At 41.6% G+C, this 71741-nt stretch overlaps 4 protein-coding genes and 1 long non-coding RNA gene across 9 annotated transcripts in view; 1 reads left to right on the forward strand and 4 right to left on the reverse strand.

The window, feature by feature from the left end:
• The window catches only part of LOC308396611 (H-2 class II histocompatibility antigen, E-S beta chain-like), a 4117-nt gene extending 1120 nt beyond the window's left edge, over window positions 1-2997 (reverse strand). Inside the window, exons 1-4 of the mRNA XM_080882057.1 lie at window positions 2940-2997; window positions 2459-2731; window positions 235-448; window positions 72-139 (exon numbers count right to left, since the gene is read on the reverse strand). Of these exons, the coding sequence (XP_080738183.1) occupies window positions 72-139; window positions 235-448; window positions 2459-2731; window positions 2940-2994 (610 nt within the window). The 5' untranslated portion in view covers window positions 2995-2997. The remainder of the gene's footprint in view (window positions 1-71; window positions 140-234; window positions 449-2458; window positions 2732-2939) is intronic.
• A 2172-nt stretch (window positions 2998-5169) lies between these two features.
• On the reverse strand, window positions 5170-9364 carry LOC308396664 (HLA class II histocompatibility antigen, DR alpha chain-like). Its single transcript, XM_080882161.1, has 4 exons — window positions 7014-9364; window positions 6690-6935; window positions 5923-6204; window positions 5170-5731 (listed from the first exon to the last, which is right to left on the reverse strand). The coding sequence occupies exons 1-4, from the start codon at window positions 7069-7071 to the stop codon at window positions 5601-5603; spliced, it is 717 nt and encodes a 238-aa protein (XP_080738287.1). The 5' UTR covers window positions 7072-9364; the 3' UTR covers window positions 5170-5600.
• Window positions 9365-27432: 18068 nt separating this feature from the next.
• On the reverse strand, window positions 27433-41047 carry LOC308396618 (H-2 class II histocompatibility antigen, E-S beta chain-like). Its single transcript, XM_080882069.1, has 6 exons — window positions 40985-41047; window positions 40611-40883; window positions 31982-32195; window positions 31754-31821; window positions 31562-31675; window positions 27433-27777 (listed from the first exon to the last, which is right to left on the reverse strand). The coding sequence occupies exons 1-6, from the start codon at window positions 41037-41039 to the stop codon at window positions 27752-27754; spliced, it is 750 nt and encodes a 249-aa protein (XP_080738195.1). The 5' UTR covers window positions 41040-41047; the 3' UTR covers window positions 27433-27751.
• Window positions 32752-36483, forward strand: LOC308396868. 3 transcript variants are annotated; one of them, XR_013971631.1, is made up of 5 exons: window positions 32779-32848; window positions 33548-33613; window positions 33964-34119; window positions 34572-34664; window positions 34959-36483. It is a non-coding gene; the product is annotated as an uncharacterized lncRNA (long non-coding RNA). The 3 variants fall into 3 exon arrangements; XR_013971632.1 differs by lacking the exon at window positions 32779-32848 and adding an exon at window positions 32855-33004; XR_013971630.1 differs by lacking the exon at window positions 33548-33613 and having other exon boundaries at window positions 32752-32848.
• A 1241-nt stretch (window positions 41048-42288) lies between the features above and the next one.
• On the reverse strand, window positions 42289-56614 carry LOC308396649 (HLA class II histocompatibility antigen, DP alpha 1 chain-like). Of its 3 annotated transcripts, none has more exons than XM_080882129.1 (5): window positions 56406-56614; window positions 44430-44678; window positions 44106-44351; window positions 43055-43336; window positions 42289-42902 (listed from the first exon to the last, which is right to left on the reverse strand). In XM_080882129.1, exons 2-5 carry the CDS (start codon window positions 44485-44487, stop codon window positions 42772-42774), a joined length of 717 nt encoding a protein of 238 aa, XP_080738255.1. In that variant the 5' UTR covers window positions 44488-44678; window positions 56406-56614; the 3' UTR covers window positions 42289-42771. The 3 variants fall into 3 exon arrangements, with proteins under 3 accessions (XP_080738255.1, XP_080738254.1, XP_080738256.1); XM_080882128.1 differs by having other exon boundaries at window positions 56344-56614; XM_080882130.1 differs by lacking the exon at window positions 44430-44678 and having other exon boundaries at window positions 56344-56614.
• Between the last annotated feature and the right edge of the window lie 15127 nt (window positions 56615-71741).

Here is a 71741-nt window from a genome sequence, read left to right on the forward strand (position 1 = left end):
CACAGGTGAACAGTCAGACAGATAGGTGTGTACAGGTGTGTACAGGTGTGTAGATACAGACAGGTATTTACCCCAGTCAGTGATCAGAGGTTCCTTCAGGCTGGCGTGCTCCACCTTACACGAGAGCTTCTCTCCAGATCTTCAACACAAACATCAGTGACTCTCAGATCTGGACTTTAAACTTTAGTCTGGACTTTATATTAAAAGTCTGTTTCCATTTATAATGATGCTCACCTGGGTGTGTACTCCAGGTGTGAGTGGGTCTGGTAGTACCAATCACCATCTGCCATCTCCTCAGTGGAAGTGACATCAGAGGTTATTTCCTTTCCGTCTCTCAGCCAGCTCACTTTGATCTCACTGGGAAAGAAGTCATAGACGCTGCAGACCAACATGGCGGGATGGTGACTGGAGAGAGGCTTCGTGGAGTGAAGTTTGACAGTGGGCGGAGCTGGAAAACAGTATGAGTTTCTGTTATTGTTAATGTCAAAGTATCAGTGCATTAATAAAGATACTGTCAACAGTACAGTCACATATCACCAGTCTGACATCAGATCATGAATCAGCTTTTAGGAGAAACATGAGTTTAATCACAGAAACATCAGCAGCTGTAAACATTATTATTATAAAGTAACACATGCAGAGCTGTATGTGCTGGGAATCTACTGGACTTGAACCTGGATCAGTTTTTATTAACATCCAGTGAAGTGTTGAGTCAGAGGGACACCAGTTTGAACCATCAGTAAACTGGTCCTTCTGCAGATCAGCCAAACTGAGGATTGAATCCACAGCTGGTCCCACTTTGAATTTCTGCTCATCCAGCTGTTTGATTGATGAGCAGGAACTATGAAGTACAAATGATTTATTATTGTTAGATGCACTTGTTGGGTGAACAGTTGTTCATGCCTACACCCAAGTGTAATGAATTAAACTGGTGATGTAGGCTCAGCTGTAGGCTGAACAACGATGGTGGAGGAGATGGTGATAGTGGTGGTGAGCGAGGCTAAGGGTCACTCTAATCAGACTGTACCATCCAGAGCCTGCAGGGGCGCTGTGTCTGTCTATTTTTATCACATTTCAAACCAGTCACGCACGGATGAGTCAGATGAGAGCTACAGCCTGATGGAGGAAACTTCTCGCACATTTCCTTCTCTGAGGTCACACCATCTCACTCCAGAGAGGAAGTTACTGCTGTAAACAGCCTGTAAACAGCCTGCTCATCTACACATGGTTCAACACTCATGGTGCGTTTAAGGTGCACTCGTAAATCTAGCCATCTATAATCCAAAAGTGATGGACTCGACATGCAGAATCAGTTTCCACTCTCAGACAGCTTCCTCTCCACAGGAGGTCTGAGCTGGTTCTCCTCATGTTCCTCTGAGCTGCTGCTGGAGCCTGACTGCAGTTCACTGGAACACATGAATTATTAACCTCATGTTACACAGGTCACAGGCTGTGTGCTTACATTTCACTGATCAGTCAGGTCAGCCTGTCAGCACAGCAGATGATTCATGAACTCATCAGCTCTGTCTAATCTGCTGTTTCAGCACTTTAGCTCACTTTACTGCAGAGATGCTGCAAAGAAGAAGAAAGAAAGTGTGTACATTATTGTACTTTATTGAGCCCCGTGGGGAAATTGCTCTCTGCATTTAACCCATTCACTCAGTGAAGCAGTGGGCAGCCATTGGGCGCCCGGGGAGCAGTGTGTAGGGACGGTACCTTGCTCAGGGGTACCTCAGGGTAGCTGTTAAGGGGAATCGAACCCCCGACCTTCCGATCATGGGGTAACCACTCTACCTACTGAGCTATCCCTGCCCTGAGTGAGAGTGAGACACTTCACACACAGATTAAATAACAGCAGTCATGTTTATATGTGTGTGTTATGATGATAACTTTATAATTGTTTCAGTATATTTAATAGCTCCACTGTTACACTGACTCATAGATCTGAGCTGTAAATGTGTGCAGGTGTGAAGCTGTTAAAGAAACCAACAAACAACAAAGAAACAAACTGCAGACACACATTAGTGTGAAAATCCAACTTTAAACAAACATCAGTGTTTCTCAGATTTATCTGCTTTATAATAAATAAAGAAGTTAAAAGTGTTTAATAGCCTGTATATATATATATATATATATATATATATATATATATATATATATATATATATATATATATATATATATATATATATATATATATATATTAATAAAATAAATGTGAGTGATATTTGAGCTTGAACAAGTGAAATGAATATTTTAATATCATCATCACTGTGTAATGTTGAGCAGCTGCCTGTTTCTCCAGCAGGGAGCGCCACAGACTGAGGTTAGAGTGTTCAGAGTCAGTGATTTATTACAGTTATTGATCACCAGAGTCTGACCTGCAGCTGTGAGTCCATCATGAATGATTCAGAGTGAGGTCAACACCTGATGATGTCACACAGACCAGCACACTCACCTGATTTAGACAGAATGTTGTTGTTCCAGACACCAATGTTGGGTACGCAGTACCTCTCCTTCTCAGCTCTCATTGCAGCCAGCTGTCCTGGATTATTGTTAAAGTACTCTGCGTTCTTCACTCCGTACTCAGTGTATCCAACATACTTCCCCACACTGCTGTCAAACCTGGTGAACTCCATCATGTTGTAATAGTAAGATCTGATTAATTGGATGTCCTTCGGATCAGTGGAGTTAAAGTCACAGCGAGCCACCATATACATCATGAATCCATCTGAGAACAAACACAACATCAGGACTGATCACTGTATTGATCACAACCAGTGAGAGACTGTATGTGTGTGCTGATGAGTGGATTTGTCTGTATTGATCACTATACTGATTAGTGATGAGTGTATTGACCAGTGATCAGTACACTGATTGGTGATCAGTGTATCTCTGCAGTATATTAAGGAGTGTATTGATGAGTATATCGATCATACCTGCTGTGCTGAGGCTGATGAAGAGGAGGCTGAGGCAGAGGAAGGATGAAGCCATGTTCCTGAGTTCTCCTGACAAACTGACTCAGTCTGACTGAGAGCTGCTCTAAAAACAGAGGACAGGTCACATGACCACAGCGTCATCTGTTACCAGGAAGAACTCTGTGGGACCAGCTCACACTCTTCATCACCGTGTGTGTGTTTGTTTGTTAAAGTCCATTAAAGCTTTAAAAACAGAGAGCACTCAGAATCTTCTGTATATCCCACAGTCACAGCTGGGGTGACGGAGAAGTTATTCATCTTTATAGTTTGAATGGGCCACTGACATCAGTACTGCTGTAATAATAACCACAACCTGTATTATTAAAAACTGTCATCTTTACACATCTCTCTTCTTCCTCCTGTTTAATAATGAATAAAACAATGTTGTCTTTAAAAGTAAAAGGACAGAGACACTTTTATTGTGAAACATTTCCATGCAGCTGGCAATGTTCCTCTGTGTGACAACACAGGCCTCATGGATGTGATGGAAATGTCTCAAAGATGAAAACAGGCATGTTTTTAAATTCATTTTACTGTGATTAAATTAACTAATAATTACAATTTTCCATTTAAATACTAAAGCAGACAAATTTGGATTCAAACATAAAATCATTAACAGTCAGACTGCAGCAGATGAACATCAGCTCATAGCTAATATTATTATTGTGCTGTGTTACTGTAGCATCTTTGCCTTACAATATAAAACTCCTGGTGGCTACCTGGCGGGGCCTGGCGCCTGTTGCTCGGTCAGGCCTCCTCCGGGGTGCGGGGGGCCCTCGGGCCTCCGGCCTCTGGGCCTGCGGCTCGGTTCACTCTGACACAGCTGGCTGCCGGCAGAGCCGGCGGGCACGCCGGTGCAGCCCCCTCTAGCTTCTGCTCGGTGGCTACTGGGTGACGCCTCGTCTGAGGATCCTCAGCCCTTCCCATGAGGGTGGCACGGATGCCCCTCCGGTGGTCCTCCTTGGGCTCTCGCACTCTGGGGCCTCTGGATGTCTGGGGCCTGGATCTCCTCCATGCCTGCTTCATGCCCTGGGGGGCGGGGCTATGGCTCGCTACATCCTCTTGCAGACCATTACATGGGGAAACCATCTGAATACAAGCGCGCTGATCCACACAGGTGTGCACACGCGTGTTCACTGCTCGTAGACTTAAATTACACCTTTCTTGGCTGCTACTTGAAAGCACATTGTGCGCTGTCTGTCCTGCGTGCTGCACAACAACATTGAATCTTTAGTATTTACTGCTGTTTACACTTAGCTAGATTAATGCGATGGTGTTGTGTTTAGTATGTTGCTTTGGTTTTTTGCTTGTTTTCTATTCTTCTCTCAACAGGTGATCCAGGAGATTTTTTTTCTCCCCCTCTTTCTCACTGTCCCTCTCCCCTTCTGTTGTTCTTTTCCTTCCTCTTTCTTTCTCCCTTTCCTATCCCTCACTCATGTCTGTCCCGTCTGTAACATCTGAAAATAAAATATAATAAATAATAAAAACAAAGATCGACCAAATGGACCAATACGGCAATGCCACGATGATCCATTTGGCAAAGTAAATCCATTGGGTATCCTTGTTGGTCTTCAGACAACAATTCTGACGGCTAAAGAACCAAATGGGACAGGCAAAAAAAAAAAAAAAAAAAACAATATAAAACTCCTTCAGGTCACTATTGGTGGGATCACTGGTATATTATAAAACTGAATTGAATTATGATGAGATTTTAAACAGCATTCAGGATCAATTTAAAAATCCTATATTAAAACATGTTACAACAGAAGTGTTAAACATTAAACATTCATTTCTATAAACTGTTAATTGATTTTTCTCTCACCTGTTTTTATCAGCATACACGTAATCAGAAATGTAGTTTTATATCTTTGAGTGGCATTAAGATAAATTCAGATATGTTTAATTTTAAACACGCACACAGGGATTCTTTCATTAAACCATCTGTATTACTGACCTGAACTCTCAAAACCTGGACTGCAGTAACATCATGAGTGACCATGATGTCACTCATGACAATAAATAGGAAGCAGAGCCTAAATAAATTACGCCACTCAGACACACCTGACTCCACTCTGCACTGACTCAAACCACAGAGAGTGAAATGGATCCATGAAGATTGATAAAGACACACAAAGAACAGACTCACAGGTTTGTGTTTATTACTCAGATGTTTTTATTGATATATGGAAATCTGAAAAACAGTTTGATAAACATTGAGTCATTATAGCAGTTTATGAACACACTGAGATCACCTGAGTTCAGATGAAACTGATTTCAGCAACATTAATTTGACTTTTATCTTCTTTGTTTTTGTGGCAGGAACAGAGTCCAGGTAACATCTGCTGGATCAAACGTGTAGCTGTGTGGGGAAAGTGGCTGAAAGAAGCTTTAGTTTGAATTCATAGGTCAACTTTATTGACACACATGATGACAGACAGAACAGCTCATACAGGTGATTAAATTAAAGCAGCTGAGACAGGTAAACAGGAAGCAAACAGGACAAAGGAATCAGATGTTCATTAACAGGTGAACTCTGCACACACAAAGAGTAACAACATCTGGACAGTCACACTGATTATGAGCTCATTATAGAACACTGATGACATCATCACTGTGAGCCAATCAGCTGCACTCGTTTCCTTTGATGAGGAAGAAGGTTCCAGCAGCCACACCGAGCAGACCCACAGTCAGACCCACTCCACAGAATGCCGCAGGGCCAACACCTGGATCAGACTGACCAGACGCCTGCACATCTGGAGACACAAACACACAGAGAGACATGAACCTCACATCTGGAGAGGAAAAACAGGATGACGTGCAAACATCTGTCTCAAACTGTCAGCTCAGATAAGATCCAGCTGTTGAGCTGCTGTGATGAACACTGGCCTCAGTCTTCACCTCTGTATTTCTGTCAATGTTCACTGTTTAAAAAAAGTTTTCTCACCATAGAGTCTAGTTTCTGGTTGTGTCAGGGCCAGATGTTGCACTGTACAGCTGTACACATCTCCCAGCTGTGGGGTGAACTGCAGTCTGGAGATCTGGGTGAAGGGTCCATCTTTGTTGGGATAGGGAACGTTGATGCTGGATCCTGTGACCTTCTGTCCGTTCTTGGTCCAGGAGACGTTGACAGGAGCAGGATAGAAACCAGTCACGTGACAGATCAGAGTGTTATTCTCTCCAAACTCCACCTCATCTCTGGTGTAGATCATCACAGCTGAAGGAGCAACTGTGCACAAACACATCAGGCAGAGGATCAGAGCTTCAGCTGGTTCCCATCAGCAGGTGATCATGATGATAATAAACATCAATAAAACGTTCAGGTGTTCACTCAGATGATGTCATCACTGTCAGTGTGAGAGAAGCTAGAGTGAGGTCAGAATCATGAAGTTAAACTACAGACAGACTCAGTTCAGCTTCAGAGGAACTAAAAGGAGGAAAATAAAAATAAACTGTGATCTGCAGTAAATGCAGAATACTGCATTCAGAAATACTGAAACATGAACACAAATATAAACACGTCAGTGTTTCTGTACACATGATCAGTCTGAATGTGCTTAAGGTGGAATTATTTCTTATATTTAATCAGGTTGAAGCTGGCTGTGTTTGATTGGACAAAGTAAATCAGTGCTGATGATGTCATCAGTGTGTTACTCTACAGAGCGTGCAGGTAAACACAGGTGAGGTGAGACAGGTGTTACATGTTGTATTTACTGTGTTTGGGAGGGAAGTCCTTCATCCCCACACGAACAGTCTTCAGGTTCTGTCTGCAGGTCTGTTGATTAGCCACAGCGCTTTCATAACCTCCTGGTACAGTCATAGGAACAATAAAAGGAGGCTGAGGGTAGATTTCCTCCTGTTTGTTGAAGTCTGCGTAGGCAACCTCTTCACCATCCAGTCCATACATCTCCTCTCCATCAGAGTCTGAACAGCCAGTGATCTCAATGTCACTGTGCAGAGCTGAAACACATCAAACACTGATCAGTGACCTGATCAATAACCTGATCAATAAGCTGCTGTTTACAGAGACAAACTCACCGTCAGCAGAGACACAGAGGACACAGGAGAGGAAGAGGAGCAGCTCCTTCATCTTCATCAGCAGCTCTCTGACAGTTAAACTCAGAGTGTGTGTGTGTGTGAACCTCACAGAGTGTGTGTGAGAGTCTGTGAGTGAACTGAAAGTGCAGCTGAGCTCTAACACACAGCAGCCAATCACAGAGCTCACAGCTCATGATGTCATCAGTGTCCAGGCAGACAGCAGCTGGAGGTGAACATGATCTGACACACACAGCACCGATCAATAATCAATATTTATAGACTCTTCAAAATAAAGTTCAGCCTGATCAGCTTCCACTCTGAGGATTTTCAAAATAAAACCAACTTTATTTTAATAAAATGATTCAGTTTGTTTACAAACACTGTGAAATATGACTTCATGTGTTATTTAAATAGTTTACAGTTGAAAACACACCTGAGTTCATGTGTGTTACTGTGACAGTGAGAGTCACAGCTGTGTTTGTCAGCAGGAAACTTTTACAGACACAAAAACTTTACGCCTCCATCATATGTTGTAGATGCATCCAGCAGGTCCACCAGAGTCTTTACTGGGCCGATTCTGGCCCCGGGCCTTATGTTTGACACCTCTACAATAACCTGATCAGCTTTCAGACAGTGATTATTGATCAGATGGCAGAACCTGCTGTCAGAGGAGCAGCTGAGTTAGAGCTGAGGAGGAGTTTAAAGTGTTTCCTGTTTCCTCTGCTGATAATCAGCCAATCAGCTCACCTGTGCAGGTGAGTCAGTCCATCTCAGATCATTGGCTGTGTCCCAATTTAGCGTCCGCACGCTTCGAGTACGCATTTTGGGACCTATTACGTCACAGCGACGCTACGAAGGCTGTCCCAATCTGAAGTGTTCTCAGCAGCAGCTGACAGATGGAGAGAATAGACAGACTGTTCCCTGTTTGTGAAGGACTGCTAGGAAAGTTTAACATAACTGTCTGTGCTGAATCAGTCTTATTAGGTAATGTTCAAATAATGTGATCATCCCAGTGTTTTCAGTGTGGGAGAAAGTACTCAGAGTACTCAGGGCCTTCAAGTTACACACTATGAAAGGCAGCAACAAGTTTAATGTTCAGAAACCTAAAGTCTGTATCAGCAGCAGAATGGAGCTAAAATAAATGTTGGTTTCAGTTCTATGAAGCTTTGAGTATTTTGGATCAGTAGCTGCTGTGTTTGTTGCATCATATTGCTGTAACTGTTTATATGCTTTATATATTCTGAGCTAAGTTGATCTATAGTGTTACATCATATTCTATAAGGATGTTATGTGTTTGTAGACTTTCTGCCCAGTTTGACCCATTTAGCAGACGTCAGCCTGTTTAAGGCTCTGATATCTATTCTGTGTGACTTACAGCAGTTATGACATGGTCTGATTTTCTCACCCAATAAAGGAATATTTCATATATCAGTCTACTCTTCATTCTATCAGACACAGTTATCACAGCTCCTACATTTGCTTTTTACACATATATGTAAGCATTGAGCCACATTTAGTAATGCCAACATACTGAAGGAACAATGTTTGTCTCTTATATATAACACATCTGTATACACACTGTCACAGATACTTGTCTTTGAGTGAAGATTTAAGGTGACAGGAAATATAAATAACTGCAACTTGAATCTTTACTGAAGCTCAGAGGCACAGAGTTCACTCACTGCTGTAATATATCCTAATACTCTGACAATAACTATAATATTGGCCATATTATATTTAAATTATGGATTAAAGGGCTTTGGAGTTGACGTCACGCCGCAGTGCATTGTGGGATCCCGGCGCCATGTTAGAAGGCCACGAATCAAAACAAACACACTGTGTTGCGCAGAGGTTGCACATAACACTGACTTCTCCTCAGCAGCTGCCCCAAAATTTGCTCTAGATGAAAACATAACAGTGACCATTGTCTGCTCCTCACCCTCAGTAACTCCTGCTACTGTCCTGCGGGTTGATTGTCCTCCTGCCTGCACCTCAGTTCTTTGTTCCCATCTCAGGCCTATTTTCTATTTTGTATTCTTACACCCATTAACCACAATATTAGAATGTTGCAAGCAAACTGTGTTCTCTTTAACTCTGATCTATATCAAGGAATCTATTGTCAACAAAGTATATAAACAAAAATAAACAGCAATGTGAATTTCTTTGGAACTTACCGGAATGAAAATGTGGGGAGCACACCAACAAACATGCTGGCAGAGAGCTGAGCTCGACTCACCGCTGCTATCCAGGCCTGCCGTCCTGGTTTGGTAACATACATGAGCTCTAGTGATGTGTCCTGTGTGTCGAAGCTCCTTCGCGTTGCTCTCAGGAGGGGAGACGATAAAAAAAGAGCCCATTTTCCAGCTTATTCCTTCCCGATCGCGCGATCTAACATTGCAACGACAACACAGCAAGTATGAGCCACAGCTGATGTTTCTGTGTGCTTTCGCTCCTGTAGCCTTTGTTTGGCCTACTAAGATGGCGGCTCGACCCAAACTCGTGACCACGCCCCCTCCCCTGTGACCACGTGACTTTCATGCACTGCTTTGTGGGTACCCATGGCAACAAAATCAAAACACTGCATCAAGCGCTAGTGTTTCCAGCACCAGTAATCATTCATTCTGCGGTTTTAATCCCTACTTGCATTTTATTTGCCCCAAGAACAGTTCTGTACAAAACGACGGACACCACGTCAGGTCCCCCAAAATGAAGCCAAAACGTCTCTATCGCCCCCTGGTGTCTGGCTGCAGTATAGGTCATAAACCCCGCCTCCTCCATGTTAGCGGATGGGACTGGGGTCAGACTAAAATAAATTTATTCTCCTAAGATCAACTTTTTCCAAAGATTCTTTCTTTTGTTATCAACAGTTCTCATCACGCTGATTGATGTCCGAGGGGTCTCCTCTCCCATAAGTTTGATTCTAATTCCTACCGCGGTGATGTTAGATTGGGGTGAAACGTCATCATAGCAGCTTTGACTGGCAGCTGCAGTCACGGAGAAACTTGCGTATCTCTGTTCGGGAATAGCAGATAGAGCGTAGGCTCTGAGAGGAGGGCCAGCGTTTACGCTACGAAAACACGACCGAGTGTTTTAACCTGACAGCCTGAGGTGTTCTTCAGTAAACTGGACTCCCCGACAGAAGGACCCGAGGCCCCGCTGTACTTTTTCGGTAAGTTAAACGTGTTTGTCAGCTACTCCGTAACTACGGTCCTTAGCTCGGTCCTGACACCTAGCTAGCTAAGATGAGCACTCGGCTGTCAGGGTTCGTTTAGCTAATCTGTGCAGGTGAATGAATTTACTAAAGAAATCAAGAGAAACGCTCCGGGCTGCTCACTGATTACTGTACTTTTATTACAAGTATTATACTGTAAAAGCAACAGGCTGCATCCTGCTGCAGCTCCTGTGCAGAGCTGAATATTAAAGATGTGCAAACAACATGTTTTCAGTCTCCACATCTGTAAAGACAGTAAAAAAATGTAAAAGCTTGTACTTCAGTAACTCCTCATTAATCAGGAACTATGGATCAAAGTACTGTAGTGTACTGTAATGCTGAAAAATGTAAGAGAAGAACTTCAGATCCTGAGTGTGTGAGGACAGAAGAATCAGCTTTATTTCAATTTTGAGGGATAAAATTTATATTTCAGTTTGTGACGATTGTGTTCTCTTTGATTACAGGAGCTGCCCTCAGATTCAGACCTCAGCACCACCCAGTGACAGCAGACAGATCATCCAACATGTTCACATGTTAACTGCAAAATGAACTGATGAAAACAGTACAAGGTTAAAGTGCCACATGTGCTGCAGTGAAAGCTGCAGCTGTTTTATTGATAAAGTTAAAGACAAAAAACAAAAGGATTACTCACTCATGTAACTGTGTCACTATACATCAGCATTAACAGGACCTCAGTTTGGTGTTTCACAAAGCTGCTGATCTCAGACCTGCACAGCTTCCGTTTTAAACACTTGATGTACTCAGCTGCATGAAGAGCACGTTTGAGTTTCTCTGACACAATTAAATAAAACCTGATGAAGGTCAAAGGTCGTCACTTGTATGTTTAACTACAAACAGTTTTTTGCACATAGTGTGTTATTTATCATAAAGTGATGCAGAGTTATTCATACCAGAGTAACCAGAGAGGATCATATCTTTTTAAATATATAACTTTCTACAGGACTGAATATAATATCTTTATGTAAAAGTCCGGAGCCTCTGGGGAGTATCCGAGTATTTATAACATTACACAAACCAAAGGTCTCCATCACAGTGTTGATGAAATGCTGGGTTTATCCATCTCCTGGGGCGGGCCTACGGAGGAGTGCTGAAGATTTCCCTGTGAGGGAGCTGCTGGTGAAGATCATGAGTCCTGCTTGATCAATGCGATGAGCTTCAGTCTTCCTGGTGTTTCTTAAATGAAGCCTCTTACAGAGGGTCAACAGAACATGTGGCACAGGACAGCTGTGAATGATGTCACATTTTCAATCTCTGTAGGTTGTGTCCAAATTCATGGGCTGCATCCTCCTGAGGACCCGGCCTTCACGGTCTACGTGGGCCGGGTCCTCAGAAGGTCGGGTAGGCCGGAAGTAAACGGCTGGGAGGAAGCAGCCCATGAATTTGGACACGACCTAAGTACGCACCGTCCGTAGTATGCGTACTGCATGTACTACGGACGGTGCGGTGGCTGGATTGGGACACAGCCACTGTGGTTCTGTGTAAACTATACAGACCATGTTTGCAGACATCATGTGAGAAGCAGCTCTGACAGTGTGCAGACCGTCCCTCTGTTAGAGTCCTCTGTGCTCCCACAGCAGGGTAAAGTTATCTATAACAGTCACATCACAGTCACCACAGACTGATCACAGACAGGTGTGTGAGACCAGCAGACTGAAACAACCCACCACACAGCTGAGACACTGCACTGAGGTGAGTGTGGTGGTTCAGAGACTCCAGGACCCCAACAGATGCAGACCATCTGGTTTAAACAGGTCAGACTGTGGATTTAGGAAATGATCAAGCAGGTTTTTTGTCTTCATCCTGCTGTTCCTGAGGATGAAGTCATCAGGTGAAGCAGGATGGAGTGAAGACCAGGCTGGGATCAGCTGTGGTGTCATGTAGATGGAGGGCGAGGTGCTGCAGGACGCTGTGGAGGAGCTGAGGCTGTGATATTCTTGAGGTGTCATCTGGAGAGGTGCAGGTTTCCTTCAGGAGTCTGATCCATTTGAATTCCCTGGAGATGGAGACCATAGGCTGTCCTCCACCAAGGACACTTAGTTCATCCTGGAGGCTGAAATAGTGGATGAACTCCTGACAGCGAGGGGTGGAGTCAGGACCGTCTGCAGGCTTCATGCTGTGGTCCTGGGTTTAGATCCTGGTGGACTGAAGCTCAGTGGAGCCTTTGGTTGGGCTCTCAGTGTGCTCCATGGACCTGAAGCCTGGGCTGGTCCTGACCACGGCACAGCTAGAGTTCAGATCTTTCTAGCTTCACTGAGGAGTCCAGGAGCTGTGTCCTTCTTCAGTCTGGTGCAGGGTGGAGGGCCTTGGTTCATTCATGGATTTTTCAGCTTAGACAGACATTTGTCTGACAGGAACAAACAGTCAACCTCGTCATCTGAAAACACAAAACAGCAGCAGTCAGAAACATCACATCATTTTAACACTTTAATAAGAAACAAAGACCTAAAACAAATGCTAATCAAGTCATCCAGACGAAGTTATTTAGAGTAAATACAGGAGCCACAGTCAGACCAACATGTGCTGGTTTTTGATATTTCCAGCAGCTTTCTGCTGTATCACAGTTTCTCCTGCATGCAGCAAATATCTGTGCTCACCGAGAGCTTCCAGTCTTATAAAACATTAATATGTTCAGTAAATGTGATTATTCTTCATGCACTGTTTGTGATGTGAGGAGGGTCAGTGCTGCAGCTGCAGCAGGCTGTAGTTCAGTCCAACCAGCTGAGCCTGTGACACACGTTTATTTTCACTTTATAGGTGGATGATGTTCTTAGTTTATCAGGGAAGTAATTCAGGTTCACTTTAACTGCTCGAAGATGAATCAAAATCATATCAACTGTAAACACATAAATGTGAACTGTGGATTTATAAATGTGAATATTCCTCTTAAATCAAGTAGGAAAAGTCCACATACTTCACTCAGGTACACATACTTGTGTTGTGCAGCAACAAGCAGCTCTTTGAAGGACGTTCCTATCAAAGCTGAGTGAACCTGGTGCTGTATGAACATAATGGTTCAATAATATATTTGTATGAGGGAACAGGAACTGTTCATGTTTGTCTCATCTCTACGTCTTCATATCAATCATGTGTGATAAACACTGATACAAACTAAACAGCTGTATTTGTGTGTTGTTGTTCCTCCATTTGTGTTAAAATGAGTTTAATAACTAAATACATAACTTATCAAACTAAACCCACACATGTAAACGTATAAACAGTGTGGGTCAGGAACACGCTGCACCTTCATGAGGCTGAGCACACACAGGACTGACAACCTTTACAATTAATTCATTTATTTCAAGCACATTTGTACATAATCAATGATTAATGAGCAAACAGCAGCAGCCAGTAAAGATGGAAATATGGATAATATGAAGCTCGATGTTTGGATCCTGCCTTCAATACAAGAAACAAACTGTAGATAAAGATGAATCATCAGAGGCTGGATGTTTCTGATCACTTTCATGGTTTTATTGTGACTAAAGAACATAAAAGGCTTTTAATCAGACAGCAAAACGGTGGATGTATGCATGATAGATGGATGTTTGGGTGGATGGTGAAGTGGAAGTGGAGCCAACTTTAGCCTCTTTCCACTGACGACTCTCTTTTCAGTTCCTTTGTTTCCAGAGGTCCTGCAGCAGCTTTATATCCTCTTCTGTTTGATCCAGTTCAAGACTCTGCAGGTTCAGAGATGTCACAGTATTTAACTGTTTGTGTCTCTATGACTAAAGTCTGAGGTTATCACACACGTGTTGGATTCTGGGTTCAGTTCTGGCTGAAGCTTTTCACTGATTTTGAGGACCCAGAGTTCAGCAGTTGTTGAAAGTTCGGAGGTCAGACTGGCTGCAGAACAGCGAGCTTCATGAAGCTCAGACTCTGTGTTTGAGAACTGAGTCACATGACGTAAACAGCAGCAGCGTCTCTGAGGTTTACCATCGGTCACCTGAACTCTCAGAAAGTCCCCGCTCTCTCTGTGCTTTCACTTCCTGTTCAGCCAGCAGCCAATCAGAAAAGCAGCTGCTGCTGTGTCAGCTGTTACTACAGGCAGAAGACTGTATGTGAACAGCAACAGAGACACACAGAGTCAGACGTTGCTTGCTGGATCCACACTCAGTCAGATCAGTCAGAGTTTAAGGCTGGAATGTCCCAAACCAGTTTAACCAGTTTAACCAGTCTGACAGTCTGAGTGGAGCCTGCAGGTTTGAGTCACATCAGTAATAATCACCTGTCCACACAAAGTCTGAAAAAATACATAAATAAAAATTTAGAGCTGATTATTGCAGCAAGCAGCCAATCAGAAGCAGCTGAGTCATCAGTTACCAGGTAAAGCTGAACAGCAGCAGAAGTGTAATGTGTATGTGTTAGCAGCGCCCGGGGAGCAGTGTGTAGGGACGGTACCTTGCTCAGGGGTACCTCAGAGTGGCCGTTCAGTGGAGTTGAACCCCGACCTTCCGATCATGGGGCCACCACTCTACCTACTGAGCTATCCTTGCCCCCACAGTGCTCTGATCCTTCACTGCAGTACGGTAATACTACAAACAGACACGAAGTCCTGCATTAGAAACAAATCGACTTCTATTCTTACTTTATTTTCTTATTGTGAAGCAGTGACAGGGGGAAAGAAAAACTCCCTTTAAACAGGAAGAAACCAACTGAACCAGCCTCAGGGAGGGGCGGGGCCATTGATATACCCTCATGTTAATTAGCTGTCTAACTGCACGTCCTATAGTGGATTTATTTCTACCTCTGAACTGTCCCACCATCATCACTCTGCTGGATTCAGTGTCAGTGATGTTCTGCTTCCATGGATGTCAGCCACCCATTGTTCTCCCACTTAAAAGATAAGAGAGGCCTGTAATTTTCATCATAGATATATTTCAACTATGAGAGACAAAAGAGGGAAAATATCCAGAAAAATCACATTGACAGAATTTTAAAGAATTTATTTGCAGATTATGGTAGAAAATAAGTAATTGATCACCTACAAACAAGCCAGATTCCTGGCTCTCACAGACCTGTAACTTCTTCCGTTACAGGCTCCTCTAAACATATGGACATTTGGTACTGTCCATATGTTTTTCATATTACTGCTCAAAGAAATAAAGGGAATACATAATAAGACATCCCAGATCTGCATGGGTGAAATATTCTTATTAAATATTTTGTTCTTTACATAGTTGAATGTGCTGGCAACAAAAATCACAAAAATTATCAATGGAAGTTAAATGAATCAATCCATGTAGGCCTGGATTTGGATTTGGAAAAAACATAGGACAGGCTGATCCAACGTTGATGTCGTGTCCTTAAACACATCAAAATGAGGCTCAGTACTGTGAGTGGCCTCCACATGCCTGTATGACCTCCCTACAACACCTGGGCATGCTCCGGACGAGGTGGTGGATGGTCTCCTGAGGGATCTCCTCCCAGACCAGGACTAAAGCATCCACCAACTCCTGGACATTTTGTGGTGCAGTTGGTGGATGGAGCGAGACACGATGTCCCAGATGTGCTCAATTGGATTCAGGTCTGGGGAATGGGCGGGCCAGTCCACAGCATCAATGCCTTCGTCTTGCAGGAACTGCTGACACACTCCAGTTACATGAGGTCTGGTATTGTCTTGCATTAGGAGGGACCCAGGGCCACCCGCACCAGCAGTGGTCTCACAAGTGGTCTGAGGATCTCATCTCAGTACCTAATGGCAGTCAGGCTACCTCTGCCGAACACATGGAGGGCTGTGCGGCCCCACAAAGAAATGCCACCCCACACTAAAACTGACCCACTGCCAAACCATCATGCTGGAGGATGTTGCAGGCAGCAGAAGGTTCTCCACGGCGTCTCCAGACTCTCTCACGTCTGTCACATGTGCTCAATATGAACCTACTTTCATCTGTGAGGAGCACAGGGCGCCAGTGGCGAAGTTACCAATCTTGGTGTTCTCTGGGAAATGCTAAACGTCCTGCACAGTGTTGGGCTGCAAGCACAACCCTCACCTCTGGATGTCGGGCCCTCATGCCACCCTCGTGGAGTCTGTTTCTGAGATCTTCCTTAAGGCAGAGTTTGATGTAGACCTTGCAGTTTGCAGTCCATGTTGATTGAATCTTGTTTTGTCTTCTTAGTATTCGTGCTTGTCGTGCTATGTCAGCATTTTTCTTTGTCAGATGCTCGTTTATGTAGACACAGGTTCCTCTCAGCTTCTTAGCCGTTCTTAGTAGCTCCATTTTTGATTTTCTATTCACAAAGTGTATTATTATTGATGGTTTCCACTTTTATTTCTTCAAGGCAGAGAATGGCAAGTCGCAGTGTTTTTACTATTAATAGTTATTCCCTTGCCACTGAAAAAAAAGAAAATTTGTCAGTGTCAACTTCTATAGGCTCACTGCCTTCCTCTGCTACTACAGCTCTGGCATACACTGTTTTGTCTCCAATCCACTTACTATCAACTCATTCATACGGATGTTTTTAAAGTGCTCCATAAATAAAGTTGGATTAGATTCATACAGATAAACTGCTCTAAATCTGCCCTCGGGACTCATGTAGGGCTATTTTTGTCCTTTTCTTCATTTAGTTTCTGTAGTTCTTTAATCTGTCCCATCATGTCCAATAGCAACTTCTGTTTGTAGATATTAGAAAGCTCTCCTGACATATAATTTATAGATTTCATAATCTCCTCTATCCAGTCCTCAGACTGTGACCTTCTTTGGTGGCATTTTGTAGGCAGCTTTAACAGATGATCATCCACTGTCAGGGCACTTGGGCATAAATAAAACTTATTACAAAGTCCTCAAACACCTTTTCTGGCCAGGACTCAAATCTGATGTAGCACTATACTGTCCTACCTGTCACCTTTATAAAGTGTCCAAGTCCCTGAAAGTCAGCGAGCACTTGAAAGATTTCAGCAGACGTTAAAGTCCATGCTCCACAAAAACTGTCTGGATAAAGGCAGGAAGTGGAATGATCCCATTTCTGTCGTGTGCTGTGCATGAAGCAGTGCAAGAATCATTGGGGTTCAGTCCTGCTGAACCTGTGTTTGGACATGAGTATGTTGCCAAAATGAGAAATTGCCTTAAATCAACTTGCTCTTTAGCCAAGGATACCTTCACCACTAGCCAGGTAAAGATGAAAAACACTGACCAGAGAGCCCTTGCTAGCAGGTTTCAGCCCCCCCAGGACATGCACCATTGGTGCATATCCTGCCTGAATGCCCAGCCAATAAAACCAGGGCATTAATTGCTCCAGAGGTCTGTCACATCCCATACGCCCTGTCACGGGGTTATAATGAGCCTCCTGGAAAATCATTCAGGATGACCCTGCATTACAGCTGAATGCAGCACAGACACTGCACACCACTTAAGGCCATGAACGCATCAACACACAGACTGCCCCAACAGATTAAATCTGAATCTTTGTTTTTAGGTTTTATTGTTCACATTCTCTCTGTGATAACTTAATGTCACGCAGGTGGAAATGGACTCAGGCGCAGACCAGCGCAACTAGAATAGCAGTCGTCAATGTATTTACAAAACACCACGTGAAAGTATGTACGGTGTACAGGGCAGGGGTATGCAACGGTCCGGGGGAAAGGGGAGAAAGTCCAACACACGCTCCGCCCACTCGCTCCTCTCGTATTGTTTTCCCATACGTTTGTTTGGTCTCTCACTCCACTCCACGCCACTAGGGAAACAGATCGGGTGTACAGACGAGTCCGAGAACCTGAGCACAAGAGAACTGCTGTTAAAATAAACAGAGTCATCACACGAGAAACAGGGTTTAACGGGGCTGTACTGACAAGAGTAACTCAACAATCCAGCAAAGAAGCCTTCTGAGTCCTGAGCTTAACTAGCCCAGGAGTCCAGGTCATCAGGTAGATTCACGGCAGGTGCGTGGGCCAAGGGCGGAGCCCAGCTGAGCTCCGCCCAGGCAGACAGGTGAGAGACAGGAGAGGGAGAGAGAAACACAAACTAAAAACAACATGTAGCCTGAAACCTAGGTCCACCAAGGAGACAGAGACCATGACACTTAAGCTTGTGTTGTTGGCTATAACACTAGTCCTTGTATTTGTTTACCAGAAAACGTTCTAATAATGACACTTTTATCGTTGTCTAGGATTCAGCCTAACCCTGGGCCCCCGGCTGTGTCTCATACATCATATTTAAACTGCCTTATTGAAACATACTTCATACAAACGCTTGTACTTTGGTACCTTTGAAAATCAGTTTTGGACTGTTGGCCTCCACAGGTGCTGCGGGGGTCCAAACAATACACTTCTCTTCACTCAACTCAGTCTCTCCAAACACTCCAGAGCAGGGAAAAATCCAGAGGTCTGTATCCTTGGAAAAGAACGATGGGATTACTTGCATGAGAAAAGGGCAAGACATACACACAAGATTAAGAAACCGGCGCTGAACTAACTGCAAAGTTTAACAAAGAATGTGGTGGCCTCCTGATCAGACCGTCTGGGAGAGCTGGTTGATTTCTGCAGGCGTGTTCAGCCAAAGGCGGGAACACAGATACAAAAGACAGGGAGAAACAGGGAGAGGGGGCACAAAGAAATACTTTTATATGTCATTTAAAAACTTTGAATAAACAATTATCTGAATGTTACAACAAAAGTGGTCATCTGATTAAATGTATAGAAGTCCATTACTGTATATAGTAACTATTAAGTCTAGTATACCCTAGTAAGCTGTAGTACTTTTTCCTTTGGGAAGATACCATCTGTGCAGTCTGCAGTTCTGTTGAAGAAAGATGTTGAATCTATTTAAATACTGTAGAAAAATAATTGATTTCTGTGCATTTGTTTTACACGTGCATTAAATTAAAGTTTACATCGATTAAGGGCGGGGGGTGGTTCCCTAACGTTATTGCTGGGAGTTGGAAACCCTATGAGGTAGGTAGGTAAGTACTCTTTAAAATACCAGGATAGGGAGGATGGTGCAGGTTTAACTTTATTAGATTGATCAGTGTTGCTGAACTATAAGATGTTTTGGCTGCAGTGTGTTTTTTGCATACAGCTATAACAGAATAGCTTCAGTCTCTTGTTTTTTAAAACTTGAGTATGAACTTATACAAAATGCAGCAAGATATTTATAAAAAACAGTTTTATTGATTACAAAATACGCTATATCAGATTCATATCGGTATCGGCAGATATCCAAATTTATGATATCGGTATCGGACGTTAGAGAGTGGTATCAGAGTTAAGAGGTCAAGAGTTAATGTTTCCATTGTAACACCTCCAGATTTGACAGAGAAACACTCATTTTTAACACTCGATTTTAACTACTATCATTTTACACCTCAGAGTTACATTAAAAGAATGTGACTCTGCTTAGAGTAAAATTAACTCTACTTTTGCAAGAAGACTACTAACACCAAAACATTTAACACTTTTGAATTTGCTGTGTACGTTCATTAATAATCCTAACTGATAAGGGAAGAAATGAGTGCTTGTAGCGGTAAGAAACTCTGCACCTTCGCCCCCAGTTTAGTAAAACGTACTCAGACTGCAGAACATGAGAGGGGTCGGTTAAAATGCCGTCTGCCTGTCTGAGGATGTTCTAGTAGTTCTTGGGGGTTTACAGGAGCTGTCGTGGCCATAATCCTCCCTGCTGTCCTAATCAAAGTTTAATCTGAGCTTTTGACTCTACAGTTAAATTACCAAACCAGCGTGCAGTGCCATACCTTAAGATCGACTCAACTGTTGCTCTGTAAAAAATCATCATGATATCACTGTGAACGCCAAACAACCAGAGAGAGTGTAGATGCTGACGGATCAGAGCACAGACACTGTTTGCTTGTGTTCTCCAGCTGAGATCACTGTCAGTATGAACTCGCAGGTATTTGAAGGAGTTAATTTTTTAATTCAGTTCAATTCAATCCTCCACCAGGATCCACCAGCATCTCCACTGTCTTGTATTAATCTGCAGTTGGTGAGCATCGCAGCAGCTGACACACTTCTCCACTGCACAGCTGTGGGGTTTTAAATTGGACTTGGCAGGTAAAGACTAAGTACCACAGTGTGATCAGATAATTTCACAACATCTTGATTTGAATGGGAGATTAGTGTAAAGTGTGATGAATTCATATTTTACACTGCTGTGTAAGAAAAGCTTAAATTAACAGTGCAGTATTGAATATTACATAAAATAAACTATATACACAATGCAGAGATGCAGAAATGTGTGCATGTAGCACAGAGCCATGGCTCGGTGTCTGAGTCTCACAGGATTAACTGTATGTTCACAAGTGTTCGTTTTTCTTACTGATTAAAAACTTCCATTAAGGCTGTTAGTTCTACACAAAGTAATTAAGCAAAATATTAAATTACAGAAAAGTGTTTTTCAGTTTCTGCTAAAGAAATTTCATTTTTTTACAACTACAGTTAAAAAACAGAAGGTCTGGGTAATGAAATACCAGAACATTTTGTAATTTTAAATATTTATTTCTTACAATATAAAGAGTCTTCAGATTTCTTCCTGAAGAAAGCAGAGATGTAGTCAGTGGGCTGTGTGTGGTCCGAGATATATAAATCTAGTCTAACAGCGTAACAGCTTGTAGCTCAGTGTTCCAACATTTAGAAGTAGCAGCTCAATGCGGTACTAACATGCTGTTAGTTCATTTTGTAAGGTAGACCCTACAATAATACATACAGAGAATAAAACAACAATCATATGACCCACTAAGCACTTTGCCAACAATGCTGGGATGGCGCGGTGGGTATGCTGTCACGTGGTGTGTGGAGGCGGCGGTCACGCCTGCCAAAGATCATCTGGATGGATCTTGATATCCCATAGTGCCAAAGCACGCAGGTCCTTCGAATGAGGTCCCGCCAGCTCTGGAAATTCACCCCACGGGAGATTTCCCCACGGGAGCACTCTCGTGATGACACCCTGTGTTCAGCCTTTGACCAAATGATAGAAGCTGATGGTCATGTGATGCACCCTGAACTGAAACTACCTGTGCTTCGTATTATTGAAAGGCTTTGCCAAGTGAGTCGCGACACTGGCATGGAGGAGACACACACCCAGTGTACAGTGTTGCTGGTGAAATGATTTTCCAGGTAACTCATTATACAGCAATGATTAATGGCCCCATTTTATTGGCCCGGCATCCCTTCCAACAGCACCTTTGCACCTGTTACCATTAATGGAGGTCTTGTTTGAGCGCATTGGCATGGACCTCATCGGGCCATTTCACCGGAGTGCACGCGGCTATTGCTTTGTATTACTCCTGGTGGATTATGCAACGCGATACCCAGAAGCAGTGCTGCTGCCCACCACCCAGTTTAGTGCAGGCGCCATTTCAGGTCATCTACTGAGTCAGCATCCCGAAAGAGATACTGACTGACCAGGGCACACCCTTCATGTCTCGCACACTAAAGGAACTGCAAATTACTGGGTGTTAAATCTGTTCAGACCAGTGTCTGCCACCCTCAGAGTGATGAGCTGGTGGAGCGGCTGAAAAAGACTTTAAACTCCATGATTCGTAAGTTCCCTCCATTGGATTTTCACACGCAGTCGGACAGGGAAGGGGCCACGCAGATTTATCACCTCAGCCTGCTGAAAGCATGGAGATGGATAGATGATAGATGAAGTGTAAGTGGAGCAAACTTTAACCTCTTTCCATGACAGAGTTTTTCTTGTATCCAGAGGTCCTGCAGCAGCTTTATACCCTCTTCTGTTTGATCCAGTTACAGACTGTGCAGGTTCAGAGGTGTCACAGTCTGTAACACTGAACTCTTTATGTTCTTTGAATGTCCTTCCAACAGGAGTTCAGTTCAATTTTATTTATATACGTCAAATCACAACAGCAATGGCCTCAGTGTCCCGACCTGCTGACTGTGAACTTCTACACTGATGCAGTTTCCAAAAGTCCTCCAAAGCTGAAGCTGCTGAAACAGAAGCACTGAAACCATCGCAGTCAGACTGTTTATTAACCGTCCACGTGACTCGAGGACAAAATACTGACACTTTATTTGACTTGCAGCAGGAGAAATATGTCTGGGCTCAGAGTTTTATCCTCTGTGTGATTAAAGTCTGAGGTTTATGACACGTGTTGGATTTTGGGTTGATTAAGTTTTCACTTTCCACTGATTTTTGAGGACTCAGAGGTGAACAGCTGTTAAACCTGTGGAGGAGTTTTTATGTGATGAGCTCTGATCATGTTTCAGAGAACAGCGAGCTTCATGACGCTCAGACATTTACGTGTCTGTGTTTGAGAACTGAGTCACATGACGTAAAGAGCAGCAGCGTCTCTGAGGTTTACTATCGGTCACCTGAACTCTCAGAAAGTCCCCGCTCTCTCTGTGCTTTCACTTCCTGTTCAGCCAATAGGAAAAAAGCAGCTCCTGATGTGTCAGCTGTTACTACAGGCAGAAGTCTTTTATGTGAACGGCAGCAGAGACGCTCAGAGTCAGACGCCCTGCTGGACCCACACTCAGTCAGAGTTTAAGGCTGGAATGTTTTTAAACCAGTTTAACCAGTCTGACTGTCTGACTGGAGTCTGCAGGTTCAAGTCACATTAATAATAAACACCGATCCGCACACAGTCTAAAAGTTAAATAAATATTTAGAGCTGATTATTGCAGCAGGACAGCCAATCAGAAACAGCTACGTCATCAGTTACTAGGTAAAGCTGGACAGCAGAGGAAGTGCTCTGATCCTTCACTGCAGTACAGCAATACTACAAATACACAATAAGTCCTGCATTAGAAACAAATCTACTTCAGCCGCCCTCATCAAGCAATCACGGTGCGCAGACTGTGAGATCATTTCAAACTCCTGCTCTGAATATGTGGAATGTCTGACTCTGAGGTTAAGGCCTTTTTATTTGCCCACAGTGCTGCAGTGCATCATTGTGAGTGTCGTGCACATCCCCCCCTCCGCTAACTGAAGGAGCTGCACGACATGAACAACGAGCACGAAAATAAACACTAAGCGCTGCTGTAATTGTTCTGGGAGACTTTAATCATTGTAATCTCCAGAAAAACGTGCCTTAACTTTGTAACCTTCCCCACCAGGGGGAATAAAATACAGGATCAGTGTTCACAAATGAAATTTTTATCATTAGAGAAAAAATGACCAATAATCATCCCACAGATGTAATATTATCTACAGCTACTCTTAGTACCATTGATGTTAAGTTAGACTCTTTTTCTCTAATTGATCTTTCTGAGTTAACTTCAATAATTACTTCCTCCAAACCATCAACGTGTCTTTTAGACCCCATTCCTACAAAACTGCTCAAAGAAGTCCTGCCATTAATTAATTCTTCGATCTTAAATATGATCAACCTATCTCTAATAATCAGCTATGTACCACAGGCCTTCAAGCTGGCTGTAGTTAAACCTTTACTCAAAAAGCATCTCTAGACCCAGCAGTCTTAGCTAATTATAGGCCAATCTCCAACCTTCCTTTCATATCAAACATCCTTGAAAGAGTAGTTGTCAAACAGCTAACAGATCATCTGCAGAGGTTTATTTGAAGAGTTTCAGTCAGGTTTCAGAGCTCAGCACAGCACAGAAACAGCTTTAGTGAAGGTTACAAATGATCTTCTTATGGCCTCTGACAGTGGACTCATCTCTGTGCTTGTCCTGCTAGACCTCAGTGCAGCGTTCGATACTGTCGACCATAATATCCTATTAGAGCGATTAGAACATGTTTAATGATCTTCTCTTAATTACTGATTCAGGGCATTCTGCTGTATTAGTCTTATTGGATTTGTCCTCAGCCTTTGATATGGTTGACTATAATATTTTATTAACAAGGTTAGAATGTACTGTGGGCATTCGGGGCGAAGCCCTTAACTGGTTCAAATCATACCTTTTGAACAGGTCTTTCTCCGTTACCTTGGGTACTTATTCTTCCTCAACTGCATCGTTATGCTGTGGTGTGCCCCAAGGCTCTGTGCTTGCCCCAATGTTATTCTCATTATATATGCTCCCCCTAGGCTTAATCTTTGAAAAATATAACATTTCCTATCACCTCTATGCCGATGATTTACAGATTTATTTTCAATTAGATGATGACGACATTGCTCCTTCATTGCACTGCTTCCTCGAGTGCGTGAGAGAAGTCAGAGAATGGCTTTCAGACAACTCCCTTATCCTGAACGAAAAGAAAACGGAGATTGTGGTGTTTGGCAACCATATCCCTAGGGGCCTATCAGCTGATACCTTTGGTTCCTTTGCCACTTCTTTCTCTGACTCAGTTAGTGACCTAGGGGTTCTGCTGGACAGGTCTTTCAAATTTAACAAACAAGTGTCCTCAGTAATCAAATCTAGCTTCTACCAACTGCGCCTTATTGCTAAGGCTAAGCACTATGTCCCTCATAAAGATCTTGAAAAGCTCATTCATGCTTTTGTGACTTCTAGATTGGATTACTGTAACTCCCTCTACTTTGGTCTTCACTCCGCTCTCCTGCACAGACTTCAGCTTGTCCAAAATGCTGCGGCTCGCCTCCTGACTGGCACTAGAAAGCATGCCTCTATCACCCCAGTTCTTATGGATCTGCATTGGTTACCCATAAAATATCGCATTGAATTTAAAATATTGTTGCTCACCTTTGAAATTATAAATAATTTAGCCCCTCGTTATCTAGTCGATCTTCTTAGTCTACATGTCCCTGCAGGGACATGTAGACTAAGAAGCCCTCAGGTCTTCAGCCCAATTACTCCTGGCTCAGCCTAGTCTTTTAAACGTGCTATACAAATAAAGTTGTATTTCCAGTCACCTTTCTCACTCACTATGTGTTAACAGACCTCTCTGCATTGAATCATATCTCTTATTAACCTCTGTCTCTCTTCCACAGCATGTCTTTATCCTGTCTTCCTTCTCTCACCCCAACCAATCACAGCAGATGGCCCCGCCCCTCCCTGAGCCTGGTTCTGCCGGAGGTTTCTTCCTGTTAAAAGGGAGTTTTTCCTTCCCACTGTCGCCAAAGTGCTTGCTCATAGGGGGTCATGTGATTGTTGGGTTTTTCTCTGTATCTACTATACAAACACTGTTAAATGTTCAGGTTCGATGCCATATGTTAAAACAAGATCTAGAGTGTGATTAAAGTGGTGGGTGGGTTCTTTTACATGTTGAGAGAAGCCAATTGAGCCTGATAATACAGATACAGCCACTTTAAATGGCCGCCTCATCACTCACAGGACCATGACAGATACTTAGTGGATTCCTGATGGATTGCCAGCTGATCTGTTACTGTAATGATAGGGTAATGTCTTGTACATCCACCAGGGGGCACAGTGGTAATGGAAGTTAACAACCTGCTTACTCAAGTCTGGTGCTAATCTCAGTCTCTAATCACCTTTGTGATTTATTTTAATATTCTACGTTGTGAAAGGGACTTTCTAAATCCAACAACTGGTACATGTCCTGCAAACAAGTGTCCAACCTGCAGTATTTATCTATTTAGTTAAAGGTGGAAAAGCTCCATGTGCCGACAGGTAGGAGAGAATTAATAGTTATTAGCGTTCAACCTGGTCTGGTTGTGTACGAACAACGCTCCAAAAGAAGCATCTAAATCCTGACGATGAATGAATAAACTGATAAATCTCTGCAGGACCTTTACACACAGTGAGAGCGCAGACTGTCATCAGCATCACAGAGGATTCTTTTGTCACACATCAGGTGGTCATTCAAACAGCTCTCTGACCCCTACAGAAGGACAACAAACCCAAATATCCTCTCTGTGCCAGCTGTGGTTTTAACACACGTACACAGTATTCCAGGAATCACTGACAGGATGTCAGTTATACTTGTCTGTGAAACGTTCTTAGTGAGTGCTATTGATGTGATTTGGCCTTAAATAAAGTTAATCAACGATTAAGATTTTTAGATTTTTACATTAGTGTTAAAATCCTGTTTTCAAAGTATTGTAACGATCCTTGAGCTGATTTTATTGTGATGTGTTCACTGATGTGAGTTACCAGAGCTGGACAGTGAGGTGTTCCGGTGGACCCTGCCCTGTTACCCTGTTAATAAACCATGGTGAGACCAAAATGTCTGCTGCTTGAGAGTCTCCATGAACCTTACAGTATCCAGTAAAGGGTTAAACACTAAAACTGTTATTAACACATCTGCAAACTTTGTGACATCATGTTGAATTTATAACACACTGTGACTAAAGATATGCAGAAGCAATTTCTACTCGATGGAATTATCTGACAGAACATGCTGTGTAGTTTATTTATGTCTCAGTCAGAAGCAGTTTACAGGGCTGAGCTGCGTTCATGAAAACTCCGACATCAGAACACCAGCCTCTTTTTATCTTGATGTAACTGTGAGAGCATGCACTCGGCTCCTTGAAACAAACTGAAGGTTACAACAGACATAACAAAAACTAAATATCAAGTATGAAAACCTTAAATTTATGGAATTCACATAGTAGTATTGACTGCATTTAAATGGTAGCCTCCTAATATCCCAGTTTAAGGAAGGCACCGTGAGGTTGCTTTTGTTTGTTCGCTCACATTTCCAAAGACCCAGCTCAGCCGCCACAAAACAAACAGCTGGTATGAGTTACACACGAATTAACCTAAATGGCCAAGCAGGAAGTCCACAGCTGGATATTAGATTCAACAGGCAACAGTGCTAACCACCACACCACCGAGCTGGCCTGTGACTTGGCGCTATATAGATAAAATTGAATTGAATATATCCATAATCACACACACTGTTAAACTAAACTGATCAAAACTGCAAGGTTATTAGAGTAAGCTAAAACTAAACCAAAACTAAAACCAGATATGAAAAAACATTTTAATTAACTAAAAGTAAAAATAAGAAGTGTAAACAACCGAAACAATGTTGTAAGTTTTTTAGTAAAAAAAACCTTTTTCATAACTTGCTGATGAAGCCTGAATTTTTACTGAGACTCTGGATGTCAACAAGCCTGACAGTGACTGCTTTCAGTGAGTTCTGTTTTGATTGGGATGCCTGTGCTAATCTTACCGCCGACACAATAATACTACAAACAAGCATTGAAGCTGATAAAAACTCATATCAGTCCCCTCTAAACACTCTCCACATGAACACATCCGTAGGTTTGGAACAACATGAAACCTTCCTGCAGGACAGTGGGGCTCTCTCAGTGTTTAAACTGGTTTAAACTGGTTTCTCTGACATCAGTAAGATCTGCAGTGATGCAGGCAAACAAACACAGCTGAAAGTTTGTGTCATTTTATTTTGACATGAAAGTTAAAATCTGTAAATTAGAATCAGATGAGCAGAGAGAACAAAGTCACCCTGAGACCTGGATTACAGGGATTATATTACATGGATTGAAGAGCAGAGTTAAACAGTGAAGCATCAAACAGCAGAGTCTACATTAGACCTGATCCAGGATCATCCCAGTGAAACCACAACAACCACCAACAACACTGAGATGGTCCTGGATCAGGTTCAGAGTCCAGACAGAGATCATCATCATCATCATCAGTCTGCTGAACACATGAAGCAGCTGCTTTTATAACGTCAGACAGAACCAGGACCAGGATCCAGGCTCAGTTAGTGGGAACCAGGATACGACCTGAAAGAAGAAGAGACGAGGACACAGTCACCAACACACTCTGAAAACACTTCATTGACACTGGATTTAAACTGATCAATACTAATGATTCAGAAACGATTCGTTTTTCAGGGCTTGGATCAGGACTGAGAGTCTTTTAAAAAAAACTACCAAAAAACTGGGTTTGAAACATGAATTAAACTTACAGTGGTCTAAAAATAAAGAAACTGGTCTAAAACTGTGTGAAACTGGTTTAAACTGGCCTGAAACAGAATTTTAAAACATTGATATATATATATATCTGACCAAGATGGCGCCGAGTATGGCAGCCTCGTCGCGAGCTCCCCCAAGCAACGGCTTTCTTCTGTGTTTAATTTTACTTTTCCTTTATTTTTTCACGAGCAGCACTTGTCTCCTTGTGTACGACCGACAAACCTTACTGGACATAAAAGACGGTCTTTCTTATAACTTTCCGGAGTTCAAGTTTTGCAACACGGACGCTCCGTTTGCAGACCCCCCATTCATCTCACCTGAGACGCCTTTGTTCTCTGTCCCTGGAGGCCGCAAACGCCGACGCAGAGGGAGAAGATCTGGCGTTCTGGTTCGACTGAGACGGCGCACTAACAGACCACCGTTACCCAGTTTATTACTGGCTAATGTGCAGTCTCTGGAGAACAAGCTGTGCGAGCTTCGGGCACGGATCTCATTCCAGCGAGAGATGCGGGACTGCTGCGTGATCTGCCTCACAGAAACCTGGCTATCGGACAAAGTACCGGACTCTGCAATACAACTACCGGGGTTCTCCGTGCATCGCGCGGACAGGTCACAGGATCTTACTGGGAAAAGCAGAGGCGGTGGTGTGTGTTTCATGATCAACAACAGCTGGTGTGATTATGCGAACGTGCACCCGGTCAAATCCTTCTGCTCACCGGACCTGGAGTACCTGATGATTAAGTGCCGGCCATTCTGGCTACCGAGGGAATTTACAGCAGTGATTATTACGGCTGTTTACATTCTCCCACAAGCCGACACTGACCGTGCACTCAGGGAACTGTACAGCGCGATCAGCAGCGAGGAAACCGCACACCCAGAGGCAGCGTTTATCACAGACGGGGACTTTAACAAAGGAAACCTGAAGAAAGTCTCACCAAAACTCCACCAACACATCCTTTTTAACACACGTGGAAACCGGCAACTCGACCACTGTTACACCTCTTTCCGGGATGCGTACAAAGCCCTCCCCCGCGCCCCATTCGGCCAATCAGATCACCGCTCCATCCTGCTCCTGCCCGCCTACAGGCAGAAGCTGAAACAGGAAGCTCCAACCCGGAGGGCGGTGCACTGTTGGACGGACCAATCGGAGTCTGCGCTGCGGGACTGTTTTGATCACGCGGACTGGGAAATGTTTCACGTGGCTGCTAGGGACATTGATGAATACACAGACTCAGTCTGTGGATTTATCAGGAAATGCGTGGAAGATGTCGTCCCATCCAGAACAGTTAAATCCTTCCCAAATCAAAAACCCTGGATTAACGGAGATGTTCGCGCGGCACGGAACACCGCCTTTGCCTCCGCGAACACATCGGACTACAAACACGCACACTACCAACTCCGGAAGACGATCAAAGCAGCCAAACGTGAGTACAGGGACAGGGTGGAGCAACAGTTTGACAACCCTCAGAGTATGTGGCAGGGACTAAACACGATCACAGACTTTAGAGGGAAAACCAGCACACCGCAGACCACGGCCTCTCTGTGTGAGGATCTAAACGTATTCTACGCTAGATTCGACACAGCGAACACCATGAGACCGGACAGTGTGCGCACCGCGGATGACGTCAGTGCGCACACTGTGTCTGAGGAGGATGTGCGGAGGTGCTTCAGGAAGGTGAACGCACGCAAAGCTACTGGTCCGGACGGGATTCCCGGCCGCGTCCTCAAGTCATGCGCGGCTCAGCTGGCTGGAGTGTTCACGCACATCTTCAACCTTTCCCTCTCTCTGTCTGTAGTCCCAGCCTGCTTCAAAATGGCCACCATCGTCCCTGTACCCAAATCCTCCACCATCTCCTCATTGAACGACTGGCGACCTGTAGCCCTGACCCCCATCGTGAGCAAATGCTTCGAGAAGCTGGTCAGGGACTTCATCTGCTCTGCACTACCCGACTCACTGGACCCTCTACAGTTTGCATACCACCACAACAGGTCCACTGATGATGCCATAGCCCTGACACTACACACTGCCCTGTCACACCTGGAGAAGAGAGACACGTATGTGAGGATGCTGTTTGTAGATTACAGCTCAGCATTCAATACCATCGTTCCCTCGAAGCTGGACAGGAAACTGCAGGATCTAGGACTGAGCAGCTCCCTCTGCAGCTGGATCCTTAGCTTCCTGTCTGACAGACGCCAGGTGGTCAGACTGGGCAGCATCACCTCATCCCCCATCACACTGAACACTGGTGCTCCACAGGGGTGTGTACTGAGCCCTCTCCTGTACTCACTCTACACCTACGACTGCACAGCCACTAACAGCTCCAACATCATTGTGAAGTTTGCGGACGACACTACAGTGGTGGGTCTTATCACCAACGGTGATGAGACGGCTTACAGGGAGGAGGTCAGCGCCCTGACCCACTGGTGTCAAGACAACCATCTCACCCTCAACGTCACAAAGACAAAGGAGTTGATAGTGGACTTCCGGAGGTGCAGAGAAGTACACACCCCCATCACCATCAACGGCGCTGCTGTGGAGAGAGTGAGCAGCTTCCGGTTCCTTGGAGTACATCTGGCTGAGGATCTTACGTGGTCAGTACACACAAACAAAACAGTGAAGAAGGCGCAGCAGCGCCTCTTCTTTCTCAGGAGACTGAAAAGATTCGGCATGAGCCCCCGCATCCTCAGGACCTTCTATCACTGTGCCATTGAGAGCATCCTCACTGGATGCATCACCACCTGGTATGGCAACAGCACCGCCTACAACTGCAAAGCTCTCCAGCGAGTAGTGCGGTGCTCTGAACGGATAATTGGAGGTGAGCTTCCCTCCCTCCAAGACATCTACAGGAAGCGCTGCCTGAGGAAAGCGGGGAGGATCATCAAGGACTCCAGTCACCCCAGCCATAAACTGTTCAGACTGCTTCCATCAGGAAGGAGGTTCTGCAGCATCCGGTCCCGTACCAGCAGACTGAGAGACAGCTTCTTCCATCAGGCCATCAGACTGCTGAACACGTCATAGACACCTCAGCTTCACTACTGGAACTTCAACATTATGCACTCCATACTGTACAGTAATGCCACTGTTTTGCACATATTCAACTCTGTATATTTTTATATATTTTATTATTATTATTATTATTTTATTTTATTTTTTTTTTACTATTTAATTTGTAAAAATGTGTATACACACACACACACACACACACACACACACACACACACACACACACACACACACACACGTAGGAAAATATTTAGTATACACATCCAGAAATGCATACACTATTATATATTGTACATATATTTATTAGTTTCAGGTTGGCCATTCTTGTATTTTGCTCGTTTGTGTTGTTGTGTTTGCACATCTCTGTTGCTTGTGGGGCTCGCACACAAGAATTTCACTCGCATGTGCTGTGCCAGTGTGCCTGCACATGTGATGTGACAATAAAAGTGATTTGATTTGATATAAAAATACTGATGTAAACCAGATCCAAACCAGTTTTAGACTCATGTAATGTGTTTTTAGATTAAGTCTGGTCTCAAAACTGGTTTCAGGTATGAACTGGTCTGTGAGTGAGAGTCCTGCTCTGACCTCGGGACTTCCTCTTGTAGTAGATGAATCCAGCCAGAGATAAGATCAGACCCAGGATCAGTCCTGATGCTCCAATGGCGAGCTTGTTCCTCTCTGACTCAGGCATGGACAGATCTGAGTCACACAGGTGAGAGTCAGACAGGTAGGTATGTACAGGTGTGTACAGGTGTGTAGATACAGACAGGTATTTACCCCAGTCAGTGATCAGAGGTTTGTCCAGGCTGGCGTGCTCCACCTTACAGGAGATCTTCTCTCCAGACCTTCAACACAAACAAGCATTGGTAATTGTCATAGAACAAGACCAGAATCTGTATGACAGACCTGGAGCTTCAACTTTTAAACTTTAGTGCTGACTTCATATTAAAAGTTTTTTGGTTTCCATTATTAGAAACGATGCTTCTGGACCTGATGTGGACTCACCTGGGTGTGTACTCCAGGTGTGAGTGGGTCTGGTAGTACCAATCACCATCTGCCATCTCCTCAGTGGAAGTGACATCAGAGGTGACTTCCTGTCCATCTCTCAGCCAGCTCACTTTGATCTTACTGGGAAAGAAGTCATAGACGCTGCAGACCAACATGGCAGGATGCTGACTGGAGGCAGGTGTCATGGAGTGAAGTTTGACGTACGGTTGAACTGGAAGACATGATGAATTTGTATTATTATTAATGTTCTCTGTAAAATTTGAATTTATTTATGTAAAAGGTACAGAGCATATTAATGAACATATATCAATGTAAATATGTCAGAGTCAGCTGAAAGGTTACTTTTCATCTGTAGACCCCGATAGGTCAGACAGAACAATAAACAAGGAATTTAACAAACCATTAGTACAACAGTCTCGTCCAGACTACAAACACACAAAACTACAACATAAAATTTAATACTACAATAATACATAAAACAACAACTAAATAAAAATAACACATAACATCACTCAAAAAAATGAATGAGGTGGATTGTTCAGTGTATATTAATTATTTATTTTCATTTTACTTAAAATATATGTTTTTGTTAAGTTAACATATGTTTTTCTAATCAAGTCTACGTAATTGTGTCTATTATTCAACGTACATAATACTAATGTGTTACTTGATCGCATAACATTTAAGTTAAGTCAATGAGGATCGATATACCTTGTATATCCACAAGGTGGCAGTAATGCAAAAACAGTTGTAATGAAACCGCGCAGAACAAGAAGGTTTCACGGCTTGTGCCTGCTCATGCACAAGACTTCAAATTTAACTGAAAAAGGCTGTTTTGGCGCCAAGCTACTGTTTCTTTGAGAGGTAAGACCACTTTTTTCTTTGACTATGTTGTGTAGTATCTATATGTCCAGCATGGTTATATTTTGCGTTTGTCTTACAAGACATGTTATATCGTTTGCGTGTGCTTGTTTTACATTAGTTTTACTGGGTCCTGGACATGCTTATTTTGTGGACTGTGTAAGAAACATTTTTATTGTTTTTTGTTTTATTAAGGGATTAGCTACAGGGGTTCATGGGGTTATTCTTTCAAGGGGTTATTTTTCCATTTGCTTTCTTGGGATTCCTTTTCTGTAATCCGAGAGTCGGAAATATCGAATAGGATAGCAAGGATAGCATAAAGTGACATTTAAAATCCAAAAAGTCAAGGGCGAAAGCCACTGTGACACCATTGCTCTGCTCTATCAGTAATCTGTATTATGTAAAAATGGTCTGTAAATACAGCATGTTTCCTAGCGGAGTTATACATATCAATGTAGTTATAAATTACAGTTTGTGAAAGTACACACTTAATTTTTTTAATAAAATTATTCAAGACATATGAGTGGACAGACAATGGAGGTCGACAGACCTGGTGATAATTGCTTCTATAGAAAGTTAGCACATGGCAGTGTCAATCTCTTGCTTTTCTTCTGAGTAGTATTTTATTTAGTTGTAATTCAAACAATAATTTGCTTCTTGAAATTAAGTAATGAATTTCTTGTTTTACTTTATAAATCTCAGATCCTGCCTTTACCTGCTCCCTCCTATACTGATGTGGTGTATGTGGTACTGCTGAGCTTGTATGTGGTATGTGAACTGTTATACTTTTAAAAACAAAACTGTTTTATAAGTTAAGTTTTCTTTTGTGACCCATCCCATGCCCCTGTTATTTCTTCTCCACATCTGAACCATGGTAAAGGTTGCAGTTCAAGGGCCTGAGGCATGAAATTCTTTTCAGATCAGCTGTGATCAATATTTTTTGGAACTTGATAAATAACAATAAAAGCTGTAATGGCTCCATTAGCATTTTGTGTAAATGTTTGTGTTAAAATTATAGCTTTAATGAGGTCTTTCTACATTAGTTTTAGTTTGTATATGTGTACATATAGTATGTATATTTACAGTACAGTATGTTGTGTTTGTTGACATATTTTCAGGTGGAAGCAGAATATGTGAGGATTACTACTGCTGCACATGTTCCAAGGCTTTTTACACAACTTGACCAATACACTGACCAGCTCATAAAAGTCTTCAAGAAAAAAGGAGGCGTTGCAGGGAAGAAAATTAGACAAACTTTGGCCCCAGCCACACAGGTGCGTTATTCTGTTGGTAGCAAAATATTATGGCTAATAAGATCATTTTCAAATTTAAACAGCTAGTGTATGGTAGCTGCACAGTGCACTTACATTTATATTAAGCAAGACAAAGTTTGGTACTCAAAACGTTGGAAAATTTAAATTACCTAAACATATGTAAAATCTGATCCCTTGATTTAGGTTAAACCAGAAGTGAATGTTTTTATGTTATGTTTTGAATGCAAAAAAGATGATGTATTAGTTTGTCTTTACCTCCATTATGGACATATATAATGTGGTGGAAACCCTGCCCAACAGGTTAACTATTCATGTCCATGTGATGATTAGTTGGTCTTGTGTTCATGTCTATCTGTGCAGTGGCTATGTCATTCATTTTGCGTATAACGTGAGTTTCTGTCATCCTAAAGTATATCTGTTTTCTCTTCCTGTATCTCTGCCACTCTCTACAGAAGGAAACCATTGAAAAGGGGAGGGAGTGTGTCCTCAGGGCACTACCTTTTTACCTGAATGAAGACCCAAGCATCCTCTTCAAAGAATAATTGGTTGGTAATTTTAGTTTAGTTTTTTATCTGTATTAAACCAAATTTTGAATAACTAATGTTGTTGCATGTTGTAATGTTGTTGTTGTTGTAATTTGCATGGAACCTGTTTAAATGTTTTGGGAAATCTTGTATACCCAAACTATTTATATTTATCGTTGAATCTGTAGTCTGAAATAGTGGCGCACTGGGGTGCATGTTCCTAATATTGTGTTTACGTCATTAAAGGGTAGCTTTGGCCCTTTTTCTTTCTTTTTTTAAAACTGGATGCCATTTTTCTATGTTTTTGTGTCTAAGCTACAGCTGTTCAGAGGGAGCTGGAACAAATTACCCTTGCTATCTTTACCATCGAAAGAGCTGATGCCAGCACTCCTCCAGCCGATGTGGGTATAACCATCTAGTGTGTCCTGCATGACCTGGAAGACCTGGCCTCTGCATGTGCACTCTTAATGGGTGGGATATATGCACTGAATCTCAGTTAACCTCAAGACTGAAAGCTAAGAGACAATCAAAAGTATTGAGATTTAAAGGATTTAATTGAGAGATGATACTGCACCAGAAATGTTGAAGGGTGGTGTGTATATTAGCGTTCAAGGCATATTGTTATGAGGTGGAAATATGTTCATATTCAGTTTGTGTTACATTGTGTGCATTGTAAAGGTAATTGCAATACATACTAAAAATAAGGGTAAGTTAGGAGGTTGATCTGATATCCCCGTGTTGGTGTTGTTCCCAGATCATCATACTAAATGTTGTTCCAGGATCAACATTGCAAGTGACCAATCAGAATGTTGTGACGTCATACTTTTGCGACTTCGGGAAAAACCAGCGTAAAACAAAAAACTGTACTTAAGCTGCGTGAAACCGCCTCTGTCCGCCGATCAACTGACCCTAACCCTAACCCTTTAATAAACAGTAAGCAGAATTAATATTGTCCTTGCAACATTGGAATTTCATAAATGCACAAATGGCTTGGAATAGAATAACGTCACAACAATGTGATTGGTCACTTGCAATGTTGAACCTGGAACAACATTTTCATGATGGTCTGGGAACAACACCAACACGAGGATATCAGATCATCCAAGTTGGGAATGCAGGATGAATGTATATTTTGTGGACTTTTAAAGACGAACAATTGTTTCCATGTTAAAATGTTTACATCTGAAGTTTTTTGCCCAAACACTGGTAAAATAAATGTTGACAGTGGCGAGTGTTAAATGGTTACTGCTGTGCTGTTGCAAAAAAACTGAACGCTGACAAGCTGTTTTATTGTTAGACCATAATCTTGGCATGTTTTGTTAAAGTTTTATTTGGGATGGTGATGTAATTTTCTTTGATTGCTAATATCAGTGGACTATTTATTATTATTATTATTGTTGTTGTTGTTGTTGTTGTTGTTACATAATTTTTTTTTTTTTTTAAATTGTGGCTGTTGAGGTGGACACTTCACTTTGCATTGTTAAAGGAAAGCACTTCATTGGCATTGTGTTACTGGACTGACCCTAAGCAATCATTGCAAATAGCAACTTTGTTTTTTTCTTTTAGTGTCTAAAATGGATAGCACTCACAGACCTTACTAGCATCACATGTGCATAACTCAAGTGTCATCTTATCAATGTGTTATGTGATCTTCAATGCGTTTTTTTTTTTTCTTCTTCTATTTCTGGTAGATACAGACATTTAATTTAAAGTCTTGATGTTGCATCTGTCTACATACTGTTAATTACTAACCCTAATGAGCTGTTGTGTTTTATTTTGGACTGGGTTTACACAAATGCTCACTGAATGTGTTGGCAATAAAATAAATTTTAAAAAATAAGTTGGATGTACTTAATTCATTTGTGTGGAACCTGTTGACAAAATAGATTTAAGTAAAACTAATTAATAAAGCACAAGGTGGCTGAAAATGTAATATTTGAATTAATCTAACTTAAATTTAACATTTTACTGCCACAAATAAGAAATGTGTTGAAGTAACTAATCTAAACTATCTAACCTGAAAATATATCATCTATGTTCATACAACATAACTTGATTTAGTTAGTCTTAAATATGTCTTGTTAATCTTAAGTAGTTTTTTTTAATTAGATGAACTAAAGATTTTTGCTTTAAACTAACACAATTCAATTTCGTGGAACCTGTTGACAAAATAATTTTAATTAAAGTCAACGTTTCATTTTTTTGAGTGATGAAACAAGTAATTACAAATCAGATTCCTCTTTAGCCATTGTTTGAGATTAGTTTTAAATGTGTTGAAGGTACTACCATCTCACTACCTTTAGCTGATGTTGTATGTCTACAAGGTATTCCACAATCCCCAGTAGAGGCTCTGGTGATGCTTCCACTGATGTTGGATTTAAACATGATAAACTCACCCAATGTGGGTGGAACAAGTCAAAATAACATCTTATATATACTAAGTAAACCTAAATATCTTTAATAATTTAAAACTGTAGATATTATATTTCTGAAGTATGAAAGGAAAAAGGTTTTCTGTCTGACACTTTTAAGGCCTTTTTAAACAAAGATTCTGTTGGTTTAATGTAGCAGTACTTGCCAGTGACCAATCAGTAAAACACTGTTCTATATGAGAAAAAATAATAGAGTAGAGAAACATCCTGGCTGCATGTTTTTGGCAGCGATGATCTAATTTGTTGAAGATTGTGTAGGTTAAATCAATGATTTTAGATTTGTTCTTAATATGATTCTTGAACAATAAACTGGAATAACACCAAGATATTTAAATTCATGTACAATTTGAAGGCAACAAAAACGCACCAAAGGGCACTAAACCCTTTGAGTACTCAGAATAGAAAAGCGCTGCATAAGAACCAGTCCATTTATCACTCCTCCTGCATCTCACCTGCTGTTGTAGTACCAGTATATATCACATCCTACTTAATATCACCATCAAAATTCAGGACTGAAACTGATCTCAGTCTCAATATCTGCTCATTAGTAATAATAATTGTAACCCGGGTTAAAAAGATCCATAAATAGTTAAAGATAAGCGAAGTCTGAGAATATAAATATCAAAGAGTTCATTTATTTAAATTTTCTTGTATATTAAAAAAGATTAAAGTTCATGTAAACTGATTAAAAAACATGTTTGCATTGTTTAAAATAAGTTATCTTTCTTTTCTTGTTAATTGCTTGTGAGAACTGTAATTTCCTACGGGGATAAGGTCTGTGAAGGTAACACAGGGTGGAGAAGGAAAAAGAGGAAAAAGAGAGCGCGAGGAGAGAGGGCGGTGGTGCGTGAGTTACACGAGCATCCAGAGAAGTTAGCTTAGTAGTAAGTGTGTTTTGACTTTTCGGACAGATAAGTCAGTGTCGGTAAGCTAGTGACATAACACGTAAAGTTTCAGCGTGAGTCTGCTGGACTGTGTGCTTTGTTTCTTGCGGCCGTGCACGCATTGAGTTAAAGTGAGGCTAACCCAGCCGTTCGCTAATAAGGACTACTGTAGGCTGCTGTTTAGCTAAAGTTGTGGAACATAACAAGCTGCAGAGGATCGTTACCGAACTGGATAACGACGGACACACCCCAGATAGTCACTCTGAGTGCCCGCGTCACTCAGAGTACCTCTGGCAACGTGGGAAGCTAAAACAGGTAGCTTGTGGAGCACGTGGAGATCACGGACCTTCCTCATCTTTGTGCTGCTGCATTCAGAGCGGAGTGTTTCTGAAGGAGCTGAAGGCAACTTGTTGCCTGGATTAATCTGGTGGGAATTGCACGTTTCACAAGGTACTGAGTTTATTTATTTATTTTTTGCTCATGGAGTGAAGAACTTCCGGTTGGGAGATCGTTTTGGATTTATTCTGGAGCAGTACAGGCCTGCAACGTAGGGTTTATCTCTGCCGGCTTTAGGTTTAGTTTGGGACTATAATTGTTTTATCACTGGTGGTTTACACTGTATGTGTGGAGATTCTGTGTACAGTGGGTAAATTGCTGCGTGTGTTTTTGGTTTGCCTGAATACTGAAACCTGACATTTTATTATTTTCTTGTTTTCATTGTTTGGTAAATTAAAGAAGGGTTGCAATGCTCTACTTTACATGGTGTATGACATGATTTGCTGCACTGTAGACACTTGTGTTCATTTTCGTGTGTACTGCTACTGTTAAGGAATAAGCTTCATTGATCCCAGAAACAAAAGAGAAGTTAGCTTAAAAATATCGTACGAGAGTACACTAGAAAAAGAACCCAAAGCCCATTTATTTAATGGTATTGAGTAAATGAGGGCTAAATAATAATAATAATAATAATAATAAACCCAAAGATGCCTTATACAAGAGCATGAATAAAGAAAAATATATAAACAAACAAGTAAAGGTTGGAGTTTGGAAGGTTTTTTTGAAGTGAGTTTTGAGCGAGAGAGAATAGAATAGAATAGCCCTTTACTGTCATCTTACATGTACAATGAAATTGTAACTGTGCCAGAATTAAATATAAATAGTAGACAGCAGGAATAAATAAAAACTAGATAAATATTTATCATCAATAGACTGCCACACGCCAGAAAGGAAGTCACTCCTATAAACAGCCTGCTCATCTACACATGGTTCAACATTCATGCTCGTTCAGTGAGAGACTGAGATTACCGAAAAGCACCACTGAACGACACAGGAAATCATTCCTGCCTGTGGCCATCTCCCTGTACAACGCATCCACTTAACACACTGTTTGCTGCTACAGCTACACATGTTTCTTTTCCAAATATTTATTTATGAGTGACTTATGTATGTATGTATGTATATATATATGTATATATTGTACTATTCTTAGTTAGTGTATTGTCTGTCTTGTCTTAATGTTGGTTTAAAATGGAGCACTGTAACAAAAAATAATTTCCCCCAGGGATCAATAAAGTATTCTGATTCTGATTCTGATGCTGCGTTTAGGTGCACTCGTAAATCTAGCCATCTATAATCCAAAAGCAGAAGATCAGTATCAGACAGCTTCCCCTCCACAGGAGGTCTGAGCTGGTTCTCCTCATGTTTCTCTGAGCTGCTGCTGGGACCTGATTTCAGTCCATAACATGAGGAAACACTAGTTTCATAATCTGTCTGTTAGATACTTTACCTGACAGAAAACTGTATTATGTCATACATGAGCACATGCATTATTAACCTGAAGTTACCTACATCACAGTGTGTGTCGCTACACTATGAATACATTTCACCCCATCAGTTGGATCAGCTTATCATGAATTCATCAGCTGCTTCAGCACTTTTGCTCATTTTACTGCAGACACCATTAAGAGAGGGACACTTCACACACACAGATTAAACAACAGCGGTCGAGCTCTGTGTTTGAGTGTGTGTGTGTTGTAGACACGAGTACACAGGAAGAGTCGGAAACAAGCAAAAACTCATGTTGTAGTGTGTGACTGCAGTCATTCACACAGCAGCTGTTTCCTCTGGGTTATGATGATAACTTTATAATTGTTTCCTCATGTTTAATAGCTCCACTGTTACACTGACTCATAGATCTGAGCTATAATGTGTGCAGGTGTGAAGCTGCTACACAAGCTCTGAAAGTCAGAATCAATAAATAAACTGCAGACGGCCTTCAAACAAACATCAGTGTTTCTCAATTTTGTTTGAATTAAAATAAATGAATTAGAAGATAAGAAGGAAAAAGTGTTTTATCAACCTGTCAGGCTGCTTCATGCTGTTAGAAATATTTATATGGAAATATTTAAAAATAAATATGAGCAATATTTCAGCTTAAAGAGGTTTAATGAATCATTAGTGTGTTATAATGAACAGCTGCAGTTTGCCTGTTTCACCAGCAGGGAGCGCCACAGACTGAGGTTAGAGTGTTCAGAGTCAGTGATTTATTACAGTCATTGATCACCAGAGTCTGACCTGCAGCTGTGAGTCCATCATGAATGATTCAGAGTGAGGTCAACACCTGATGATGTCACACAGACCAGCACACTCACCTGATTTAGACAGAATGTTGTTGTTCCAGACACCAATGTTGTGTTGGCAGACCGTCTCCTTCTGAGCTCTCATTGCAGCCAGCTGTCCCTGATCTTTGTTCCAGTCTGCTGCATACTTCAGCCCAGGCTCAGTGTATCCAACAAACTTCCCCACACTGCTGCTGAACCTGACGTCCTCCACTTTGTTGAAATAGTAAGAGCTGATGTACTCGATGTCCTTCAGCTCAGTGGAGTTAAACACACAGCGATTTATCATATACTCCAAAAATCCATCTGAGAACAAACAGAACATCAGACTGTGAACTGATCACATCACTAGTCAGATTATTGATCAGTGTGTCTCTGCAGTGTATTAATCAGTGTATCGATGATACCTGCTGTGCTGAGGCTGATGAAGAGGAGGCTGAGGCAGAGGAAGGATGAAGCCATGTTCCTGAGTTCTCCTGACAAACTGACTCAGTCTGACTGAGAGCTGCTCTAAAAACAGAGGACAGGTCACATGACCACAGCATCATCTGTTACCAGGAAGAACTGTGTGACACCAGCTCACAGCTCAGACTGCAGTACAAATACTAATTCTCTATAGATTATAAGCTGTTAATTTGTAACATGAGCAGTAATGGCAGTAATCTGCCTCTGTTACCTTAATTAATATAAACCTGATCATTTGAATGATCTTTCTGACCACTTTACAGAAACACATTTCTCATAGAGCTTGATTCTGATCTGCATGTCTGCAATTATAAATAACACATCTGTGACAATATTATAAATACATCTTTAAGGCTGATATTAACAGTGACATTACTGGACTTAAGCAGAGCTGTATATTATAACAGAAGTGTGCGCGTTTGGTTTGAAAAACTCACTGTAACGAGCATCAGTCTTTAATAATATATGAACAAAGTACATCTGTGATGAATTAATGTAATTATTATTACTAATGTGATCCACATTTCTTCATATCTGACTGTAGTTTAAGTGGAGGAGAACATCATGGGGGCTTCAGCAATTTGAGTATTTGACGCTATCCCAGTTGTTTTAGGGCGAGAGGCAGGGTCCACCCTGGACAGGTCGCCAGTCTGTCACAGGGCTAACATAAAAAGACAGACAACCATTCGCACTCACATTCACATATACGGGCAATTTAGTGTTACCACCTGATTCCAGTAACTGCATGTGTTTGGATTGTGGGAGGGAGCCGGAGTACACGGAGAGAACCACTGTTATGTTCACCCACAACACCCAAGACACGCATGTCCACACCTGAGAGAGGAAAACCCACAACCATCCTCGGGTGGGAGGAGTCACACACAAACACGTATGACCCATATGATCTTGGCTCATAACACCACGCAGACACGGGAACAACATGCAGACTCCACACAGAAATGCCCCGGCCTGATGGTGGAGGTGGACTCAGGACCTTCTTGCTATAAGGGGACAGAGATGTCTCTGTGAAAAGCAGCTACAGGTGAACTGTTGAAAAACAATTTGAAAAATCAGGCTTTAGCTTAACTCTGTATGTGTATGTGTTTCCTAAACCTATATGACTAATACTGACCACTGAATGTTATATCTACAGCAATGGACAGTAAACCAGACACACACATACTGCATAAATAGTCAATAACTCATAATTACATCAAAACAATTACACAATTTTCTTTCAGACAGTTAAACATTTTTTAATATTAGTTGTGAAGACCAGTGTCAGACCAACAAACAACATCCTGAACAATCACTTTTTTTTTTATTCTTAGTTTTATATTTTAGTTCATTTGCATTTAACTGTCCTCCCAGTTAAAGCAGAAGAGTGAAATATTAATACCAGCCCATTTATCAATCAGCCACTGCCAGTAATGAAAACAGCAATGATTTCAGCAAAGGTCTGTTTATTAACTTTCATGATTAAAACAAATATGCTTTCAGTTTCTAATCAAACTGTTCATATACTTAGTTTTTACTTTAAACACAGAGAGAAAGCAGAGAAACAAACATCTGTAATTCAAACATCAGTAAATCAGTAAGAAGGACTGAACCAGCAGGTCTGTGTTTGCACAGAGGACGGCCCTCGCCTCAGACACCACAGAAGGGAAGGCAAACATCAGGATATGAATTCAACTGTCTTTGTACTGATGACATCATCACCGTGAGCCAATCAGCTGCACTCGTTTCCTTTGATGAGGAAGAAGGTTCCAGCAGCCACACCGAGCAGACCGAGAGTCAGACCCACTCCACAGAACACAGAGGGTCCAACACCTGGATCAGACTGACCAGATGCCTGCACATCTGGAGACACAAACACACAGAGAGACATGAACTTCAACATGTGGACACAAAGAGGAGAAACAGTGAACCAGCTGCTCCTGATCAACACTGGGGTCAGACTCCATATCTCTGTACCTCTATCAGTGATCTCAGTTTAAATAAAGTTTTCTCACCATAGATTTTGGTCAGTGGTTCTGTCAGGGCCAGATGTTGCACTGCACAGCTGTAGATGTCTCCCTGCTGTGGGGTGAACTGAAGTCTGGAGATCTGGGTGAAGGTCCCATCTTTATTGGGATAGGGAACGTTGATGCTGGATCCTGTGACCTTCTGTCCGTTCTTGGTCCAGGAGACGTTGACAGGAGCAGGATAGAAACCAGTCACATGACAGATCAGAGTGTTCTTCTCTCCAAACTCCACCTCATCTCTGCTGTAGATCATCACACCTGAAGGAGCATCTGAATAAAAGCACAGATCACATCAGTGTTGGAGATGAGCACATTTATTTCGCAGCTACACCGATGTTCATCATGTGAGCCCTGCTGATACATAAAGCCATATGTATAAACACACAGGGATGGGACCTGAACGTGACCCTGTCATGTGTCACAGACAGTCTGACTCATGACAGGGTCATGTTTTCTTCCTGGGAAACAACAAATTTGAGTTTTTTGTATGAAATATTAAAACATGACTTGTTTGTATTGTCAGTAATTATCTGTGGAATCAACAAAATGTTTTGATACATTTTCTTATTTTAAGATGCTTGCTAAAAAAGTGAAGTCTGTATCAAATTCAATTAATTCTGGTTCATTTCCTCATGATCTGTTTCCCAGTATTTTAATTGTTGTATCTCTATATTTGAATTTTTCATTACAGTGTGTAAATGAGCTAAGACTTCACAAGTCAAAGGACAGATTTGTATCTGAATGATTTTTTTCAGTCAGACTGTAAGAACGACACGATGAGTTCCCTGACCCCAAAACCCAAATTTAACCTTCTAATAACCTTAAACAGTTTTGTAGTTCTGCTGTCTGAATGTGGCCACAGATGCCTATGCAGCTGTCACCTCTTTATGGAAATCTCACAGGTTCATTTGACAATTAATACAATTAATTTCACTGTCACAAAAATATTGTTTTTGTTAGCAGTGACTGCAGCTGTAACTTACCTTAAACATCAATGTTTTAAACAGTTTTATTCAAAGTGAAGGAAATAGTTTCTCACCACGCTGCAGTGGAGGGTTCTTATAGTTATGCATATCAGCTTTCAGGCTCTGTCTGCAGATCTGTTGATTAGCCACAGCTGCTTCATAAGCTCCTGGGTAAGTGAAACGATCAATAAAAGGAGGCTGAGGGTAGATCATCTCCTTTTTGTTGAAGTCTGCGTAGGCCATCTCTTCACCATCCAGTCCATACATGTCCTCTCCATCAGAGTCTGAACAGCCAGTGATAGCAATGTCCTCATGAAGAACTGAAACACATCAAACACTGATCAGTGACCTGATCAATAACCTGATCAATAAGCTGCTGTTTACAGAGACAAACTCACCGTCAGCAGAGACACAGAGGACACAGGAGAGGAAGAGGAGCAGCTCCTTCATCTTCATCAGCAGCTCTCTGACAGTTAAACTGTGAGTGTGTGTGTGTGTGTGTGTGTGGACCTCACCGTGTGAGTGTGAGAGTCTCTGAGTGACTGACTGAAAGTGCAGCTGAGCTCTGACACAGCAGCCAATCACAGAGCTCACAGCTCATGATGTCATCAGTGTCCAGGCAGACAGCAGCTGGAGGTGAACATGATCTGACACACAGCACGATCAATAATCAATATTTATAAAGTCTCTGTCTTTTCAAAACTTAAATTGAGTTTGTTTGGGTTTTATATCATTTATTTCATTTTTCTGCCTGATCACAGCAGACCAAACAGGAAAACAAGGAAAAGGAAAAAAGTCACTGTAAATAAAGAACTGAACAAAATAACTATGATATAAACATGTTTATTTTATTTATTTTGATATCACTGGTGTATTTTACTGGTCATAAATAAAATAACTGGTTTCAGAAACATATCCAGCTGACCTCCCACTGACTCTATGATCAATTATTTTTAACTGATTGAGACTAAAGCAGATCAGTGTGTCACATTTATTATCTGACAATGAAAATGTTCACGTGTTAATGAATCAGTCGTGCTGATTATCCACTGACTGAAGTCAAACTGACAGAATCAAAACTAATAGTCTGAATACAGGACTTTATTTTTTGCTTGATGATAAAGAGAACGTTCTCCTCTGCAGAGGTCTTAGCTCAGGTTCAAAGGTCAAGTCCTGCAGTTTTTGTGACATTTAAAGAAACTATTGAACATTTCTGGTGACCTGCAGCTGACTGTGTTTCTCCTCTTCCAGTTGGTCTTTTTTACTCAGTAAACTGTGACTCTGTGATAAAACTGCTCTTCTGTCTCTCAGTGCAAAGTCTCAGTGTGACCTTATCCTGTGTCCTGATGTGTTTCCAGCTCTAACAGAGCTTCTAAGTCAGCGATGTTCTGCTGTAACGTTATTATGACTCGTAGGAAACACATCAGCCTGTCTGTCTTTAAACTAATGTGCTGTTAGATCGCTTTGAAACTCAGTGATCTCATTCATGGTCCCCAGCTGAACCTGTCACTTTGTGACCTCCAGACTAGCACGTGACTTTACCAACAGTGCAGTGATATTATATTCCAGGGAATAAATCACATCAGTTTAGTACTCAGGCCGTAATAATTTTAGAAAATATTATCCCTGCTGTAACAGGAACATTTTGGGAACAAAATAAGAACTAGAACATTTGTAGCTGGATGACTGAGACTTCCTGATCAGAGGGCACTGATCAGGAAGTCTGTGGAGAGTGACAGAGCAGCTCATAGTAACTCTCACAGCTGACCTCTGAAGGTTTTATTGTTTTCTATTTAATGAGATAAAAGCAGGACTGTAACAGTCCTGCTTTTATCTCATGACTACAATGTGGATCGTACTGATATGTTTTCATATGTGTGGATGATTTAAAGGGACCTAAACCTGACTCTAAACTTCATCTACACTGATGAAGTATTCGAAATCCTCCAAAGCTCCTGAAACAGAAAAACCGAATCCATCTCACAGCACACCAGCATCAGCCATATACATAACCATATATGTATATGTATATATAATGATCATAAACTGACCTCCCAGCCCATTGTTCATTCAGTGGGCTGGTTTCAGTCACTGTGCAAATGTACTATGCCAGCTGTTACATGCACTGTTTATAAGGCTGGAAACCTGCAGTCAGACTGAAGAAGTCACTTGATGATGATGAAATGTTTCTCCCACTGAAAACGCTACGTCCAGATGAACAGAATCAACTTTTTGGGATCTTAGTTTTCCTGTGATACAAACAGATGAAGACTTGAGAGTGATCACTTCCTGTGAGTACCATCAGTACTACAGTCAGTACTGACAGGTGGTCTGTAACATCAGAGTACATGTGATCAGACTGTATGCAGAAGCAGGAAGTGAGGTCACAGCTGAGAGTCTGCAGCACAGTGAGGACATACAGTGGGGCAAAAAAGTATTTAGTCAGCCACCGATTGTGCAAGTTCCCCCACCTAAAATGATGACAGAGGTCAGTAATTTGCACCAGAGGTACACTTCAACTGTGAGAGACAGAATGTGAAAAAGAAATCCATGAATCCACATGGTAGGATTTGTAAAGAATTTATTCGTAAATCAGGGTGGAAAATAAGTATTTGGTCACCTCAAACATGGAAAATCTCTGGCTCTCACAGACCTGTAACATCTTCTGTAAGACGCTTTTCTGTCCCCCACTCGTTACCTGTATGAATGGCACCTGTTTGAGCTCATCATCTGTATAAAAGACACCTGTCCACAGCCTCAAACAGTTAGACTCCAAACTCCGCCATGGCCAAGACCAAAGAGCTTTCGAAGGACACCAGGAAAAGTATTGTAGACCTGCACCAGACTGGGAAGAGTGAATCTACAATAGGCAAGCAGCTTGGTGTGAGAAAATCAACTGTGGGAGCAATCATCAGAAAATGGAAGACATACAAGACCACTGATAATCTCCCTCGATCTGGGGCTCCACGCAAGATCTCATCCCGTGGGGTCAAAATGATCATGAGAACGGTGAGCAAAGATCCCAGAACCACACGGGGGGACCTGGTGAATGACCTGCAGAGAGCTGGGACCAAAGTAACAAAGGTCACCATCAGTAACACACTACAACGGCAGGGAATCAAATCCCGCAGTGCCAGACGTGTTCCGCTGCTGAAGCCAGTGCATGTCCAGGCCCGTCTGAAGTTTGCCAGAGAGCACATGGATGATACAGCAGAGGATTGGGAGAATGTCATGTGGTCAGATGAAACCAAAGTAGAACTTTTTGGTATAAACTCAACTCGTCGTGTTTGGAGGAAGAAGAATACTGAGTTGCATCCCAAGAACACCATACCTACTGTGAAGCATGGGGGTGGGAACATCATGCTATGGGGCTGTTTTTCTGCCAAGGGGACAGGACGACTGATCCGTGTTAAGGACAGAATGAATGGGGCCATGTATCCTGAGATTTTGAGCCAAAACCTCCTTCCATCAGTGAGAACTTTGAAGATGAAACGAGGCTGGGTCTTCCAACATGACAATGATCCAAAACACACCGCCCGGGCAACAAAGGAGTGGCTCCGTAAGAAGCATTTGAAAGTCCTGGAGTGGCCTAGCCAGTCTCCAGACCTCAACCCCATAGAAAATCTGTGGCGGGAGTCGAAAGTCCGTGTTGCTCGGCGACAGCCCCAAAACATCACTGCTCTCGAGAAGATCTGCATGGAGGAATGGGCCAAAATACCAGCTACTGTGTGTGCAAACCTGGTAAAGACCTATAGTAAACGTTTGACCTCTGTTATTGCCAACAAAGGTTATGTTACAAAGTATTGAGTTGTATTTTTGTTATTGACCAAATACTTATTTTCCACCCTGATTTACCAATAAATTCTTTACAAATCCTACCATGTGGATTCATGGAGTTTTTTTTTTCACATTCTGTCTCTCACAGTTGAAGTGTACCTCTGGTGCAAATTACTGACCTCTGTCATCATTTTAGGTGGGGGAACTTGCACAATCGGTGGCTGACTAAATACTTTTTTGCCCCACTGTATAGGCTGTATCCCAATTCAGGGTCTGCAGCCTTAAAGACCGCATTTTAAGGCCGATTACGACACAGCAGCTGTCCCAATTCAAAGGCTGCTCAAAATGCGGCCCTCAAACGTGTCCTTCATTTCCCTGAATTTTAAGGCTGTGGCGGTGTAGACTTCGTGGCCCAACATATCCCAGACTTCAGCTTATCACACATTTGATTTCCATGTGTGACGACTGCAAGTGTCCAGAGTGAGGACAGACTGAGGGACCCACTGCTGCACATCATCTGTGAGGCTTTGCACCCCTGATGATCCACCAGGACAAACTCAGCAGTGTGTGAGGAAGAGGAGGAGGAAGAGCCAGCAGCAGCTGACAGATGGAGAGAATAGACAGACTGTTCCCTGTTTGTGAAGGACTGCTAGGAAAGTTTAACATAACTGTCTGTGCTGAATCAGTCTTATTAGGTAATGTTCAAATAATGTGATCATCCCAGTGTTTTCAGTAGAGATGGACCGATCCGATATTACGTATCAGTATCGGTCGATACTGACCCAAATTACTGGATCGGATATCGGCGAGAAATAAAAAATGTAATCCGATCCATTAAATATCAAAAAAGCACCTCACAAAACTTGCTACACAACTCTGCTCATAACCGTAGCACTTGCAGCAGTATGCATCACGTGATAGAGCGGCTGTGTGTATTTGTAGCCTCACTACCAAACCAGCATTTCATCTCCAAGGAAGTTTTCCCAGAGAGGAGTAAAGCAAGTGTGTAAGTTCATCTCTGAATGTCTGTAAAGCATTCCCACGTTAAATCGGAGCGACTGCCTCTCTCTCTCTCTCTCTCTCTCTCTTGCTGCTACTTCAATTGTCAAACTGCTTAATGATCAGCTGATCGGCTTTTCTGTCGTGAGTCCGTCTCTCTTCTTTGTTTTTTGCCCACTTCTCACCAGAAAGAGGAAACCAGCGGCTGAACAACAGCAGCACGTTTAAGCTTGATCAGCTGTTGTTAGGATATATTTAATATTACTTTCTACTCGAGGATCTTTTTCTACGTAGCTGACGCTGGTAACTGTGCAGGGGCGGATCTAGCAAAGTTTAGCCAGGGGGGCCGATAGGGCATGAACAGGGAAAAGGGGGCACAAAGACATACTTTTCTTTCTTATTCTCATTTAAAATGTCGAGCTTTTAATAAATAATTATCTGAATCTTACACCCAAAGTTTTAATCTGATGTAAAATATATAGAAGTCCATTACTGTATATAGTGACTGTTAAGTCTAATATACCCTAGTAAGCTATAGTACTTTTTCCTTTGGGAAGGTACCATCTGTGCAGTCTGCAGTTCTGTTGAAGAAAGATGTTGAATCTATTTAATTATTCTTGAAAAATAATTTATTTCTGTGCATTTTCCCCCCTGCATCAAATTAAATTTGATTACATCAATTAAGCATCATGAGGTGGAGGGTGGGGGGTGGTTCCCTACTTTGTTTTGCTGGGAGTTTGCAGCCCTATTAGTTAGGTCGCTTAATATTTCTGCTAAGTACTCTTTAAAATACCAGAATACGGAGGATGGAGTAGGTTTAAGTTTATTAAACCGAAACTGCCCTGTACCTGTGCATGTGCAATGACAATAAAGTTGAATTCTATTCTATTCTAATTCTATTAGATTGATCAGTTTTGCTGAACTATGAAATATTTTGGGCGCAGTGTATTTTTTACATACAGGTATAACAGAATACCTTTAGTGTTGTTATTTATTTAAACTTGAATATAAACTTATACAAAATGTAGCAAGATATTAAAAAAACGTTTTATTGATTAAAAAACACACTATATCGGATTCATATCGGTATCGGCAGATATCCAAATTTATGATATCAGTATCGGTATCGGACATAAAAAAGTGGTATCGTGCCATCTCTAGTTTTCAGTGTGGGAGAAAGTACTCAGGGCCTTCAGGTTACACACTATGAAAGGCAGCAACAAGTTTAATGTTCAGAAACCTAAAGTCTGTATCAGCAGCAGAATGGAGCTAAAATAAATGTTGGTTTCAGTTCTATGAAGCTTTGAGTATTTTGGATCAGTAGCTGCTGTGTGTGTTGCATCATATTGCTGTAACTGTTTATATGCTTTATATATTCTGAGCTAAGTTGATCTATAGTGTTACATCATATTCTATAAGGATGTTATGTGTTTGTAGACTTTCTGCCCAGTTTGACCCATTTAGCAGACGTCAGCCTGTTTAAGGCTCTGATGTCTATTCTGTGTGACTTACAGCAGTTATGACATGGTCTGATTTTCTCACCCAATAAAGGAATATTTCATATATCAGTCTACTCTTCATTCTATCAGACACAGTTATCACAGCTCCTACATTTGCTTTTTACACATATATGTAAGCACTGAGCCAAATTTAGTAATGCCAACAAATTCAAAAAACAATATTTGCGTCTTATACATAACACATCTGTATACACACTGTCATGACAGAACATGACATCGTGGTTCGGGAACAGCTGTGTGAAGGACCAAAAAGCTCTCCAGAGAGTGATCCGTACAGCAGAACGCTGCTGCAGGATTGCTCTCCCCCCGCTTCAGGACACCTACACCAGGAGATGCCGGACTAGAGCAGATACTGAAGGACCTGTCCCATCCTGGCAACAAACTGTTCCAACTCCTGCAATCTGGTAGAAGGTTCTGCATCATCCGGGCAAGGACAGAGAGACTCAAGAGGAGCTTCTATCCCCAAGCCATCCGTGCCCTAAACACACACACCCGCCCTCTCACATCATCTATAATTGACTGAGACAGGACTCTTCCAGACACTAAACCAAGGCACAATGTACATTTCAAATTACTTTAAATTTAAATATGTTCATATTGTCTATCCTGTAAAATAGTCAGATGTCTATTCATATTAATGTACAGAATTCACCTGCTTGCTGCTACTACTGCACATTCACCCAGTGTGTGTGTGTGTGTGTGTGTGTGTGTGTGTGTATATATATATATATATATATATATATATAATGTTCTTCCTCTACACCCCCCCCCCAAATTTTTGCACATGTCGAGGAGCGCGTCAGGCCACATTTCACTGTGTGTTATACTTGTATAACTATGCATGTGACAAATAAAGAACCTTGAACCTTGAACTGTCACAGATACTTGTCTGTGAGTGAAGATTTAAGGTGACAGGAAATATAAATAAATACAACTTGAATCTTTACTGAAGCTCATTTGACACAGAGTTCACTCACTGCTGTAATATATCATAATAATCCAATAATAACTATAATATTGTCCATATTATACCCAGATAGCAAGGAGACATTGAACAGATGTTGATTTTACATCTGAACCATCAGAATCGTCAGGATTGAAATGTCAACACAAAACCAATGTTGAAACAACATTGAAATACTGATGAAACCTGACACTGACATTGAAATAACATTGATTCACTGTTGTTCTGTCATCGTTGATTGTTGATCTATTTATAGTTGACAAGGTGACAACAATCACGTTGAAAAATCATCAATTTATGGTTGAGCGGGAAATTAAAGCTGCTACCACTTGGACTATTCCGCAGCACCCCTATCACATTGGTACATCCCTCCAGGTAACCATTGTCTTGTACAGTAGAGCGGGACATTAGATTTACTCTCAGCGGAATTGACCGGAGAAGGCATCAGTTCATGCACTGCACTGGCCTGCACCACGATTAGTATAAGGTAAGAATGAATGACTTTTGTTCTATTCGTTATTTCCATGGTTGCATTTGAATAACAGTAAAAAAAAAAAATAAAAAAAAAACTTGTTAATGTAAAGTTTCGGATAAGATGTGGGAGCCCGAAATTGTGTCTACTTTCATCTTACAATCCGGCAACAAATAAACTGCACTGCGAACAAAGTCTATCAACAAAGAAAACATTTTCGTTTCATACTTTTCCGTTATATTCCCTTACAAAGCTAGCTTTAACGCTTCGAGGGTTCCTTTGTTCTTGCCGTCGCCTCGGCGCTTGACCCAGACTTTCGCTCTGTGGTTGCTTTTTAGCATAGTACTACAAAAAATTGTAAATCTGTGATATATGATTGATAAACGTAAAGGTAACTGTATAAATGTGTTCAATGACTTTGTTACTTTTAATGATTGGAGAGCACCCGCTTCGATTCGCACTCAATTCAAACTTTACGCTGCACGCTCACCTAACTTGCGTTTGCACCTTTTGTCCACACGTAAACTGCGTTTCATCAACTGAAAACTGCGATTTTTAAAGACGCCTGCCAGGGCGGATATTTTCAAAAACTCCGTTTTAGCATTTACGTGTGGACGAAGAAGACGGAGAAAACGCAGCGTCAAAGGTGTGCGCCTATTTTGATGCCACACTGTGTTTCTACAATGGCAGACTTAGACAAAATACTGTTAATTTTATTATCTTCAGTGTTTACATGCTTACATATACACACGCAGTTGTATGTTAAAAAAAAAAAAAGAGTTTGTTTTATCGGGTTTGCTTGTAATTGTTGCCTATATACATTTTAAGCTATTATTTATTATTTAGTTCAATCAATAGATCAAGTTTTGTAGTGACTATGAAATATATTGTAATTATCTGTTTCCTGTTTATCCTAGACAGGGCAAAAAAGGACTCCAAATTTTAAAAAAAGATAAAAATGAAAGACTGGTGCATTGTGCAGTTTAGCACTGGTGGTACAGAAATAGTCCCTAGATCATGGATAAATGGAGAGAAATTGTCATGGCCTCCATATCCTCCGTGAGACACATTCAGGATCCACGACGCAGTAAAGAGGAGAGTTCATCCTGGTGCAACATGGCTCACCTATGCACCAGTCCGACTTCTAATAAGCCATGGTGGGTATCATCTGGATTGGTGTTGTATAAATGTAACAATAACAAGTTTTTCGTGTCCTAATTTATGTCTGGCCATACATTGTGTTTGTACTTCCAGACACATTTCACGAAGCAGAACGCAGTCTTCAGAAATATCTAAGTGAACACTGTGACACGTCTGACCTTCAGTCCGAAGCTGAAACTCAGACCAGTCATAAAAGAAAGCACAAGTAAAACTTTTTTTATTTCACAAACATATCTTTGATTGCTAAGAATTTATGATCTTGTCTTTTATACATATCTGTGGTGCTTGCATACTGCAATATCACCACATAATATAGTCCAAAAAGTGGAAGCTTGTAAACTTTTTATAAATGCAAAGCCGTGTACACTTGTGCACTTCAAAAATTCCTTGTATACTGTACCTTCTTGCACATCTCCGTTTCATGTGTGTGTTGTTATAAATCAAACTGTAACTTTAGGAAATAATATTCCAAAAGCACATTTGTAATTACTTATGACCGTTTTCAACTTTTTTTCTTTAGACCAAATCCCCTGTACACATATAGTGACTCAGAGGATGAGCAGCCCACAAAGAAATGGTTTCCCCAGGCCCCTCGAGTGAAAATACCAGGTAATAAAATACTGTCTAGTGTCTTTGTACATATCTGTGTGTGACACAAGGAAACTTTTGACAAGTTGTCTGTATTCTTAAATGCTTAAAAAAAAATTATCTTTTTCTGTCAGACCTGACGAGAGCTGTTAACGAACTCTGTGAGGAGGTCAGAGCCATCCGCAATACCGGCTGCAATGAATCGGTAGATGCTGGGGTACTGCCTCTGGATTTGCCCTTGCACAACATTGAGGAGCTAAACAATGCAGAGGCAGCTCTTCAATCACAAGAGGCAAATAAGGCAATGGTAAGTATATTAAGGTTATGTACACTTTGTAACTATAAAGTGTAATAGCTGTCAGATGTGATTTAAATACATAACAACGGCCTGTTGGTTAAACACACAAGCACTTGCATACACATTAAAGACATGAGACACGCTAATTCCATCTCTTAAAATGTGTCTATAGGTGAGACGCTTTGCCTTGACTGGAGGGACCACACTGGAGGTGCGAGTCCGCCGTGTAATGGCTTATGCCATTACAAACGAGCTGGCCTCGGTACTAAACTGGGCAGGGAAAAAAACCAAGGACCAGACAAAGCAAAAAAGGGCATTTAAAGATACAGCGCTCTGCAAATGCATATTTGGTAAGTGAAAGAAATCTCCGTCCGTGGATCGGGTTTCCTCCTGAGGCGTGGGCACCGATAAGCAGAGTTTTGTATAAGATTAATTATTCAAAGTAACGCTCATGTATGCCGTTCAGCTGGGTTAGTTACAGCGCCGGGAGTAGCTTGGGAGAACAAAATGATACAGAGACTGCTTCAGGTTGCTTTCCCAAAATCAACTCAAAGTTTATTCTTTTGTGCAACAGTTTTTATAGGCAGACAACAAGTTTCAGTTCAGACCCTGCCCACTGGGTGGGGTGGCGTCCTTCGACAGTTGGTATCCTTTGTTCAGCAAGGGCAATACAAATGCACTCACAAGAACAATAAATCTTATACAGAGGTCTCCTACATCCTGAGTTCTGACACAACCCAGATGGTCTTCACATAAACATCTTCTGCAAGGGAGTGATAGGCAAAAGAGTGATTTGTTGGTGTTTTCCCTCCAACCTTAGCATCTACTTTCACACCATAAATCTTGAGTTGACAAGGCAAGAGAAAATAACGGTTAACATAAAGAGCCTTGTTAAGTCACAGAATCTTCAGTCTAATATTACAATTTATGATCATCCCAGCAAAATACACTCCTAGACATAGAATACAGAGTTCTTTCATTAGTGAAGTCTGAAACAAACCACCTGGCCTTTAACAAGCTCTTTTTCTAAGAGATAAAGAAGGGAGGATGGGAATAAGAAAGTTATCTCTGTGGTATGTTCAACCTTGAAGTACCAGCCTGTGATTCTTACACATTAATTCTTGGGACACAGAAAAAGAGAAAAACAACTAGTAAATGGGCCTTATTGAGTAACAGTTTTCCTGTATAATATCACTACAAAACAATATCCTGTAAATGCTAACCGTAGTGCTAAAATTCACAACAGTAAGTTTTACCGTTTTTTTGCTATATTACTTTGTCTTTCTTAATAACAAGACTTTCATGTCCGGTTAATCTGGAGATGGAGTCTTTGGGCTTTGGCTCGGGTTGTAGTTTGTACAGCCCAAGGACCCCATGTTTATTGTGTTTTAAAGACAGTTAACAAGAGCTTATTCATGTGCTCTAATTCACTTTTTTTGTTTGTGTGTGTGTGTATTTTTGTCCTAGATGGCCTGACGCAGCAGTTAGGGGCAAACTCTATGTCCGAGTTTGTCTTTGCACAAGCAGTGCAGAAATGGCTCCGATACACCCCAGATCGTTTGGGTGGTGCAGGACGCACATCATCCATCCCCATCCCAGAGTAAAAAATTACAAACTTCTGTGAAACATATAAATGTAAATAGGAAACTGTCTTTTAATAAAGTATTTAGCAAACGAAACATGCCTATTGACCTTTTTTTGTTTATTTTTTTTCTCTGTTACATCACATGCAATGCTTTCTTATTTTAGGATATTAATATTGACATGATACATTGTGAGACATTTGGTTTTTTTTTTTAAAGGGTGTCCAATTTGAGGAATAAGTACAATTATGTGTTTAGGTGGTTTAAGTATTGATGGAAACATGCAGTAGTTTAGTATTGGTTAAAATACCTATAAAGAAAGGTAGATTTCCAGTCATGATTTAACTGTTGTTTTAATAAAAAGCAACTGTGCGAAAGAGGTGGAAAATCAACACCATAGCTGAACAGTGTTTCAATATCAGAATCTGACATTGTTTCAATGTCAGCAGTATTAGAAAATATAACGTTGAATCAATGTCAGGTTTCAACATTGATTCAACATCAAAACCTGACGTTGTTTCAACGTTAAAAAAGGGTGCAAGAGTGACGTTAGGTCAACGTCACACTTCAACGTTGATTCAATGACATCACCTGATATTGACTCAACATTGTTTCAATGTTTCCTTGCTATCTGGGAAGGGTGCTGACACCCTGACCCCATCTCCTTTTAAGGTAGTGTCCGTTTGCCCTTTGTCTGCCCCTCACCCTCAGTAACTCCTGCTACTGTCCTGGGGGTTGATTGTCCTCCTGCCTGCACCTCAGTTCTTTGTTCCCATCTCAGGCCTTTTTTCTATTTTGTATTCTTACACCCATTAAACCGCAATATTAGAATGTTGCAAGCATTGCAAGAAAACTGTGTTCTCTTTAACTCTGATCTATATCAAGGAATCTATTCTCAACAAAGTATATAAACAAAAATAAACAGCAATGTGAATTTCTTTGGAACTTACCGGAATGAAAATGTGGGGAGCACACCAACAAACATGCTGGCAGAGAGCTGAGCTCGACTCACCGCTGCTATCCAGGCCTGCCGTCCTCGTTTGGTAACGTACATGAGCTCTAGTGATGTGTCCTGTGTGTCGAAGCTCCTTCGCGTTGCTCTCAGGAGGGGAGACGATAAAAAAAGAGCCCATTTTCCAGCTTATTCCTTCCCGATCGCGCGATCTAACATTGCGACGACAACGCAGCAAGTACGAGCCATAGCTGATGTTTCTGTGTGCTTTCCTCCTGTAGCCTTTGTTTGGCCTACTAAGATGGCGGCTCGACCCAAACTCGTGACCACGCCCCCTCCCCTGTGACCACGTGACTTTCATGCATTGCTTTGTGGGTACCCATGGCAACAAAATCAAAACACTGCATCAAGCGCTAGTGTTTCCAGCACCGGTAATCATTCATTCTGCGGTTTTAATCCCTACTTGCATTTTATTTGCCCCAAAAACAAAACAAACAAAAACAAAACGACGGACACCACGTCAGCTCCCTAAAAATGAAGCCAAAACGTCTCTTTCGCCCCCTGGTGTCTGGCTGCAGTATAGGTCATAAACCCCGCCTCCTCCATGTTAGCGGATGGGACTGGGGTCAGACTAAAATAAATTTATTCTCCTAAGATCAACTTTTTCCAAAGATTCTTTCTTTTGTTATCAACAGTTCTCATCACGCTGATTGATGTCCGAGGGGTCTCCTCTCCCATAAGTTTGATTCTAATTCCTACCGCGGTGATGTTAGATTGGGGTGAAACGTCATCATTACAGCTTTGACTGGCAGCTGCAGTCACGGAGAAACTTGCGTATCTCTGTTCGGGAATAGCAGATAGAGCGTAGGCTCTGAGAGGAGGGCCAGCGTTTACGCTACGAAGACACGACCGAGTGTTTTAACCTGACAGCCTGAGGTGTTCTTCAGTAAACTGGACTACCCGACAGAAGGACCCGAGGCCCCGCTGCACTTTTTCGGTACGTTAAACGTGTTTGTAAGCTAATCCGTAACTACCGTCCTTAGCTCGGTCCTGACACCTAGCTAGCTAAGATTAGGACTCGGCTGTCAGGGTTCGTTTAGCTGTGCAGGTGAATGAATTTACTAAAGAAATCAAGAGAAACGCTTCGGCTGCTCAGCCACTGATTACTGTTACTGTACTTTTATTACAAGTATTATACTGTAAAAGCAACAGGCTGCATCCTGCTGCAGCTCCTGTGCAGAGCTGAATATTAAAGATGTGCAAACAACATGTTTTCAGTCTCCACATCTGTAAAGACAGTAAAAAAATTTAAAGCTTGTACTTCAGTAACTCCTCATTAATCAGGAACTATGGATTAAAGTACTGTAGTGTACTGTAATACTGAAAGAAAATGTAATAGAAGAACTTCAGATCCTGAGTGTGTGAGGACAGAAGAATCAGCTTTATTTCAATATTGAGGGATAAAATTTATATGTGAGTTTGATGGTTCTGTTGTCTTTGATTACAGGAGCTGCCCTCAGATTCAGACCTCAGCACCACCCAGTGACAGCAGACAGATCATCCAACATGTTCACATGTTAACTGCAAAATGAACTGATGAAAACAGTACAAAGGTTAAAGTACCACATGTGCTGCAGTGAAAGCTGCAGCTGTTTTATTGATAAAGTTAAAGACAAAAAGTCAAGATTAATCACTCATGTAACTGTGTCACTATATATCAGCATTAACAGGACCTGAGTTTGATGTTTCACAAAGCTGCTGATCTCAGACCTGCACAGCTTCTGTTTTAAACACTTGATGCACTCAGCTGCATGAAGAGCACGTTTGAGTTTCTCTGACACAATTAAATAAAACCTGATGAAGGTCAAAGGTCGCCACTTGTATGTTTAACTACAAACTTGTCATCTGGAATTCTTTCACAGTTTTTTGCAGATGGTGTGTTATTTACCATAAAGTGATGCAGAGTTATTCATACCAGAGTAACCAGAGAGGATCACATATTTTTAAATATATAACTTTCTACAGGACTGAATATAATATCTTTATGTAAAAGTCCGGAGCCTCTGGGGAGTATCCGAGTATTTATAACATTACACAAAGCAAAGGTCTCCATCACAGTGTTGATGAAATGCTGGGTTTATCCATCTCCTGGGGCGGGCCTACAGAGGAGCTCTGAAGATTTCCCTGTGAGGGAGCTGCTGGTGAAGATCATGAGTCCTGCTTGATCAGTGCCATGAGCTTCAGTCTTCCTGGTGTTTCTTAAATGAAGCCTCTTACAGTGGGTCAACAGAACATCTGGCACAGGACAGCTGTGATGAAAGAAAGGCAAGAAGTTTCTCCAAACCTCTGGACCAGGAAACCCAGCTTGGTCCTGATGGTCTCCCTCACTAGTTTCTCTCCAGGGTGAATGTAGCTGTTGATATAATATGGACTCTATTATTAAATGAAAAGAGCAAATTAGACTACACTACTGAAACCTTCTGCTGATGTTTTTAAAGTCTCCATGTTAAGAGGCTGTAGAGATTTAAACAGTTTTAGATCCATTACACTCACAGTCTTATGTTAAAATCTCAAAGGACAGCGTTATATTTTTGATATTAACAGTAACTCTGGGCCTCTGTGGAGCTGATCTCATCGCTGTCTAAAAACGGATAAAAAACCATAAGGCTAATCTAGCAAACGAATTAACCACAGTGATTTTAGATGTTGTAGAACTATGAGATGATAAGATGTGTGTCTTTTTTTTATAACAGTGACATGGTTGAATTTACCTTAATTAAACGAATCGTCAGTCGCGGTAAACCAGCAAAAAAACTCGAGCCACAGGTGCTACGTAAAAAGTGTAGGGGGCGTGTTTGCGGTCATGTCCAGCGGGTGTGTGGGCGGGAGAGTTACACAGTCCCTCCACCTCAAGTCACTACTGCACAGACTCTGGCTCCAAATTTGCAAGATGGCAGCCTCCACAAACGGGATATTTTGGCTTCATTTTTGCACAATGGGAGGAGGCGGGGTCGCGTCGTCCATCTTTCATACAGGGTGGAGTAAGGACGTTAGCGTGCTGCCCAACTTTCATCACGCACATTATTATTATTATATGGTCCTAAGTGTGAGTGCATATGTAACGGGTGTATTAAAAAATAATTTATATTTCACCAAAGATCCATCCTGCAGAGTTATCTTGCTTTGTCAGTATAGGTTATGTACATGTGTTTATTTATATATGTTTATTTTCTGTATTTATATTTTGGGAGCTTTCATTTTGTTTGTGTGACCTTTGACTTCCCACGAAGTCACTTCCTGTAGCTGTGCGCTATTTTCCTCAGTCGCCTAGAGGCTCCGCTGAGGAGAGGTGAGCGTACGCTAGTGCTCTCAGTTACAGAGCAAATAAACACAGTTAAAGTAACTAAAAGTAATTCAAACGCTGCTCGTTCCCTGATCAGACCGTCTGGGAGAGGTGGTTGATTTCTGCAGGCGTGTTCAGCCAAAGGCGGGAACACAGATACAAAAGACAGGGAGAAACAGGGAGAGGGGGCACAAAGAAATACTTTTATATGTCATTTAAAAACTTTGAATAAATAATTATCTGAATCTTACAACAAAAGTGGTCATCTGATTAAATGTATAGAAGTCCATTACTGTATATAGTAACTATTAAGTCTAATATACCCTAGTAAGCTATAGAACTTTTTCCTTTGGGAAGGTACCATCTGTGCAGTCTGCAGTTCTGTTGAAGAAAGATGTTGAATCTATTTAAATACTGTAGAAAAATAATTGATTTCTGTGCATTTGTTTTACACGTGCATTACATTAAAGTTTACATCGATTAAGGGCGGGGGTGGTTCCCTAACGTTTTTGCTGGGAGTTGGAAACCCTATGAGGTAGGTAGGTAAGTACTCTTTCGGACGTTAGAGAGTGGTATCGTGCATCTCTAGTTCCTGTGCAACAGTGGGAAATCCCCACATAAGAACAAACACTCACCATCACTAACATCCCTGACAGTATCACACAGGACATTCTGTCCACTCCTTTAGTCGGAGCATATACACTGAGAAAAACAAATTCACATTTTCATATTTGACTTTAACTTTCAGTAAACAGCCCCCCCTCCCCCCAGGGACATAGAGTGTGTTCCTAAACATCATCATCACCAGTAAGTGCTTGAGCTCTCCCTTTCAAAATCAGTTTCTTCAAAAGACAAATCTCTTGGTCTGTCAACACATCATCAATAAAATTTCCAGATTTTAGGGTCAAGACCCATGACGATTCAACAAACAGCTTCAGGTCTGGAGAATAGTCCTCCACTTTCACCATCCTGAGGCCTTTGGTTTTCTGTAGGAACCTCCTGATGTCAGCAGGAGAGCACAGATTCTGGTGTTCCTGCCTCAGGAACCAGAGTTTTAACATTTTTGTACTACAGTGGGCAGGTTCAGAGCTCCTCCACTTCTGAGACAATTTCAACAAATCCTCATCAAACTCATTATTATTGTCATCCTCACACACAGACTCAAGAGTTGTTTCATCTTTCTGACTTATGTCTAAAAACCTGCAGACTGGTCATTAGTCAGATCTGTTTACATGCTGTCAGCGCCCCTCAAATGGTCATTTCTATCAGACCTATTACAGTAAAGGCTAGTGCCTCGGCAGCAGGGCTGCCTGCGGCCTCAGCAGGCTTCGCATTGGCGAACAACATTTCCCCACCAGGTGGCTGGCGCCCAGCCTCCAGCTACATCATCTTGTCGTGGTCCTGGGTCGTGACCCAGTGTTTTTGGTTGTGTACTTTTACTTTTGATAGTTTTTTGTATGATGACTGTTGTTTTGGGTTTCCCAGGGTTTAGTTGTGTTCCCTCTGTTTGGTGTCATCCCTGTTTGTGTATCCCCTTTAGTGAAGTAGGTCTCTGTGTTTAGTCTGTGTCATTGCGTGTATGTGTTTCCTGTTTTACTTTGAAGGGCTCTGTCTGATGTCAGTGTGTTCTGTTTTGCCCAGTTTAGGTTTTCTTAGTTTCATGTTTTGTTTATTAAACTCACTTGCGCCAGAGCTGCTGCTTCCTGGGTCCTAAATCATCCTCACACGGCGTGCCCTGGCAACCCGTGACACATCTGCTGGCTGCGGGTTTCTTAGGCTTTCTGGACAGGATCGAATTAAAGGCCCTTCTCCACCACAACCCAAATATTTCATGCTCTGATGTGTAGTTGAAACCCTCTATCTTTAAAGACAGGTTCAGCTCGCCAGCGGTGTCTTTGAGGATCATAAAAACCTGCCTCCTGTGACACACAACATGTTTGAGGAGCACAGATTTGCACCCAAAGAAACCTTTATCTTTATGGGCGAAATGAGGTGGCCATACCGGGACAGCTCCTTGGCTTCATTTTTGATAAAAGGAGGTGCATTTGAGATGGTAACCCTTTTAGCAGGGCTGACCAACGGGAGAACAGGCACAAAGGTTTCATGAATAACGACACCTCTCTCCACCAAATAATTAACCTTAGACACAATATCAAGAAAGAATACAATCATTCATACGGGAGGCAGATTTCAGGCTGTCATAGCCCACCACCTCTCCTACAGCTAAACCAGCCTCCTCCACCCAACAGTTCACAGTCAGTATGAGTTTGACAGCATGACAGCGTGTCAGCTTCTCAAACTCTGCACCGCCCTCAACAGCAAGCAGAGTGCCAAACTGAGAGGGATCACAATGTGATAACATCTTGTAGAGTAACCATGACGGTTCATATGCTTTGGATTTTATAAAGGTTCATCAGTCTAACCCAGTCTTAATCATTACTTTTTTCTAGTGTAATGGTTTCATTTAGTGACAACATTTTTAGGAAGCATGACTTATTTCCGACATGATTCTTACAAGTGTTGGTGTTTAGTTGTGTTGTTGCTTTTAATTTCTGGTAACGTACAACCTAATCCAGGTGCTGACTTCACTACCTTTGTTAAAACACTCCTGCTCACCTTATAGCATACATACTATTTTTTTCTTAATATCCCTGATAACAGCATGCCCATAAGTTCTGTGATGTTTCAAGTTCATCTTTCGGTTTTAGATTCACAGGTACATGAAGCTCTAAAATGTTTTTCTTTTGTCTAATGTGCTGGTCCGGACAATTTGCTGCTGTTATTTATAAGATGTGATCCAGTGACCTAAACAGTTCCAGCCCTATATTAAAATTATCTGTCCTTGTGGATATCTTGTAAGTGAGCAACTGAAGGAGTATCTTATAAGTTATGATATCATATGTTCAGTCTGCTTTTAGGAAAGGCCACAGTACAACTACAGCAGCATTAATAAAGTAAAAAAATCATTTATTGAGGCTTTAGACAATGAGAAACAAACATTACCTTCTGCTTCTTTGATGTGGTTAAAGGTGCTCCCCAGGGATCAGTTCTGGGGCCCTTATTATTCACCTTATGTGTTAATGCTCTTGATCAAGGTGTATCAAACATGAATTTCCATTTTTATGCCGATGACACTGTGATGTATTCCACTGGATCCACACCTCAGCAGGCATCAGCTCCAACAAGCCTTCCATGCTGTCCAACAAACTTTACACACTTCTAAATTTGCTCTCATTGCTAAAAAAAATAATAAAAATGTTGTTTTCATCAACTAAATGTAAGTCTTTGAATTTTCCACCTAGTAACACTTTTCATGTTTTGACTGATGATTCTTCTTTAGGTCATTTATCAAACAGTTGGTAAAAAAAAACTGAAGCTCAGATTTTTCTTTCGAATTAAGTCCTGACTTTCTTTTGAGGCTAAGAAAAGACTTGTGTCTGCCACTTTCATGTCATTGCTTGACTACGGAGACGTAATTTATATGAATGCTTCGTCAAAGTGCTTAAATTCTCTTGAAACTTCTACTACCAAGCCTTGAGATTCATCACAAACCTCAATAGTTTTACTCATCATTGTATGTTGTACTCGACTGTAGGATGTTCCTATATGTTCATTTATATAGGAGTTCGCACTGAGTTGGGGGGGAAAAAGCTCTCAGGTTCTTTGTCCCTTTATGCATGGAAACAGCTTCAGAATGAGCTGCACTGTGAGTTTTAACAAATGCTTAATAATTTAACCTTCCTCTCGTGTTAGCTTTCTGTTATCATCTCTTATGTTAGCGGGTCGGTTTTGACCCGTGAATTAAATCAGCTATAAAATATACTAAAAACAATAAGTTATCATCCAATTTGTTTCTCATCTCTTGGTTACCTTGTTAGGCTTCCTTATCCATGAAAATGTTGGTTTTAATACCTTTGGCGTGGGCCTCTGGGTCTTTTTTTGTCACTATACCCCTCGATTTCAATTAAAAAAAAACTGTAAAATTAACCTCAAGAGAATCATATTAATAAATAAAAGTTTTCTGTGTTACCTGAGTATTACTGAGGGGTATAGGACACATCTCTTAAATAAATCTGTTTTATTGATTTTTTTCATTTTAAGATTAATAACTAAAATGACATCTATGGTGTTACGGGTCAATTTCGACCCATAGACATTTACATCAAGAAAAGACAAAAAAAGTTTGTTTTTTTAGCAGTAGACCTTTAATATAAACTGAAAAAAAGAAAAAGTCCTCTCCTCCTTTGTTTTGGTTATAGCCGTGGGTAATTGTGGGCTTTTTATCACTTCCCAATGATACAGCTTCACCTCAGTTTCCTTTGTGAAGTTCTTGTCCGAGGTCATATCTGGTAAAAAATAAAATAAAATAAAATATCACAGCTGATATTGTGATCCTGCAGTCCAGTGGTCATATGGAGGACCACACATTTTCATTGTTTCTTCTCAGGGGTGCCACTCGCAGCTTTGACTGTGAAAATCTGTACATTCCAGGCATAGTTGGTTTTTGCATCACAGGCTTCCCAGATTTTTCTGCCGTTTTTCCCTTGCTTACTGGGTATATATTGCCGGAAGGGGCATTTTCCTCAAAAAGTGGACAAGACATTCATCCACTGTCACTGGCCCTGGGATGAACATCAGTGGAAGAAGCTGCACCCATCTCTCCCAGACATCCCTGATGGGAGCAAGCTTGTCAGACCTCGGTCTGGTCTCTCTGTTGTCAAATCTGAGGACTCTTGAATCAAAATGATATCAAATGTGTGAAGTGACATCGTTGCCCAGAAAATGTTTCTGCCTGTCGATGCATCCCATAGACAATCAGTGGCCTCATTGCAGCATCTGTACACTCCAGCAAGAAGAACACCAACGAAAGCATCCAGGTATTCCTCATCATGTCGCCATGGACTTTTTTTTCCTTCAAGGTTTATCATAGTAATGATGATTCTTTCTAGTGACAATGGCATAAATATCTCAAAACATCTCTTGATGTCACTGACTTTGGTCAGAGCAAACCTTGTGATTCCAGGGGTCATTTTGATGACATTTGCAGCAGCTGCCCTGCCATGTACATCATGAGGTACTGAGCTCCAAAAGATCTTACCATTTTTGGACTTGAATCTTTCAGCAGGGGTAGCTTCAGCACCAGCGACCTCCACCTCTGATCAGATGTGTCTGTGGCTTCTGGATGATAGTCCACATTGCCTTCTTCCGTAGAAACCTGCCCATCTGAATCGCTATGCTGCTCTGTGTCCTCTCCTTCATTTTCACCAAAAATATGATCCTGAACTTAGCTCACTGTGAATCTTCTTCTCATTTTTTGTATGCTGCAAATTGTAAATGTGCACTCTGGAAGTCAAATGGCCACTCAAATAGTGAATTCACCTCACATGCCCGTGTTTATTTTGTTTTGTTTTTGTGCGGGTATACTGCAAAAAACATGCAAAATAAGAATCCCCTAAAACTCATATGATTAGGAGAGGCGCTTGCTGTAAGCGTTTTAGCTGACAGTGCACTTATGATTTCAGTTTTGGCTTTAATTATTGCTTTATACTCATAATATTATACCTGGGTCGAAACCGACCCTAACAACACAAAGGTCATAATTTCAACTAGGGCATTTTATAATTTAGTGAAAATATTTTTTTTTGTTTTATTTTGTAGAAATAGAGGTTCCTGACAAAGTCAAAAAGCCTTGATACAATAAACAAATGTATGTGATTTTTTTATGCATTTGAAATTTAAAATGGGTCGGTGCCGACCCTAACACGAGAGGAGGGTTAAATAAACTAAAAACAGAACTTGTTTTAAAACATGTCTAGCTCTATTAATATTAGGGGGACCAGGCTTACAGTTGCTCGTATTTGAAGAAGAGCTAAAAGAAAACAAAGACAACAGTACCAGAGAAAATGAAGGTAAAAACGAGGAACTAGTCAGCCTCACTAATTTGATTTTTCACCTTCATTATCCGTTTTCTCAGTCTGAAAAACTCTGGGTCAGAATGGTTTTTTCACTGAAACATATATCACTTATAGTTATATGATGGACATGATCTGGAGACTCGCAGCTTCCATGTCAGGGTTTCCACATTCAAACTGGATGAAAGGTTTAGAAGTTTCAGCTCTTTAACATCAGCCACCCTCTTTTTAAAGTAAGCGGTCAGTTGACTCAAAGGCTATTTGATGGGCAGGTGTGGACAATTCCTTTGTTATGTCATTATGAATAAAGCAGACAAAAGGCCTGCAGTTGATTTGAGGTTTGGTGCTTGCATTTGGAAGATTTTGCTGTGAGCAGACAACATGTGGTCAAAGCTGCCCTCCATGCGGGTGAAACAAGCCATGCTTAAGCGGTGAAAACAGAAAAAACCATCAGAGTAATGTCTACAATATGAGGAGTGGCCAAATCTAAAGTTTGGTCCATCCTGAGAAAGAAAGAAAGCACTGGTGAACTCAGCAATAGACCTGGACGTCCACAGAAGACAACAGCGGTGGATGAACCAAGTGAACAACACTTTCCAGCAGGAAGGCGTGTCGCACAGATCTGGAAAAACATGCTTTGGACAAATAAAACCAAGATCACCATCTCCCAGAATGATGGAAGAATAAGGTATGGAGGAACAGCTCATGATCCAAAAACACAGCGGAGGCAGTGTGATGGTTTGGGCGTACCAGAACAAACCAGTTTCTCTGTGTACCTGCCTGTACCACTCTTCAGGACGCCTAGCCCTTAAAAAAGAAAAAAGCACAGCAATGTGTCACTTCCTGTTTGGGAACTGGATTTAAATGCAATTATGTCAGGAACAAGTGAAGAAATTAGCAAAAAACATAAAATGAACATCTTGCTGCATTGCAATGATATTGGGGACTGCAAAGCTGAAACGGCTTCACTTCAGCTTCGATTGGAGCCTATGGTGCTGGGGGCGGAGTCTGTGAATTTACTCTATTGGTGTCATAGCCCCTGTAGGAGTTCAGAGTTAAGAGGTCAGGAGTTAATGTTTCCATTGTAACACCTCCAGATTTGACAGAGAAACACTCATTTTTAACACTCGATTTTAACTACTATCATTTTACACCTCAGAGTTACATTAAAAGAATGTGACTCTACTTAGAGTAAAATTAACTCTACTTTTGCAAGAAGACTACTAACACCAAAACATTTAACACTTTTGAATTTGCTGTGTTCATTAATAATCCTAACTGATAAGGGAAGAAATGAGTGCTTGTACCGGTAAGAAACTCTGCACCTTTGCCCCCAGTTTAGTAAAACGTACTCAGAATGCAGAACATGAGAGGGGTCGGTTAAAATGCCGTCTGCCTGTCTGAGGATGTTCTAGTAGTTCTTGGGGGTTTACAGGAGCTGTCGTGGCCATAATCCTCCCTGCTGTCCTAATCAAAGTTTAATCTGAGCTTTTGATTTTACAGTTAAATTACCAAACCAGCGTGCAGTGCCATACCTTAAGATCGACTCAACTGTTGCTCTGTAAAAAATCATCATGATATCACTGTGAACGCCAAACAACCAGAGTGTAGATGCTGACGGATCAGAGCACAGACACTGTTTGCTTGTGTTCTCCAGCTGAGATCACTGTCAGTATGAACTCGCAGGTATTTGAAGGAGTTCATTTTTTAATTCAGTTCACTTCAATCCTCCACCAGGATCCACCAGCATCTCCACTGTCTTGTATTAATCTGCAGTTGGTGAGCATCGCAGCAGCTGACACACTTCTCCACTGCACAGCTGTGGGGTTTTAAATTGGACTTTGCAGGTAAAGACTAAGTACCACAGTGTGATCAGATAATTTCACAACATCTTGATTTGAATGGGAAATTAGTGTAAAGTGTGATTAATTCATATTTTACACTGCTGTGTAAGAAAAGCCTAAATTAACAGTTCAGTATTGAATATTACATAAAATAAACTATATACACAATGCAGAGATGCAGAAATGTGTGCATGCAGCACAGAGCCATGGCTCGGTGTCTCACAGGATTAACTGTATTTTCACAAGTGTTCGTTTTTCTTACTGATTAAAAACCTCCGTTAGGCTGTTAGTTCTACACAAAGTAATTAAGCAAACTATTAAATTACAGAAACGTGTTTTTCAGTTTCTGCTAAAGAAATTTCATTTATTTTACAACTACAGTTAAAAAAACCAGAAGGTCTGGGTAATGAAATACCAGAACATTGTGTAATTTTAAATATTTATTTCTTACAATATAAAGAGTCTTCAGATTTCTTCCTGAAGAAAGCAGAGATGTAGTCAGTGGGCTGTGTGTGGTCCGAGATATATAAATCTAGTCTAACAGCGTAACAGCTTGTAGCTCAGTGTTCCAACATTTAGAAGTAGCAGCTCAATGCGGTACTAACATGCTGTTAGTTCATTTTGTAAGGTAGACCCTACAATAATACATACAGAGAAAAAAACAACAATCATATGACCCCCTAAGCACTTTGCCAACAATGCTGGGATGGCGCGGTGGGTATGCTGTCATGTGGTGTGTGGAGGCGGCGGTCACGCCTGCCAAAGATCATCTGGATGGATCTTGATATCCCATAGTGCCAAAGGACGCAGGTCCTTCGAGTGAGGTCCCGCCAGCTCTGGAAATTCACCCCACGGGAGATTTCCCCACGGGAGCACTCTCGTGATGACACCCTGTGTTCAGCCTTTGACCAAATGATAGAAGCTGATGGTCATGTGATGCACCCTGAACTGAAACTACCTGTGCTTCGTATTATTGAAAGGCTTTGCCAAGTGAGTCGCGACACTGGCATGGAGGAGACACACACCCAGTGTACAGTGTTGCTGGTGAAATGATTTTCCAGGCGGCTCATTATACAGCAATGATTAATGGCCCCATTTTATTGGCCCGGCATCCTTTCCAACAGCACCTTTGCACCTGTTACCATTAATGGAGGTCTTGTTTGAGCGCATTGGCATGGACCTCATCGGGCCATTTCACCGGAGTGCATCGCTTTGTATTAGTGGATTATGCAACGCGATACCCAGAAGCAGTGCTGCTGCCCACCACCCAGTTTAGTGCAGGCGCCATTTCAGGTCATCTACCGAGTCAGCATCCCGAAAGAGATACTGACTGACCAGGGCACATCCTTCATGTCTCGCACACTAAAGGAACTGCAAATTACTGGGTGTTAAATCTGTTCAGACCAGTGTCTGCCACCCTCAGAGTGATGAGCTGGTGGAGCGGCTGAATAAGACTTTAAACTCCATGATTAGTAAGTTCCCTCCATTGGATTTTCACACACAGTCGGACAGGGGAGGGGCCACGCAGATTTATCACCTCAGCCTGCTGAAAGCATGGAGATGGATAGATGATAGATGGTGAAGTGTAAGTGGAGCAAACTTTAACCTCTTTCCATGACAGAGTTTTTCTTGTATCCAGAGGTCCTGCAGCAGCTTCATATCCTCTTCTGTTTGATCCAGTTACAGACTGTGCAGGTTCAGAGGTGTCACAGTCTGTAACACTGAACTCTTTATGTTCTTTGAATGTCCTTCCAACAGGAGTTCAATTCAATTTTATTTATATACGTCAAATCACAACAGCAGTGGCCTCAGTGTCCAGACCTGCTGACTGTGAACTTCTACACTGATGCAGTTTCCAAAAGTCCTCCAAAGCTGCAGAGTTACCTCTGAAACAGAAGCACTGAAACCATCGCAGTCAGACTGTTTATTAACCGTCCACGTGACTCGAGGACAAAATACTGACACTTTATTTGACTTGCAGCAGGAGAAATATGTCTGGGCTCAGAGTTTTATCCTCTGTGTGATTAAAGTCTGAGGTTTATGACACGTGTGTTGGATTTTGGGTTGATCACGTTTTCACTTTCCACTGATTTTTGAGGACTCAGAGGTGAACAGCTGTTAAACCTGTGGAGGAGTTTTTATGTGATGAGCTCTGATCATGTTTCAGAGAACAGCGAGCTTCATGACGCTCAGACTGTTAGGTGTCTGTGTTGGAGAACTGAGTCACATGACGTAAAGAGCAGCAGCGTCTCTGAGGTTTACCATCGGTCACCTGAACTCTCAGAAAGTCCCCGCTCACTCTGTGCTTTCACTTCCTGTTCAGCCAGCAGCCAATCAGAAAAGCAGCTGCTGCTGTGTCAGCTGTTACTACAGGCAGAAGTCTTTTATGTGAACGGCAGCAGAGACGCTCAGAGTCAGACGCCCTGCTGGATACACACTCAGTCAGAGTTTAAGGCTGGAATGTTTTTAAACCAGTTTAACCAGTCTGACTGTCTGACTGGAGTCTGCAGGTTTAAGTCACATTAATAATAAACACCGATCCACACACACAGTCTGAAAAGTTAAATATTTAGAGCTGATTATTGCACCAGGACAGCCAATCAGAAACAGCTGAGTCATCAGTTACTAGGTAAAGCTGGACAGCAGAGGAAGTGCTCTGATCCTTCACTGCAGTACAGCAATACTACAAACAGACAGTAAGTCCTGCATTAGAAACAAATCTACTTCAGCCGCCCTCGTCAAGCAATCACGGTGCACAGACTGTGAGATCATTTCAAACTCCTGCTCTGAATATGTGGAATGTCTGACTCTGAGGTTAAGGCCTTTTTATTTGCCCACAGTGCTGCAGTGCATCATTGTGAGTGTCGTGCACATCCCCCCCCCCTCCGCTAACTGAAGGAGCTGCACGACATGAACAACGAGCACGAAAATAAACACTAAGCGCTGCTGTAATTGTTCTGGGAGACTTTAATCATTGTAATCTCCAGAAAAACGTGCCTTAACTTTGTAACCTTCCTCACCAGGGGAAATAAAAAACAGGATCAGTGTTCACAAATGAAATTTTAATGATTAGAGAAAAAATTACCAGTAATCATCCCACAGATGTAACATTATCTACAGCTACTTTCAGTACCATTGATGTTAAGTTAGACTCTTTTTCTCCCATTGATCTTTCTGAGTTATGTGATTGTTGGGTTTTTCTCTCTAGCTATTATTATTGTAGGATATACTTGTTGTGATTTATATAAATAAAATTGAATTGAATTAAATATTGTTAAAATTATGACCTGGAGAGCTCTGCACAAGAATTCCAATGTGCATGGACTGTTGGTCCTGTGCACACGTGGCAAATTAAAATCTTGCATCTATATAATAATAAAATAACACATCACAGTGGCAGACTGAGGAACAGCTCACAGCTTTGTGCCCTCAGAACTTAGATCAGTCATTTTTATACTGGAGTTTGGTGAGTCAGGATGTGTTTTGCGGTGATGTGAGTTGCAGGTTTTAACAGATCTCAGTATGAACGAATATCTGAGTGACTTGCTGATCAAATAAAAGTTTATAACCTGCTGGTTTAATCTGTGATGACCAGAGATGATCAATCAACCAGCAGAATCCGCTGATTCCCAATGTTCTCAGGCTGGATCCATGTTTGATTATGAGCTGGTTCACTTCATGCATGGCCAACACACACACACACATGCAGGCACACACACACATACACAAGGTTCACCAAAGTAAACAGGGACCAACATGAAAACATTCACAACACTGAAACTGTCATGATAACAGTCTATTAAAATGTTGCATGCCCTGGAGGACGGGGCTGTGGCCCCCCCACACCCTCTAGCAGATCATTACATGAAGGAACCTTTTAAAAAACAAGCGCGTCCATGCTCACAGGTGTACACACGGGTGATCACACCCACAAACTACACCCTTTTTGGCTCCTACCTCAAAGCACACTGTGTGCTGTTGATCTTATGTGCTGCACAATAATGTTTAACATTTAGTATTTACTGTCATATTCCCATATATCATTGTGATGTTGTTTATTCTATTACTCTTGTTCTCTTCTGCTTGTTTTCCTTTTTCTTTCTCAACAGGTGATCCAGGTGATCGATATATGCATTTTTTTTTTCTTTTCTTTTTTCTCTGCCCGTTCTGTTGGTTTTTGTTTTTTGCCCTTCTCCCCCGTCCCTCTTCTCAGCTGTTTCTCTTTCCCTCTTTCTTTCTCCCCTTCTTTCCCCCAGTCAAGTCTGTCCCGTATTCAGCAAGTGAAAATAAAATAAAC

This window comes from Rhamphochromis sp. 'chilingali' (genome assembly GCF_963969265.1).
Source record: "Rhamphochromis sp. 'chilingali' genome assembly, chromosome: 1".
Classification (NCBI taxonomy): Eukaryota; Metazoa; Chordata; class Actinopteri; order Cichliformes; family Cichlidae; genus Rhamphochromis; species Rhamphochromis sp. 'chilingali'.

Coding starts and splice junctions, on each gene's coding strand:
- LOC308396664 (XM_080882161.1), bottom strand. CDS start 7,071: ATGAAGATGAAGGAGCTGCTCCTCTTCCTCTCCTGTGTCCTCTGTGTC. Junction 6,936..7,013: donor CCTCTGTGTCTCTGCTGACG/GTGAGTTTGTCT, acceptor GATGTGTTTCAG/CTCTGCACAGTGACATTGAG. Junction 5,732..5,922: donor ACCAGAAACTAGACTCTATG/GTGAGAAAACTT, acceptor TTGTGTCTCCAG/ATGTGCAGGCGTCTGGTCAG.
- LOC308396618 (XM_080882069.1), bottom strand. CDS start 41,039: ATGGCTTCATCCTTCCTCTGCCTCAGCCTCCTCTTCATCAGCCTCAGC. Junction 32,196..40,610: donor CAACATTCTGTCTAAATCAG/GTGAGTGTGCTG, acceptor CATGTCTTCCAG/TTCAACCGTACGTCAAACTT. Junction 31,822..31,981: donor CACCTGGAGTACACACCCAG/GTGAGTCCACAT, acceptor TTTGTGTTGAAG/GTCTGGAGAGAAGATCTCCT.
- LOC308396649 (XM_080882129.1), bottom strand. CDS start 44,487: ATGAAGATGAAGGAGCTGCTCCTCTTCCTCTCCTGTGTCCTCTGTGTC. Junction 43,337..44,105: donor GAACCCTCCACTGCAGCGTG/GTGAGAAACTAT, acceptor GCTTTTATTCAG/ATGCTCCTTCAGGTGTGATG. Junction 42,903..43,054: donor ACCACTGACCAAAATCTATG/GTGAGAAAACTT, acceptor TTGTGTCTCCAG/ATGTGCAGGCATCTGGTCAG.